Raw genomic sequence first — 72,089 nt, 5'->3', positions numbered from 1 at the left:
AGATCTCAGGTCATGTAATGAAAAAAAGCTGAATGTCCACCCCCACCCCACCCCCCATCAATGATCTTTCAACAATTAAGATCCTTATGAGACCAAAGAAAATTGGTAGGCAGCCATTCACTGTTTTACAGGTTTTAATATCCCTTGGTCCTTGGTCAGTTTTCTGCTATTGCTTGCTAATCTAGATCTTTCTCCTCTATCAACCTCAGTCCCCTGGAGGGCCCCCGCTGGCAATGTCTATGTGACCAATCTTTTCCACTGTTCCCTGACCACACTATGGCAGCAACAGAGTCTGCTGAGCCAATAGCGAATGTGCCTAGGATTCGTTTTGCTCACTTTTCTCTCCTTCCTTTCACTCACCTCTTCTTTTCAAAGAGAATGTCATCTTTCCTTCTCCCTACTGATCCAAATCTCACACCTCAGAACTTTCATGAAATCCTGTCTCATTTCTGCAATCCTCAGTGCACTCCTAGAATACTCTTGTGTATTCTAGTTGTTCTATCTGAATTGGGCTTGTGTCTCCAACGAGATTCTATTCTTAGTTCTCCTTCAGCAGCAAGGACAGTGCTGAGCATCAGTGGGTACTTACTATTTTTTGATGAATTGAGTAAGATGTTAAAACTCTTTAGAAGGGCCATAGAGGAACAAAGATGTGGACTCTGAGAGACTCAAAAAAGTTTGATTTGGAATCTTTTTTCTCCCACTTTTTAGTTGTATAATCCGGCACAAATTTCTCAACCTCTCTGAGCTTTAATTTCCTAGTACTGCTCACTGCCTGCACAAAAACAACCCATTTTCTACTGTCTTTCTTCTTGATTTTGCTTAGGTGTTATTCTGAGATTTCTTGCCCTTTGAAAGGAGGGCCTAGTGGCTATATAACCCAGTCTGATCAATGAGATGTGGGTGAAGTCGGCCAGGGAATGTCTTGGGGAAAATTTCCTTCCTACCGCATCTCTTCCTACCTGACTTTGAGCATGGTTTTCTGGGATGTGAGGCCGGGAGATGCTACAGCCATATTGCAACAATAGAGGAAGGTGAGGAAATTTGAAGAAATGCCAAACCAGAATCTTGACATCAGAGAACTCCTAAGCCAAAGTGGGAACCACCCACCCCCAGGTTTTGTACTTGTTACATGAGATAAGAAATAATAAGTCTGTATTGTTTGGGCATTGTTAGACACCTTGGGTCCCCCGTCATCTGCAGCCCAAAGCATTCCTAAATGACACAGACTTTTGTGAAGAATAGATGAGATAATGTCTGTTAAGTACTTAGCATATTATCTTTCATATACTAAATGCTCCTTAGTATTAGCTGGTATGACAGAGTGATGGTGGGTGGCCAGAGGTAGGAGTTGTCTTCCTGCCTAGATTCATGTTATGAGCTCAGCATAAGAAGAAAATATGTTTGCACATCAAACAATTAGAGAAAGTAGTAAAAGGCGCACACTGGGTGCCGCCAGTGGTGTGTGCCATAATAAGGAGGGGAAAGATCGAGAAATGTTTGTTAGCACCTCAAAAAAAGAGTCGAGATAGTGAAATAAAATGAATATTGGAAGGAGAAAGCACTTAAATGTGAATGAAATGGGAATTAAAGGTCACTATGTGGTTGTCTGAGGTCTTCCTGGAGCAGAGTCAATGTTACGGGGGAGGGAGAGAGAGGAAAATGGACAGACAGGATCTTATAGACGGGCCTGTGATTTCAGACTGAGTTGAGCTCTAATCCAAAGCCCACCTACTGAAAACTCTGGAGAAGGAAGTGACTTGTAAAAAGTGGTGTTTTAAGAAGACAATTCTGGAAAATCTGGAAGAGGATGAACCAAAGGGTGAGACACCTCTTAGGAGAGCACTGCAGTAACTCAGCCAGTAGTCAACCAGAAGAGCGAGCCCAGCTATTGCAAAGCGTTCCTTATCCTCACAAAATAAGACTAAGGTCTCTCAAATGACCTGAAATATGCGTGCTACAGTTGTAGGGCAGATCACTTTCAAGGAAGTTGAGGATAGTGAAAAACCTTCTTCTTTTATCTTCTAGGAAAACGTGTATGAGTTAATCATAAGTGGAAAAAAAAGATAAAATTATGACTCAACAATATCCATAAAATGCGTGCAGAAATATGACTTGAAGGAAATGTGTCAAAATATAAGGAGTGGTTATCTCTGGGTGGTAACTTTATGGATATTTGCCTTTTTTTTCTTTACACTTCAAAAAATTTCACACATTTTCCATAATAGGTACACATTTCTTTTAAAATCACAAATATGTTATCTAAGTATCTATATTAAGGTGTTTATTTTCTTACCAGTAGCACTACCATGAATCCTGTATAAAGAAGAAATAATACCCAAAATAAAAAATAAAAAAAAGAACTTTATGAACGTTCTAATGTTCTAATTTGGAGATAGCATACACCATGCACTTTCTCTGAAACACCCGTAATAACTGTGATTGAATGACCCGTACAGTTAACTGTTTGGTGTCTGTCTTGTTGCTGGGTGGTAAGCACCACGGGCTCCATAACCACACAGTCTTTCGCAATCACTGGGACAGGCACTTGGTTCCTATCGGGTGCTCACTACGTGTTTGCTAAATACTTGTGCTCAGCACGTTGCAATGTATTTTTATTCTCCTCTCCACTTTGAATGAGCAACCACAGATACTTCCATAATTACCCTTTACATGTGATTTACTGGTAGATGGGAAATATACAAATGAGTAAAAAATGTATCTCTACATTAGTAATAATGTCACCATTGAAATTATCAAAAGCATGACATCATTGTAGGTCAAAAGGAAGTCTTGTTTTGACATAAAATTCCATATAATAATCTTATTTTATTAATGACTTTCAGTTAAACATATTTAAATGCCATTTTTATAACTAAGATCACTCATACTAATTAGCCTTAGTATGTGTGGGAAGGTGGTCACCTCAGTGGTGTAAATTTGGGGTTGTTTTGACTAAAACAGACTCCAATAAGTACTTTTCAAAATATCTTTATCAGAGTATAAGCATCTTTTATAATTAGCAATAAAGCTTAGTATATTAATGGCTTTGGGAGAAATGATACATGCATGTACCTTCCTGCAGAGAGTTTTGGTGGAATGGATGGAGAGCGTTTGGGGAGCAGTTTCAGGGTGTGTGAAGAGGATTGGCAAAAGAATGAGAAGACTTGAAATGGGAGTGGGCCTGGCCCGGCCCCGAGAGGGTCAGTCCCAGAGTCCAAGGCCACAGTCAGAACACCTCGCCTATTTTAAGATACTGCCCTAGGCCAGCCATGAGTGTGAGAAAGTTTGCACATGAAACAAACTGTGTTAGGGAGTGTACCACCTCAGTCAGAGTATTTATCTTGTTGCCAAGTGACGACTCCAACAGAGATGCCTTGGTTGGAATACATGTGTGGGAAAAATATCCAGTGTTCTGAGTCAGCACTTGAAAAAGCCAATCACCTTCTTAAAACCTGTCATGCCAAAAGCAGGCAAAGAGGAATTACATTTTCCGAACAGCCTCAGAATGGGTTGTGAGTCATGAATATGCTCTTCATACACACCAGGTGAAACTCTGTGCTTACAGTGATACATTTCCTTCATGGGTCTAATGGTATAACACCGAACCCGTAACCACAACGGATGTGTCATTCAACTTTCTATTATTCTTGGATTATGTGTGGATAAATGGATTATTTTTTTCATTGATTTTTAGAGAAAGTGGAAAGGAGGGGGGGAGAGAGAGAGGGAAACATCAATGTGAGAGAGACACATCGATTGGTTGCCTCCCAGGGCCAAGGATTGAACTTGCATCCCAGCACATGCCCTTGATTGGGAATCGAACCTGTGATCCTTCGGTGCATGGGCCGACACTCTAACCACTGAGCAACACTGGCCAGGGCTACCGAACAAGTCTTAATTCAGCTACTCTCTTCCCTAGCATATTCCTAGACCATCTCAGCCAATACTGTATGCCTAATAAACGTAACACATTTTAATGTTAACATGTTCACATAGAAGGTGAACATAAAACCACATAATCATAGAATACATTCCAAATCCAGATACCAATTACTTCTTTTTACCCTTTCAAGGATTACCGTGTGGGGTTTGTGTGTGTGTGTTTGTCTGTGGTTGTTGTTAAGAGTAGATAAAAGAGACCAATCCACACTCACTACTAAAATACACACATGATTCACACACAGACTTCAGAATTGGTCCCATTTAAAATGACCAGGAAATCCCTTGATTTCTACAAAGGAAATGTTGGAGAAATAATAGAGGAATGATGAGCTGGTGATGTGATTTATCATAAGATTGGACGAGAGAACTTAACATTGTCTTCAAATCACGACAGCCTTATTTAGACTTGTGTAAAAATGAGGAGGAGGAAGGGGAGAGTATTACTCAGTTATTCCCCTGTTGATTAGTCATAATCCATAGAATGCATGGGCAGGAATATGGGAATATAAATGCAATGTGTGGGTGATTGGGGAGGAGGGAAGGAAAGGGGAAAGAATAGTTCCTGCCACTCTGTCTCCACCTTGACCTCTCCCCGACCTGAGACCGCCCACCTAGCCTCCTAGTGGACATCCCACTTGACTGCCCGTGACCACTCAGTTTCAACGTGTCCAGTACTGGACAAGTCATCTCGCCATCATTCTCCCACACCTGCTTCTCCTCATTGGCTTCCCATCTGTCTACTAGTCATCAAGCCAAAGCCGAAGCAACATCCTAGACTCCTTATCTACTTTCACATTGATCACTTAACAAGTCCCACTAATTTCAGTTTTTAATTACTGTTCTCGAACACCATTGCTCTGGCTCTGGTCTTCATCATCTCTGACCTGATCTCCCTGTCTCTAGTGTCTTGTCCCTTAAACCATAAGCTTGATCTATGTACGATGTGAACCTGACCTAGTCAAGACCCTTCTTAAAATTCTTCAATGAGACCCCATTAAATACAGGATGAAGTGCTAACTGGGTTCACATGCGTCCAAGACCATCTGTAATCTGGCCCCTGCCTTCCTCTTCACGCACATTAAATTCAAGACTCTTGTCCCGGCCAGTTTGGCTCAGCAGTTGGAGCGTTGGCCTGTGGACCAGAGTCCTGGGTTCAGTTCCCGCTAGGGGCAGGTACCAAAAAAAAAAAAGAGAGAGAGAGAGAGAGAGAGCCTCTATATAAGCCTTTATTATAATAGCTGGCACATAGTAGTACTCCAACTTTTAGCATTAATGACTACTATAATTTTGATCTCTATTACTATACTTAGAAAATTGTTTTAAAGTTCTATCTTTCCATATTTTTCTCCAATAAGGCTCCTAAGAGAAGAAACTGAGTATCTCACTTTTTACGCTTAGTATAAAATGTGCTCATTGGGGCTGCCTACTTAATGCTTTTTGAACTAAATAGAACACAGACTTTTGTATTGCAGTTGTGATGCTCCCTAGCACTATTGGGATCATCTGAAAGCCAGGGTTTCCTTCTCTTCTTCCTTCTCTATGTGGATGGAAAACTATCTTCCAGGACAGGGAGATGTTAACGTTGGGCCCCATGAACTAGATCTGAGGTGAATGTTGGTTCTGAGTCTTGGAGCTCCAGGAACTTGAGGGTCAGGTGCTGGGAGAGACTCCATAGGTAAAGTAACAGAAACCTTGATCTTGGTTCATTGCAAGAGGCAGAGAGGGGATCCAGCCTGTAGAAGGGAAAGTAACTCCTCTTCTCCAGGGCTTGGGTGGAGGTATCATAGGAGCTGAGACCCCAGGATTTCTAAGAAGTGAGCAAGTACCCAGTACTAAGGAAAAAGGCAAAGAGCTAAGAGAAGATGATAAGGGTTAAGGCTGCAGGAGGAGGACCTCACAAAAGAAGAAAGCTACTACATTTTCCTCAATTGTCCAAGTTTTGTTTTGGATATCTGACTACAAACAGCAACAAATGAAACTTTTAATAGGGGGAGAAAAACTTTGAAGATGCTGCTAAATACCATGCACATAAAATTTGCAAGGTAATTGGCTTCAGGGAAAGAAATAATTTAAATGATTTACGTGTTAGACATTGAAGTAAACAGTCTAATAAGGCCATGCACAGATCAGAACATCTCTGAGTTTCATCAGGTCTGAACTTGTGATGGGTGAGTTTTTTGGTTCTTGATACTCATTCTATTCCTTTGACACTCTTGCTTACCTGAGATCATAGTGAAAGGAAAGAATAGTCCCCCAAAGTATGTTATTTCTTAGTGGGTTTGGCTCTTTTCATCCTTCCAACACTATTTTAATCATGTTTCTTGGTGATTTCAATATCTGTACCCGTATGCATATTGCCTTACTATGAAAGTGTGGCTCCCTTTTTCACACACTGGTGGAGCATGGGACTGAGGACAATGACTTAACTTTCCTATAGCAGTGATGTCTTCGTGGTCAAGGGCTCTCAGAATCAGCTGCATGTTGTATTAGTCGCATGTCTCACCAAGTAGTGCTAAGAAACCCCAGTACGTGAAGGGATAGGGAATAAATCCATACCATTTACTCAAGGAAAGTTCTAGACTTTCCCACGCCACTCTGGTATGTGTATCTCTGTAACCATCTCTTACAGGTACAAATATTTAACATCTCTTTCTCAGTAACAAATTCCTGTTTGCCCAGACATGAGCGCATGAAACTCATTTCAAAAAATGTTTTGAAAACTTCATCAAGGGAGAACCTTGGCCATCACATCTTTCTAATAAAAACCACGTATCTGAGACTCATCTTGAAACAGTGTTGTGTAATTTTCTGAGTCTTTAAGTGAGATCCTCTTTCTTCTCATTGAATTAATGTGGAAAGTCAGACCCATATCCTACATTTCCAAAATTTCTCATAGAGTCACTTAAAATACGATAATGCTCATGAGTTCCAACAGCTCTGGATAAAATTACAAAGTAATTTTAAAGAGATTTGAAAAGAGTTGCAAGTTATAACTCTTTTTTATAATTATAATGAGATTTGAAAAGAGTCCCATAGTCTACATACAAAGCTATTGTTATTAATGGAATCATTTAGTTGAAGCCTTAGGCAGAATGTCTAATCATCATAAATCCTCATTGTTATTATTACTATTGAAGTACCGTTGGCCATTATCTCCTCGTGATTGTTGTAAGATATCTGATGACAGCTGTGTGATCTTGGACAAGTCACTTAAGTTCTTTCGGTTTCCTTTTCTTTACTTTATAATAGTCCCAGACAATTCCTGAAATGTTTCACTGCGCATGACCTTATTTAATGTTTTTGATGACGGTTTAAGTAGGATAAACTTGTTTTACAGCTGAGGAAACAGGAGAGTAGGGATCATTCATAGTAGCCCCGCTGTTAATGAATGGTAAGGATTCAACTAAATCAACGCTCTATCCACTGACATCACTTTCCATGCCCTTTCCAGTTCTGAAACGTGTGATTCTAGGTTTCTGCGGCGGCGTAAGGCGCTCTTAGGAGCGGAAGGCCAGAGACTACGTCATAGTCACGCCTGGCTTCCCAGTGCCTAGCAATGTCATTTGCAAATAGGAAGTCCCCAGTCACTGTGCTAAGCTGACTCTCCCTTGGCTGTTTTTATTTCCTTGATAATATGAAGAAACATGTTTTGTTGTGATTGAGGATATTGTGTTATAATTTTTAAAGAGTGCTTACCTTTAGCGAGGTGCACTGAAATATTTGTGTATAAAATAAAATGATGCCTAGAATTTGCTCCGAAGTAGTCAAAGTTGAGGAGGAAGGAGGGTGGATGTGGAGGTGAAATAAGCAAGTTCACAGGGAGATAATAACGGAAGCTAGTTGATGAGTATATTGAGATTATTAAGCTTACTTATCTCTCCTTTCGTATATATTTAAAATTTTTCCTAATTAAAAATAAAAAATCAGCCCTGGCCGGTTTGGCTCAGCGGTTAGAGCATCAGCCTGCAGTCCGGAGAGACCCGGGTTCGGTTCCCGCTAAGGGCACGTACCTCGGTTGCAGTTTGTCCCCGGCCCTGGTTGGTCGTGCGGGTGGCGACCACTCGATGTGTCCCTTTCACATCGATGTTTCTCTCTCTCTCTTCCTCTCTCTCCTTCCCACTCTACCTGAACAAAAAATGGAAAAATGTCCTCGGGTGAGGATGATAAAAATAAATAAATAAATAAAAAATAAAAAATCAATCCCCTAATACAATGAAAGACTTTTGTCAGTTCCTCCAAGGTCCCACATGGATCAGTGGGTACAAGGTGGATGGTCTACTCTAAGCAGACCTAGACGTAAGATTCCTTGCTATCTAGCAAAAGAGCCTTGGGCAAAACTGCCAACGCACACACAGTTATTGTGGGTGCACTTCCAAGGCATCGAGAGGGAAGGGGAGAGAGAAGGGAGACGGAAAATGATGCAGAGAAGGAAAGAGCTGTTACCTGTTGGCCACAACTTGAAAACCCGGTCAGATGCTCATTCACAGAGGACATGTCAGAGAAGCTGTATAGAAAGAGCACAGCTTGGGATAGTTTTTCTTTTTTTTTTTTTTAATCCTCGCCTGAGGACATTTTTGCATTTATCTTCAGATAGAGCAGGAGGGAGAGAGGGAGGAAGAGAGAGAGAGAAACATCAATGGGAGAGAGACACATCGACTGGCTGCCACCCACACGACCCCAACCGGGGCTGGGGACAAACTGCAACCGAGGTTCGTGCCCTTAGCAGCAACTGAACTTGGGGCCCTCTGGTCCGCAGGCCGATGCTCTAACCGTTGAGCAAAATTGGCCAGGGCTTGGGATCGTTTTTTTAAATGAAAATAAGAGGGATTGATCTATAGGCTTTTCATAGGTTCCCATCTTTCTCTCTCATTCAAGCTTGTTCTGTGGAACATTAACTCTTTCAGCTCCTGGGCTGTATTTCCAAGACCCTCTGAACAGTTGCTGGGAGAAGCATCTAACGTGGAAAACGCTTTGATGTCATTCTTTCATGTTAGATGTTTTTCTTAAACGCTCATGGATACTAGCCAGTCTGATATTCCTGTTTTGGTATGGAGCACTGGAAAGCTAACTGCTGAGAAGAGAATCTGGGAAGAGGGGAGAAAAGTGTTGAATAGGGGGCGCTCTAGGTAAGCTGTCTCTCTGGGATGTCCCCACAGTGTTATCTTTGGATGTCCAGAGAAGACCGTCCCTACCTTCTGCCTGCAGGACAATGGCAGCCAGCTGTCTGAGGCCCAGGGACACGTGCACAGTTCAGGATTTAAACGTTCACTTGCTCATTTTTTTTCACTATGTCAACTCCGACCTTAATCTGGGTCTGGTGGGATGTAATCTGAAGGTGACACCCTCTGTTTTACTCTCTCTAGAGAACCAGCCTCCAGTCACCTGCCCTCCTTCGAGGTAGGGGGAGGGGCAGTATGCTGGATATGTGGAGTGTGAGTGAGGATCTGAATCAAACTGTCTTGATTGGTATGTTTTGGGATCTACTCTCTATTTTTAAGGTACCTGGTGCTGCCAAGTCTTCAGCCTTCAGAGAGGTTCTGTGGGTTCACTAGACTGCTTATCAGCCTTCTCCAATGCTCACTTTCTACCATTGAACTCTCTTGGTTCTGCTTAGTTAATGACCACTTATAAGAACCAATCCGCTTTTTAGCCTCCAAAGTTATTGCTATGTTGCTACTATATTCTCTTTGATCCCCTTTATATACAACAACAGCAACAACAATAAGAGAACTTTATTATTTTCTTGTATAATCTTAGGAAGGACCTGAGGTTAAATGAGTTGTGTAATCTGCTGACTTTTAACCAGAAGTCCCCCCAAATTTCTTGTAGCAGCCTTCTGTGTTAGTTGTCCCTGTGTTAGTTGTGGTGGAGGATCATGATGGGTACAGGTTAGGTGTCCTTGACCTGTATTTCCTGTAAGTGCAGGCTCATTTAGGTTTAGATTTTTGACATGGGCTAGGCCTCCATTGTGTGGATCCTAATACATATGGATTAACTTTATCAAACTCAAATTGACGAAGCGCTTACTCTGTGCAGGGAGGTGTGCTGGGTGCTGAGAAGCAGGGCACAGTCTCTCGCTGTAGATTCTTCTGCTGGAATGCCTCTCTCCTTAGATTCTGTTAGAATCTAAAACCACTTTGGAGGAGGCCATCTGTTGTAGGTTGAGTTCTGTCAACAACAGACTTTAAGCTTAGGATCCATGGAGAAGTAATTAACTTAAGGAAGTGTCACAGGGGAACCAGGAAAGGCATAGGGGAGGTAGAGCGAAGAAGGCGATGAAACCAAATGAGGATGGGGTCTCAGGTGAAGTCCCAGACTCAGCCTGACCCCAAGGAAGCTCTGGAAGGCAACACTTCTGAGTCTGCACCATCTCAGAACACAGGAGGTGGGCTCTTGGATTCCCACCTGAGCTAGCCATTGGCTATGGCCCCCCTGTGGGAGGTGGGGAACTCCCAGGCCTCCCAGGGCTCATCACTGGGTTCTAGCATCAAGTGGGAAATCTCTGGATGTTGCAGATACAAGCCATTAGCAGCAAAGTAGACAGAAGCCGGGGGGGGGGGGGCATGTAGGCAGGACACCAACAGTGTCCACTACACCCACCAGAATGGGAGGTTATAGACAAGATATAAAGAAGGAAAGAGCCCTGCTACTGAACGTGTGGTCCTAAGGCGGACCCACCACCGAGGAGCTTGTTAGAAATGTGGAATCTCAGGCTTCGCTGAGACCCAGTTCATCAGAATCCGAATATTAAGATCTCAGACCTGGATGCACATTAATTTCTAAGAAACCTGGCTCCAGAGTGTTAGGAAAGGTGATTGACTGACCTCCTAAGTGGGCAGGAAGAAGCCTCAAAGTGAGAGCAGCAACGTGGTGGATTTGGAAAGTTCTCAGTGTGAAGGTGCCCTTGAAACCAGGAGGAAGAGAATCGTTTCCCATCGAAAGCAGGGCAGTGCCCGTTCCCCGACTCGGTCTCTATCCTGTCAGGCTTGCAGATCCCAAGTTCCCGGACTCTGCAGTATAATGACTTCGCCAGGTGTCATTGTGGGTGTCAAAGTGTGGGAAGGGGTGGGGAGAGAGAGTCTGAGGAGAAAGGGGTGGGTGTGGACATGGGAAAGAGCAAGGTACAAAATAAAGCAAGATTGAGAGCTGACCCCACCATCTAAGGCATTTGGAAAAGTCACAGGTAAACCAGTTGGCTCAGATATGCATCATTAAGGAGTCATGATACAACTCATATGTGAGGAGAAAGTTCTGGGGTAAAATATGTTGGATGCTCTTGCCCCCAACAGTGCAAAACTGTCTCACCTCATCCTAGAAAACAGGACCTGCCTGCTTTCACAAGGAATTCCCAGCCTCCAAGCCCATCTGCTCTGTTTTTACATGGCTTCTTCTAAGGCTCCATGCACCTCACTCTTGTCCCAAATCCCTTGGGCACAGCGCTCCTCTGACACAACATACTCCCCCATCCATGGACTGCGTTCCCTTGATTAAAAGTCATTGGACAAGCTGAGTGACTTATTGGGTGATTGAATAAAATTTCTTGATACAGTTGATTCAAAACCTTACCTGATTTTCTGATCATGTGGTCCTGTAGAACCTGAGCCCCCATCATCCCTGAATATCAGCCTAGACAGGGCTGGCCCATGCACTCCCTCACCTCTAAACCACCCAAATACTATTTGGGGATCTCTAGGAAGGATAGAAGTCTCAGCAACAAAGGTCCCCAAATCTCACTTTTTAAAACATAGATCTGGCCCGACTGGTGTGGCTCAGTGTTTGAGCGCCGACCCATGTACCAAGAGGTCGCCAGTTCGGTTGGTCCCAGTCAGGGCACATGCCCAGGTTGTGGGCCAAATCCCCAGTGGGGGCGTGCAGGAGGTGGCTGATCGATGTTCTCTCTCATTGATGTGTCTATCTCTCCCTCTCCCTTCCTTAAAATCAATAAAGAAAAATAAATAAAAATAAAAACATAGGTCTGGGCTTCAGTTCTCAGATGTTGGCATACCAGGCCTTGTCCGCTTTGACCCATCCTTCACCCCTCCTCCAGGAAAGAACATCAGAACATCATGTAAAGGCCACACCAACACGTAGCTGCTGAACCAGCACTTGTGCCCAAGACCACGTCTTTCTAATTGTGAGGAAAGACAGGAAGTTCACTCCACACCCAAAACCCACTTCCTGCATATTTGTAATGGCAGCCCATCTCACAGTTGTGCCGTGTGGCAACCAGCCGTGCACGGATTCTTGCAACATTTGTGGAAAGCAGGCCCAGCACACACGCACGTGGTAGGGAGCATCCTGCTTTACACAGAGCAGTTTGAAGAAAACGTTCACAAGGTCCTTTGCATGGCACGACAGGAAACGGAAGAGAAAGTGACGGTGTGTCGTGGCCTGTTTGGACACAAGGCAGAACTATAGAACTCTAGATGCAGTTGACAATAGAAACACGAATATAAAAAGGTAAAACAAATGTTTTGTTCAAGTAACAATTTCCACCCCTGTGGGGAGGTTTGAAGCATCTTGTTTTGGCTTTCCAAGGAATACAATCAATGGCAGATATTTGCGGAACACACTTTCCCACACATGGGGGTAGCAGGGAGTCTCTCTGATTACATTTTGCCTTGCTAATCTTCAGTTTTCCCTTTTTCAGTGGTTTATTGTAGCATTTCTGGTTATTTCTTCATGCTTTTATGAGACCATGAAACCTTGTTAGTGCGGAAACAAAAACCAACACTTTTCTTTGTTTTCAATACAGTTCAGCACTTCACATACATCAAGAAAACAATTGCATCCAGAGATAATCAAGGACATGGTCAGAGCTGGTGATGGTCTTTCAAATAACAAAACTCGGAAAAAAACCAGAATTGTTTCGTTACAGAAACAACTGCAGTGCCCGGGCGGTGTGGCTCAGTGATTGAGTGTCGACCCATGCCCCAAGAGTTCGCCAGTTTGATTCCAGGTCAGGGCACATGCCCAGATTGTATGCCAAATCCCCAGTGAGGGGCATGTAGAAGGTGGCCAATCAATGTTCTCTCTTATCGATGTTTCTATCTCTCTCTCCCTCTCTTTTTCTTTCTCTCTAAATCAATTTTTTTTAAAAGAAAAGAAAGAAAGAAAGAAAGAAAGAAAGAAAGAAAGAAAGAAACCATTGCATTTCTGATCTGAAGCCATGTCATGACCCTTACAAATAGACAAGGATACATGAAAGTTGTTTCTCCACCATGAATGGATTATCATATTGGGAAACCTTGGTAACCCTGCACGTTTCTGTCTTTGGGTCCTTTTTGATGCTCACTCCCCAAGGTTTCACCTAGATAAACCTCATCCATGTTCTACATTTGATACCAACAGGAATGCATGGCTCACAGTGCATTTGACCAGACAGTCGTGAGCAGAAATAATCAAAAAGCAATTCCAGCCTTTCCTGTCACCCTTGGAAGAACACTGAAGGGTTTCCAGGTGGACACCCACAGCACCACCTTGTCAATCTCTGCAACACGTTTCCAGATCTCTCAACACCAACCCTGCCCCCAGCATCCCACTCCCACTCTCGTCTCTCTCCTCTGCCCCTACTCTCCCACACTCCTCATTCATTCATCCAGGACCCCTTGCTCCGCAGCAATCCATCCTGCCTCCCTCCGCCCCTCCGCGGGTCGGTGCGTTTCCTTCCAGGCTTCTTTCCATTCCCTCTCCGTCCCGGGCATTACTCAGCTCCTCTGCCTGGAAACTCACCCATGAAGCAAGAAAGCTCCCCACGTAACAGAAGCAACAAGAAAGAGGGGATCAGGGTGAAGAGACTGTGAACCCTCGTGCATAACTAACTCATTAATTTAACTAGGGATCGAATGAAATAAATCCTTAATTTTTCAATGCAATTCAAAATGAGGATTTACATTATATGAGCGCTGGGTTTATTGCAGGTTTTATTATTGGAAAGGCAATCACCATCTCTGACCACGTACTTAATTCTCTCTGGATGCAATTGTTACGTTGCTATCATGAAACTCATCCATGAGCACAGACAGCTGCGCCAGCTATTTGGCAGTCTTTGCTCCCTGCCCCACCCCACCGGTTACTCCCAAGTTGTTGAAACATGTTTATTCCTTCCTGACTCCCAGTTTCTGGTTCATATACCAGTTTTCATCATTGCCTTTGGCCTCCTTTGGCTTTGGCAATTGTTAAATTCCCTTTCCTGCCTTTTTTTTTATAAAGACATTCTTGTCCAACTTTGAGTTCTTCTTGCTCCTTGTTCTTGACATGACTGTTTCCTGGAATGGGGACTTCCCCGAACCCCTCACCACACACACCTGGCTCCTTCCCCCCAAATTCCAGCGGGCAGGGTTGTACACGCCTGTCTTCTCTAGGCTATGACTTTACAGCCAGTCGTATTTATCTTTGCTTTGAGTGAAGCAGCCCAGTAGTACATGTGTGAATTCGACTCAGCTGAAGGGTTTCTACGGCACTGAATCAGTCCCCAGCTCCCAGTGCCGAACTCCTCGCTCTTGACATGTTCATTGCGACGTCCTTTCTGGGAGTCTTGCAGGCACAGTTTGGGTTCCTCCTCCCCCCAACACCAGTGCTCGTCCGTCACCATTGGGCTAAATGACCTCATTTGTCCTGACCTATTTTTGCACTATATACAGACCATATTTTTTTAGTAAAAATAGCACAGGCTTTGATTCAATTAATAACAATGATAACAACATAGTGAAGTAGGTTTCAATGTAGCACCTCCTCCCCAAGGTTTAGTGAAGATTCAGCAAAACAGCAGGAGAAATTCCGAGGACAATGCCAAATGTTAGTACTCAGTATATATTAACTTTGAAAACTAAAACATGAACTTTGTATTAAAAGCGGCACACCAGCCCCGGCCGGTGGCTTTGTCCCATACTCCAAACGGCTGCGGGTTTGATTCCTGGTCAGGACACATGCCTAGGATGCAGCTTCAATCCCCCACACGGGGGGCAACTGATCAATGTTTCTCTCTCACATCCATGTTTCTCTCTCTCTCTCCGAATTAATAAAACATATCCTCAGGTGAGGATGTAAAAAGAAATAAGGAGCACACCAATCACAAGATGTAATTGTAAGATGTAACCCAGTTTCAGAGGCATTAAAATATGCATTTATCATTTACTTAATTTAAAAAATAATGCTCAGCATCTTTTCGTGTGTTTCCTGGCCGTGTGTGTGTGTGTGTGTGTGTGTGTGTGTGTGTGTGTCTAATGTGTTTGCTCCAGTGTTTTGCCTATTAAAGAAACAGAATCTTGACCTGGCCGGTTTGGCTCAACAGTTAGAGCGTTGGCCCGTGGACCAGAGAGGCCCGGATTCAGTTCCCGTTAAGGGCACGTACCTCGGTTGCAGTTTGTCACCGGCCCGGTTGGGGTTTTGTGGGTGGTAATCAGTCGATGTGTCTCTCTCACATCGATGTTTCTTTATCTCTCTCTCTCTTCCTTCCTCTCTCCCTCCCACTCTATCTGAAGATAAATGCAAAAACTATGCTCAGGTGAGGATAAAAAACAAACAAACAGAATCTGCCTTTGAGTTCATTGTTCCTTTGAATACAAGTCCTCCATCTGCTACTGCACAAATGCTCCACTCTGTGACGAGCCCTGCTTTCTTCTCAGCTTCTTTCAAAGAGCAGATGATTTAACTTCGATAAATTCTAACCATACTTTTTCCACTTATCATCTCTTTATTTGGTATTTTAAGAAAGCATCGCGACCTTAAGGTCATGAACATTTTCTCCTGTTTCCTTCTAGAAGCATGAACTCTTACATTCAAGTCCACAGTCACGATGTGGTGGGCTGCACCCTGAAGTACTACTCAGCGGTGAAAAGGAACGAGTCTGACACACACCGACCTTCACAACCATTACACTGAGTTAAAGAAGCCAGACTCAGAGGAGTACATGCTCAGAGAAGCCAGACTCACTCCATTGGTAAAAATGCTAGAAAACGAAAGAAAACTCATGTACAGTGACAGGCGGCAGGCCGGCGGTTGTCCGAGGGTGAGGATGAAGGCAGAGTGGATTGCAAACGAGGCTGAGGGAGCTTTACGGGGTGATGAAAATGTGGGGTTTTGATTGTGCTGGTGTGGATACAATTGTCAAATTAACCAAATGGTTCATTTTTAATGTGTGCAGTTTATTATATGTAACATATGTCAATAAAGTTTTTTTTAATGTATACATTTGAGATCAAAGAGATATGAAATTGTGTTCGAGCTAGCTGGTTCAGAATTAAGATCCTACGCTCACACCATGCCAACCCCAGCATCTATCTGACTCTTTGTTTTAAACTTATCTTTATTGTTGAAAGTATTACAGCTGTTCCCCCCTTTTCCCCATTGACCCTTCCTCCCCGCTCCAGCCCCCCTCCTGCCTTCCCCACACTATAGTCTATGTCCATTGGTTATGCATATATGCATAGAAGTCTTTTGATTCATTTCTTCCCACCCCCCATCACTCCGAGGCCCTTCAGTCTAACAACCAATTTGTACCTCTTAGTCCCTTCACCTTTGTAGGACTCTTTACACCACCTTAACACTCTGCTGCTGACTTGGCTGGTTCCCTGGCAACGTCTGTCCACTAGGGGTCAGACTCATTCCAGAAAAACAATTTAGGAAGCTGGTTACTAGGCTGGCTCATCTTCACACTGTGAAGTAGCCTTAAGACACACTGGGAGAAGTGTGTGTGTGTGTGTGTGTGTGTGTGTGTGTGTGTGTGTGTGTGTGTGTGTTTAATCTACATCAACTAGAAACTGATGTGTTTAGTTCGGGAGAACCTGTTAGTAGGCTCTAAAAAGATCTTAAATTAGGAACTCCTGGTTTCAGGAAGATTTGAAGTCAGAAACACTAGGGAAAAAAACAGACACACTTAGCTATTCAAGTTATTTTCTGCCAGAAGTCAATGTTGGAAGAATTTCATCAAAAGCCCTTATTTACGGTGGGTCTGCTGTGTGCCGGAGACTGTGCGAAGTGTTACATGTGCCGTCAAAGGAACCTCCCACAGCTCTCTGAAGTCGGTGCTGGTCACTCTGTTTTCACTGGGGAAGAAGCAGAGTCGGGCAAATTAAGTCTCCAGATTCCCACAGTCTTTTGCCTTCAAAACGTGATTGTTACCACTGCAAGACACTACATTTTTATTTTAATAAGGCTTGTGGGGCCTTAACCCAGCGGCATTGTTCATCGATAGAGGCCGCTTGCCGCCGTGGCTGAGGCCAGGCCAGAGGGTTGTTAAGGGCTGCTCACATCACACTCAGAGTCACTGGATACATTCTTTAATGACTTCACAGGAGGCCTTGATGATAAGTCGTTCGAATTGGTGGAATCTAAGAGGAAGAGTTTGGATAATACATTCAGGATGTATCAAATCCAAAACTATAAAACTTTTTTTAAATATGTTTTTTATTTATTTTCTTAGACACAGAGAGGAAGGGAGAGAGAGATAGAAACACTGATGTGAGAGAAACATTCATCAGCAGCCTCATGCACGCCCCCTACTGGGGATCGAGCCCACAGCCCAGGCATGTACCCTAACCTGAAATGCAATCGGGACCTCTCAGTTCATGGGAGGACGCTCAATCCACTGAGCCACAATGGCCAGGCCAAAAATATAAAACATAATAAGGATTAATTTTTGAAGCCCTGCAGAGTTTTACAAGAGTAATTTAGAGGGAGAACTCAAGCATCTGGAAATGAGGAAATACTCCTGAGGGTCTGTGACTCCCCTCCCCCCCCTGTAGGAGACCGCTGGCCCAGCCCAGGGAGGGGTACACTCGGGCTATTTGAAAGAAGCAGGTAAAGGAGAAATTCAAAGCAAACATTCTCTGTGATCTCCACCTCAGTGAAACAATACATTCGGGGCATGTGTATTTTCTGCAGTCGGCTTCTTTTAATATTATTCTATTTGAAAACTGCACAGCAATTTTTTTTAAATTCCCCACTAGCAACTTCTACAGTCCTAGGAACCTTGGAAAACACCATTGAATGAACCAAATCGAAAAATTCTAGTGATGACTCATTTTCATTATCAGAGAGCTACGTGCTTATGTTTAGAAAGTATTTGCAATAACATTTGTCTCTACCACATGTCTCCATAGAACACTGCTCCTCAACCCTGGGGTGATTTTGCCCCCCCTCGGGGGGGTATCAGCAATGCCTGAGACATTTTTGAGGGTCACCACTCAGGAGCTGCTGTTCACATTAGTGGGTAGAGGCCACGGGTACTACCGTGTGATTGTCTGTGTATCTCTATACCTTTTCATGCACAGGACGGCCCATACAAGAGAGAATCTGGAGGCTGAGGAAACCTCACGCAGAGAAGGCAACCCCTTTCCGGAGAACCATTTGAAAACCACAAACAAAACACTAGGGGTCAGTAAGGACTCAGAAATGTCACTTCCTAAGTTAACTTCCGCCTGGTAAGAAGAATTGCACATCGATTCTAAAGCTTTCTGTGGTGGTATTCTAGGAAGTGCGTGAATGTGATTTGGGGAACCAGGTCTCTTTCGCTGTGGGAAAACGGATGTGCAAACAGAAAACAGAAAATGGGATCTGCACGTAGAAAGTGCAGGGCTGTGTTGGACTTGCCGATACCAGGGTAAACCCAGCCGGTACAAGGCAGAATTCTGACGGCTACCCAAACGGGGGTCCCAGTGCTAACTGAGTCACTTTTCTCTAAGGACTCACTCTGAGAAGACCCGCCCTTTGGATTCCCTCCTAACTCACCACATCTTTCCTTCGCGGTGCTCATCAAGATGGGTAATTGTATACACACTCCTGCGTTTGTTTTTTAAATGTGTAGAAGCTCAGTGGAGGCAGGAGCAGGTCTGTTTTGTTCTCACTGTGTGTTTAGTGCCCAGCGCTGTGCCCGACACCCAGCAGGTATAAACAAGCATCTGTCGGCAGATTGACTGGTGAGGTTGGTGAGATGGCTCCTGGTGCACCCAGAGCTGAAGCCCTGGGTTTGAAGAAGGCATGGGTTCCATGCTGGTGGGGCTCCAGAACCCCCACATTCAGGCCCCTATATTCCCGGAAGCAGGTGAACCTGCTAAAATTCAGAGATAGACTTTAAAAGATGAAAACTTATAATAAAATTCCATATGATTTCATTCATTATTGAAATTTCTCCCTCTGCCTCCCCTGCCCCCTGGAAATCTCTGTAATTTATATTTGCTCATTGTTCCTCAAAGAACCTACATACATTCATGCCAGGTGCGGGTTGGCCAGGGTAAGCTCTTTGTTCCGTGCATGGTGGCATGCAATACTTAACTCATGGAAACAGAAAACTGTCCGCCGTCCATTCCAATTCAATCATTAAGTCTTGACGCAACCGCTGAAAAAGAAAAAATTTTATTTTATTCTGTATTCCTATTTCCATCCACCATCCTACAGATGGGTGTTTTCTATGATTTGGTAACTTTGAAGAATCTTCAGGCTCAAGTTCACTGAAGAATTCCCTCAAGAATGTGTTTTTGGCTCTGGCCGGTTTGGCTCAGTGGTTACAGCGTCGGCCTGTGGTCAGAGAGACCCGGGTTCGGTTCCCGCTAAGGGCATGTACCTCGGTTGCAGTTTGTCCCCGGCCCTGGTTGGTTGTGCGGGTGGCGACCACTCAATGTGTCCCTTTCACATCGATGTTTCTCTCTCTCTCTTTTCCTCTTTCTCCCTCCCACTCTATCTGAACAAAGAATGGAAAAATGTCCTTGGGTGAGGATGATAAAAAAAAAAAAAAAGAATGTGTTTTTGGAGGCCAAAATGCCCGTTCATTCTCTGAGCCTAAGACTATTAAAAAAAAAAAAAAAAAAAACTTGCTTTATTTCTGTATCCAGCATCTTCCAGCTCATGAGATAGAGGAACATACAGTGTCCACTCACTGGAGTGGAGGTCGTCAGGGGCGTCAGTTGGTAGCATCAGGCTTCCCTTCGGGTGGTTTTGCACACGAGAAGCAGCCCGTCCGCCCGGGACTCCCTCCTCGGTCCTGGTCTCGCCCGGAGACGCCGACAGTGTCCGCTCGGTGAGTCGGTCTTCACTCAGCGTCCCTGCCTCTCGTGTCCCCAGTGTGCTGCTCCTGGGCCCTCCGTCTTCGAAGGACGGCCTTAAGAACAGGACCGCGACCCTCAGGGCCGGAATACGGCGTGGTCTTGACAATTCTCGCTCATCCCACCCCTGTGTCTTCTGAAGATCGCACAGAAGCTGTCATGGAAATGAATTTGTACACGGAAAAGGGGTGTGGCCTCTGCTGGAGGGGACGTGGCCACCAGTGTTACGAGGGGATGGACGGCCTTCCGTATGGCCTTGATGGAGAGGTGGGAGCAGAGACATCTTTGAGAAAATCCTGACTGAGCTTCCTCCACGGCTGCTTCTTGGCTTATACCTGCACAGCCCCACCCAGTTCCCTAACTAGCCTGACAAAATCCATTACAGTAATAATACAAAAAACATCTTGCCCGGCCAGTGTGGCTCAGTGGTTGAGCATCGACCCAGGCACCAGGAGGTCACCGGTTCGATTCCTGGTCAGGGCACATGCCCAGGTTGTGGGCCAAATCCCCAGTGGGGGGCGTGCAGGAGGCGGCCAATCGATGTTGTCTCTCATCGATGTTTCTGTCTGTCTCTCTCCCTTCCTCTCTCTCTCTAAAAAAATTGATAAAGAAAACTGAAAAAAAAAAAAAAAAAACAATACCTATAATGTACATCTTAAATAGTTTTGTAATGTGTTACAATAATGTGTACTAATACAACAAGATTGACTGTGTGGAATCTTATTTATACAGCCACTGGAGCTGGTTGCAAAAGAGCCATGCAAAAAATAAATTCTCCAATCTATCTCTAAAACCTATAGGCAAAAAGAGATACTAATACAGTTTTAAAGATCTTTATTAAAAGATCTTTAATTAACTTCACTTCATTCACTTGCACTTTATTAACTCACATAGAGTTCTAACGATGAAAAGAACGTTATCGCTTAAATAAAGATCCCGGGCCAGTTCAGAAATTAAACTCCTATGCCCAGGTTGCTTCTTTAAAGAGAAAGCACCTCGCGTCATGGAAAGGAAGAGGTGGGTCACTGCAGGGCGTGTTTCCAATTCCTTAGGAGAGCGGCACAAATTCCAGGCATCTCCCTCATTTCCACCTTCTTACTTTGTTTCTTCTGAGTTTCTTCACAGACAAAAGCCCTGCCCAAGTTTAGAAACACTAGCACCAGCCTCCGACGGCAAATCGTGACCCAGATAAAATGATTAATTAAAGCTGGAGGCAAATAAATACCATTCCTCTTATTTTTGTTTCAGTTGCCCGTCTTAAAATTGCTCATCGAGATGATCGTCAAGCGTGTGACATGGGTTGTTAAAATGCTGTAAACTGGTCAGAGGGGCGAGGGGGAGGAAAATGGGAGATTGCACAAGTTATGGTCTTTAGCTTTTCCGGTTTTTTGTTTTAGAAACCATCCCTAAGTAGATGCTTGTTTCCAAACAGCAACTTATGAAAACATTCCCAGTTTATGCTTTCAGACAGTTTAATTCGTCATAAAGAAATCTATGATTATCTGCTCTGAAATTTTAATTACTGCCAGGACATTAATGACAAGTGTTCACTCTTGACCCTTTGGTCGTCTAGGTGCTTGGTGTAGGGCAGTGCTGGGTGAAGCTTCTTTTAAGTGCCTGACTTAGTGACGATGATTTATTTGCTAGTGTGGAGAATCCCTCCCCTCTTCCCTTTTCCTTAATTTTTTAATGCCAAGATCAAAGAGATTAATTCATAAGGCATTTCCTGTCAAATTATATCTTTCATCTCATGCCATATTTTTCTTAGGACAGAGACGCAATAAACCAGCATTTATCTGCTAGAGCACAGCTACACACAGAACAGTCCTCATCGTCCCGCCCTGGAATGGTGCTGGGAGGGAGGGGAAGCTTTTCTTGAGCAACTGAGTCTCCTCATTGCTATGCCGAAGGTGGAGACACCTTTGGGTGGCACCATGTTCCCCACAGATGCTCAGACAACAGGTGGTGGCTGACTAATTTCTCGAATACTTTCATTGATCCATGTATAAATCCAAATGTAACAATACATGAATGAACCAAATGAGCTGTGTACGAGAGAAGGCATGGAACCATGTCCATGACAATGACTAGAAATGAAATCTTTTTATCAAGTAGGACATAAGGATTTGGGGAACCTATTATTCATGCTTATCTCGAGTGGGGCAGAAGTAGGTTTACAGTTGTCAGTACTAGAAACACAGAGTTTATTCTCTTACGGTGATTTACTGGCCATGGTATTATTTTCCATACAAACAGCTGCATAGTCACTTTTGCCTGTCTGTGTGTACTCCGCACACCTGCAGACTCTTTTAAAATATATCTTCTTTATTGGAAGTAAGGGCATTTTTCTTTAATCTATGCTATCTACCAAAGGATTGTTAGTTTATTTTTTTTAAGTATTTATCTACTGTAATAACTATGTATGTTGCCAGGTGGGTACTGGAAATATCAGGGGGACCACTTTGTAAAGTATATCCTTGTCTAACCACTATGCTGTACCCTCAAAACTAATGCAAAATAATGCTGAATGTATAAACATGCAAATTTATACAATTTCTACGAAGAACAATTTGGTGATGTATAACAAAATTACAAATGCACATTCGAATTTATCCAACAGATATAATTTGCACACCATGGCTACATTATACAAACCCAGAATTAAAGAAGTTCTAAGATGCATTGTTAAGTGAATAGAGCCAAGGGGCAAAACATTAACATTTGTTTTTAAAAGGGAGAGAAGGAGACAGCCAAGCAGATTTGGTATATGTGCTATGCACGCCCTGGAAGGACAGATAAGAGACTCGCACCATCTGCTGCTTCTAGAGACTGGGGCGCCGGAGACCGGGAGAAGGACTTTTCTCCCACACTCTCTTTTGTGCTTGTTTTTGTAAGAATCATATAAATGTAATATTTATTTTAAAAGAATACAAATTTTTTAAAATATATCTTTAAAAAGCAGTGTTTGTTAGAGGTCATTCTAAATGGTATATGGATTTCTGAATTTTCTTTATCGGGTTTTTTAAATGATTGGGGGGGGTATATTCTCTTTCTCTCTCTCTCTCTCTCTCTCTCTCTCTCTCTCTCTCTCTCTCTCTCTCCTCCCTCTCTCAGTGGAGGTTTTTCTTCTGTTTTGTTCTGATTTGCATACAGCAGGCAGGTGGAATTCACAGAGTTCTATTTACAGTTTCTCTCTTTGGGTGTTAAGAAATTTACTGTACTCATGGGTGGTGGTTAGTTTACGTGACTCTTGGTGTGCCCTCAGCACAACATTCTTATCTATACCTTTATTCAGGAAATGGAAATTGCAATTCTAATTCTGATTGCATTGTGTTTCTGTGTGTCAAATGGATCCTATGCTGTTTAAAACAAAATATATTCATCAGAGATGTCAAACTACTTATATATTCAGCAATGATTTCAGGATTAAAGACAAGTGCTAATACATTATAGTGGAAAGAAAACATCTTATTCTTACCTAATGTTTGCAATCATTTAGCATCACTGAGTAATGCTTCTGGGTTTTTTTAGGGGTGGGGTAAGTCTATAAAGAAATATTTGATATTCAAGTGGACCCAGAAGAATTCCTCCTTCCCTGGAGGAGAAGCAGATGATAAACCTAGCTAAGAGGATAAAAGTGGGAGGGTGGAGAAGGGCCAGAGACAGCTGGAGGGCAGGAGCACAGACGTGTTGGGGGGGGGGGGCGATTCATGGTGCACAGGGAGAAGCCAGAGGAGCTTGGGGAATAGTGTCAACTGTAAAGTAAAGATGAATTCACAAGCCCACACTATGTAAGCAATATTGACGTGCAAGTCTAGCAAATAACGTTTCAATGGCCTGAATGTTAGAGAAAAAAAAAAAAATACTACTAATGGCACAGGGCACCTGGTCAGGTAACCAATGATATAACTCAATGGAGAATTCAGAAAGAATAATCCATGGGTTCATTTGGAGACTGATCCAGGAATTTAGTAAATTTATATATGAAAAAAAAAAATGCTAAAACTATTTAAACATCTCTCTCTTTTTATTTTGAAACAATGACATTTTTTAAGTGAGTGGAAGCAAAAGCATCCCAGGGTAAATCATGGCCAATTAATTAAGCTTCATGATTCTACTTGCTGGGAACAGCAGGCTGCCCTGTCAGGACCAAAGGGCTCCCTTGAGCAGGCTGGGGCACACCCTCCAGAAACCCGTCCCTGGCCAGGCACGCCTTGGGGAGGAGACTTGTTTGTTTTGTTTACGTTAGAGCTACCCCGGTTTAAGTCCTCAGCCTCCCTGCTTTCTATCTGAACTGGAATCGACTCTTTGAATTTAAGTTTTATAGAAAAGTGTTCCCCAAACTATATGAGTCCCACTTTCCCCAATTACAGTTTTATTTTCTTTTGTATTTCCTGTTTAGCCGAGCAGGGGCATGGGTATAAAAGTTTAATAAGAAAAATTCCCAGCATTAAAATAAAAAAATCTACAGCTGAAATGTCTCCCCACATTGTATGCTTGTCCTCGCGTGTCACCTTTCTGTGACTTCCTTGGCTTCTCCTGCATCGATCAGCTGCTTCCGCTGCTGCCTTTGGAACTGCGGTGACTCGGGGGTCAGCTTAGACAGTGGGACGTATTTACATCAGATTCGGGGAGTGTATTATTAGGGTGTACCCCATCTCTTGTACAGCATAGGGAGTGCAAAGTTATTTTACCAATACTTTTCCAGTATTACCAATACTTTTCCAGTAGTTAGCCCGCATCCCAGAATTTTTGTTCAGTTCTGTGTAAATATAACTGCTATATCCAACCTGAAACTACTAAAAATTTAAATTGTGAGGTAGTGGAGATTGAGAAACAATCTCATTACAATGAACCAGCGTCATTGGAATGATTGACCTGGTAGAAGGGTCCAATCAAGTGAGTGAAGAAGAGTGGTTAATATTGGAGTTACTCTATCAGTACATTTAAAGTGCAATGTTAAGTTCTGACATGAGCAAATGTATTGAACTAGTTGTAAGCTGGAGTGTGCCCCCAGCTCACTTTAAAGTAGAGATACCAGGGCACATACCTAGATTGTAGGTTTGATCCCTGGCCCTGGATGGGTGCCTGTGGGAAGCAGCCAATTAATGTGTCTCTCTCACATGTTTCTATCTCTCTCTCTCTTCTCCTCCTCCTCCTCTTCCTCCTTCCCCTCCTCCCCCTCCTCCTCTTCCTCCTCCTCTTCCTTCTCCTCCTCCTCCATCCTCTCTCCCTTCCACTATTTCTAAAAATCAATGGAAGCAATATACTCAAGTGAGGATTAAAAAAAAAAGTAGACCTATTCAAAGTTTAAATGTCTGGGGAAAGCATTCAAAACTGTTTCTCTGAATCACTGCCACCAGATAAAACTACAAATGCAGAATGATTGCAAAATTAATTCCCCAGGGTATGTAATTGGCATAGATAATCAAGCATGCAGACAACATAAAGGAGTAAAACCCTTTCCATAAGAGAAAGAAGAGAAGAAAAAAGGGAGAGACCCAACAAAAGAAGGGATGACCCCAAAGAGAATTCTTGGGGCCCTTTTGCCATGCCCGTAGATAGCTGTACATTTTGGCAGCATGTAATTTTAAAGTTAACAACTATCAAGCATTTTCTTTTGTGTTCACTTTTCCACCTCCCAGCAGCCTTATAAAGGGAACAGGATTGGCACGTCCATTTTGCAGAGGGGACTGGGCCTTGAGATGTTACTGCCTCACCCAAGCTTGTCACCTACCAGGTGCACAAAGTCAGGACTTCAACTTAGATTCCCTGACTCCCCATCCAGGGCTCTTCCCACCCCGTTCTCAGTGGGATCCCTGGAAAGGATCTTGAGACAAAGAGCACCTGGAGGCCAAGAGGAAGAAGAGTTTGATGATCAGAAAGCAGAAATTAAGAAGTGGCAAAGGATGTGTGCATGAACAATGGACATGGACAGCAAAGCTGGGGACAGGGCGGGGCGAGGGGAAATCAGTGGGGGGGGGACATCTGTAACAAAAATAAATTAATTAAAAAAAAAGAAGTGGCAAAAGACACACACACACACTCGAAAAAGCATAAAATAAAAACATATTTTCCTATTAAATAGTTTCAAGTATGGAACTTCTCTGTAAACTTGAAAAATTCTGCAGTGTTACTTCCAAACTGTGCCCATTCTCCTGTGAGATAAAACAGAAAACAATTCCCGTCTTTTTCTTCCGGCTTCATTTTTTTCCAGAGGCCCCAGCTCCAAGTCTCAGAACAGACTTGTAAATAGGACAGGGTTGATCACGGTTAAGCGTTGGGGTCTTGTATCAAACTTTCTGGGTTTGAAAACACAGTCACTTGTGTGTTAAATAACTAAAACTAACTCTCTATTTCCCATTCTGAACATGGCAAAAACAATAATTCCTGCCTCTTGGGGTTTGGGTGAACATTAAATGAAGTCATCTGTGTGAGTACCTGGTAATGCCACACACCCAACAAACGTTAGCTCCTCTTACTAAATACCTCTAGTTCAGCCACTGGTGAATAACATTGTTTTTTTGTTTTTGTTTTTTTGGGTTTTTTTTTTGAAAAAACTGCATTCTGGGGTTTAGTAACCTGTAGATGAGGTTCTGAGCAAGTTGAAGATGACTTCAGAAAGAAGAGGTGTTGGTCAAAATGAATGGCATGCTATAATTTGCTTAACCAATGTAAACTAAACCGAAGGTGGGCATTCTAGGTGAGATCGTTGAAAAGTAATAAACATTGCCAAGAAGCATGCTCTGTCTCTTTCCATTCCACCTACGTGGAGTGTCTTCTACAAGCAAAATTCAGCTAATTTGAAGACAATCAGAAAGCTGTTTGAATATAAATTCGCTCTCTTGCTAAAGGGGCAAAAAGTCCGCCATAGAAAAGAAGAGTCGTGGTTTCCTTGTGAAGGGTAAGGAAGAGGAAAGGATGATCCACCTCGAAGGTTTCAGGATTTTTTACTTTGCTTGTTTGGTTGGGAAGGGCTCGCTGTGAAGCCCCTTCAGGAGCCGCTAGCAGGACCTCGTGGATTATCTTGGAGACCTTGAGGCTTCGTCCTGCAGTTATGCCAGACAAGTCAGCCCTTGAGTGGTCAAAGACATCAGTCCTTCCCACAGCTGCCAGTGTGGGAGCCAACTCTTCATGGCACCCATCAGGTTGGGCCAGGGGCAGAACCACAGCGTGTCTTCCCAGTTGGCTGAGCCCATCCAGCTTTTTAGTTTCTCATGGTGAGTTCCTTGGTAGCCTATGGGAGAGAAAGCAAGAGGCAGCATATAAATAGATTTTATTTAGAAAATGAAATTATACTAAAACGTGAAGCATCCCAAGGGTTGGCTGTGAGGTTATGGATAGGTAAGGCTACTTAGCGCTGTCATTTTGGGAAGCAGGTTCTATCAAAGTAGGGAAAACTCAGCCACGGGTGAGAATTGCAGTCGGAGCAGGTAACCCTGGACTAGATGCCTTTTCATCTATGAAACAGAGCAGGCAGGGCATTTAGACCTGGGCACACCATTCAAGAGCCACTCAGAAAACTATAGATCATCATAGGGAGTTTCTACTTTTCCTCCTCCTATGATTCCTCTATAAATTGCTCAATTTACATATGATAACTGTACAATTTATATAAATGCCCACCCTTTTTTATTGGTCACATTAAAAGATATCTTTGGAACCTGACATCCTCCAATTCTGACAACATAAATGATATTCTAGACTGACCAATATAACAGTCTACCTCAACTCAACTCAAAATTCTCAGGTGTCCATAGAGACTGAATCTATATCAAAGTAAGTAACATATAAAACAACAATGACCAACCAGGAAGACCAGAAGAAGTGTGTGGTTGTGTTTTAAAAGTTAGAAACTTTTACAAGTGCAAGCAACACATTCTAGTGAGTGGGTGTTCTTTATTTAGGGGTTCTGTTTATTCTTTAAGTGGACATTCACTGCATGAAGTAGTGTGTGAGAGGTTATTTTTTGTTGTTGAAAGTATTACAGATGTCCCCCTTTTGTCCTCATTGACCCCCTTCTTCCCACTCCCACCCCCCTCCTGCCTTCCCTAGCCTAATGTCCATGTCAATTGGTTGTACATGTATGCGTATCAGTTCTTTGGTTTATCTCTTCCCATCCCTTCCATCTTCTGAAGTTTGTCATTCTGTTCCCTACTTCCATGGTTCTGGATCTCTTTTGGTGAACAGCTTATTTTGTTCATTATGTTCCACAAATAAATAAGATAATGTGGTAATTGTCTTTCTCTGACTGGCTTAGCATAATACTCTCCAGGTCCCTCCATGTCATCTCAAAGGGTAAGAGATCTTTCTTTCTTACAGCTGCATAGTATTCCATTGTGTACATGTACCACAGCTTTTTTATCCACTCATCTATTGATGGGCACTTGGGCTGTTTCCAGGTAAGAGGCTATTTTTAATTCTCCATTCTTCTGCATGTGTAATCCTCAAGCTCAGAGCCTTCTCTTGTGGCTGTGGCTACAAAGGCTCCCTGGTTTACCTGTCCCAGGCCAAAGTCCTCACTGGGCAGGAGGATGCCCATACTCAGTTGATCTTCAGCATCAGGTACCTCAAGGACCCGGGCCCCAGGCTCCTTTATGAAACTCCGTCTCAAGGGTTCTTGCTGCCTCATCACCAGCACAGCTTTGCTCTGGGACTCTAAATGTAAAAACAGAGAAACAGCAAAGCTAATGCCTTCTTAATTTTCCATTTAAGACAGGAAATTTACATTTATATTCATCCTCCAAAAGTGCCCACATTGAGTGATCAAAACAAAAGCCATTCATCTTTCCACAGAATTATATGCGATCATTATTGTGATGATTTAAAGGTGAGGGATCCTAAAACAAAGAAGCTATTGAAGTACAAAGGATATTCTGTTTTTATTCAACTGTCCTTTTTTGATGCCTACAAGCAGTTAATCCACTTCAAAGAGCTGAGAAATATGCACCATAAGATCTTATCAGGATAACCATTTTTTAAAGTCAAATAGGGCCTTTCAAGAATATAATTTAGGAATCTCTCCAATTCAAGTAAAATCTGACCAGTCTGCCCCATTGAGTTGCAGATTACAAAATAGTTACAAATAAGCCAAGAATGCAACAAAGTGCTGAGCTCTACATAATGAGGGCATTTAAGGAAATTTAGTTATGACCATAACCGTATTTTATGTTTCTCTCTTTGAAATGCCAGCTAACTGGTTAAAGATACCTGTATTGTGTATGTCAACCAAGTAGACCAGATTTTACTGCAAAATTAAAGATTCTGTTTTATTAACTGTTTTCTCTAGGAAATCTGTCTGCTTTGGGGTATGTTTACCCCTTCAAGTATCTCTATGAATCCTGCTAAAGTCTTTTATTCCATTTGCCTTATACTGTAGACCTCCAAACTGAGCTAATCTTTGAAAGAACCTAAAGAAGCTACTTAAAAATACATATACTCAAGCACTTCTTGCAATCAGAATCTTTAAGAATGTGGCCCTGGAATCTTAAATTAAGAAGAAAAAAAAACAGCTATAAAAATATATAATTGCATTATATATGTTTTATGACCTCCATATCTGATGGCAATATTCTTTACAAAGATAGTTCTAGATACTTCCACATGTGACTAATGTGTTTGGCTAGAGTGTTACATTTTTCCTTAAAGTCATTCACTATTTCTTTTATAGGAAAAATATTTATTCACATGTATAAACTCTATTGTTACTGTTGACTATAACAAATTTTAAATTGACCAATTATTTCAAGCATATGTTGGTAATACATTTGATAGAGTGAATACACTTGATAGCTTAGGGACTTAATTATAATTTACAGGTCATCCTTTCACATTGAATAGCATGTTTTGTTTCCATTGCAGCCTGATGCGTAGCACACTTGGGAGCACTAAGGAAAGAAGTTGAAAGACTGCGGGTGGTAGGGCAGCATGCCTGGAACCTTTTATTTTAACTGTGAATCTTGTGCACCAATTTTGATATACTTCTTGAGATCATACCCATTTTACAAATGACTTGCCTGTTGTTGTTTTTTCTGAATATATACATATATTTTAATTCTCACTTGAGGATATTTTTTCCATTGGTTTGCAAAGAGAATGGTGCGGAAGGAAGGAGGTGGGGGAGAGAGAGAGAGAAACATGTATGTGAGAGAGACACACCGACTGGTTTCCCCCTACACATGCCCCACCCAGGGCTGAGTATTGAACCTGCGAGCCAGGTGTAGCTCTCGACCCAGAATCCAACCTGTGACCATTCAGTCCTTGGGCTGATGCTCTAGCCACTGAGCCACACTGGCCAAGACTGAATCTTTTTTTTTTTATTTAACTTTTTTTTCAATTAGTTTCAGGACCTGCCTCTTCATTCCAGAAGTGTCTATTAGTTCTCCCCATCACCAGACTTCATTTCCAGTGTGCAGTAAGTAAATTGCCTCATAATGGTCTAAGCTTCCCCCAAAGCCTAACCCTACTATAAGGCCTTTTAAGATCTATATTTTACATCAGCTTTTAATTTCACAGTTTTGGTGTTAAAAAATAGCATGCCTACTTCCAAAATAGGTAAAAGTACTATGAAGAAGATTTTTTTTAGGTTCAATAAAATTTATTAAATGTATTATAAATCTAAACCTGTGCTTTATTGAGTATGTAACTAGGATAATCACTTGGAAATTAATATACCTAACTAAGGCCAGAAATAATTTAACATATTTTAAGGGGCAAAAACTTTCAGGAGCACCTTTAAGAGAAAAACAAATTAAATTATGAGACTACCTCGTCCATCCTGAAAGGCGTAGTTTGGGTTTGGCCTTTCTCAGAAGGAGATGGTGCTGACAGCACCAACTGGTCAGAAGACAGGAGGCTGATGGTGGCAGGAGGTCCCTGATGTCACCTTTAGGAAGAAAAACAGTAAGATCACCCTAGTCAGCCATGAAATCTGAGTTGTTTTCACTAGTTTTGCTTTGATTGACATACGTGATTGCCATTCAATATCTTCAGTTTCACTGAATAGATTTTTTAGCAAATATGTGAAGTATTCATAATTATTGAATAAATGAAAAATGTGGACTGTAGAAGAAAGCAAGTGAGTGTATTGCCCATCTGCCCACTTTATGGCTCCACTCAAGATTGTTGATGAGGTTTGCTTGTCTTACTCTATTAATAAATACTATGTTTCTCTACCTCTGGTAAAATTCTTACATGAATCATTATTTGAATTCCAGATAAAACAAAAATGTATGGGACAGGACAATGAAAATCTCCAGAGGGAAGCTTACATATTTTCTTACACGCACATTTACATGTACAGTCCTAGAGTGAGGAGGACCTTCTTCAACGGTCTGGAAACCTAGAAGCTATAGAGAAAAAAATAGTCATGTTTGACTATAAAAGTTTTAAATGTACTTGGTAAAAATAAGAACTTAAAGGTAATTTTAAAATAACAGATTTATAAACACAGTTGCCAAGACATACAATAATGGTAATATCTATCCTATGCCATAAGCTCTGATAAATGAGCAAAAAGGGGATTAAACAACACATTAGAAATATGAACAGAGGAATGACCAGGTAATGCACAGAGGACTAACAACAAATTTATAACAGTTGCCCAAAAGGGTGTTTATAAGGGTGTTGCTTACAAATTTATACATTTATTAAACATATTTATTTCAGTTATGTTAATACTGCCAAAACATTTTAATGAATAATAATCCATGTACCATACATTTTTATGCTGCTATTGTTAAATAATGAATTAGTTGTCAGCCAAGTTGATATAATGAGATGTCTATGAGTGAGAAATTGCCTGATTTTATCCACATCATCTGCCTGAAAGCAATGTATCCGAAGCTCAAATTCAGGATTTACCTCTGACCCATGTGTGACTTTGATCAGGTCATTTCAACTTTCCAGGCCTTAGGTAAATCATCTGTGTGATGAGGATAATAATAGTATCTAACTCGTAATCTTTGCGGGGGATTAAATGAGATACTAGACATAAAATATTTAGAACAGTGTGTGCTATAGATTAAGTATAATGTAAGTATTTACTGCTAGCACAATTTAACAGATAAGGAGTCTGAAAAGTTAGGTATCCTGTTGAAGTTAACAAACCTGATGAATATACAAAACAATTAAGTTACCCAGGTAAGAGGTTTATAGATATAACACATTAACTATTAAGGTTTGACCTTCCTGTGACATTTCTCCCGGCACCACCCTCTGCTGTACCCAGTGAATACCTGAGTGGGGGTTTTGCAGATCACCACTGTTATCTGGTGATGGTTTTCTACTAAAATCAAGCAAAACAGATCACTGGGAAAGTTGGCAGAAGAAAATTTCTCTGCTTTTTATTCCTCTTCACTTCTCAAGACTAAAATTAATAAGATGTCATGGGTTTTCATTTTATGATATGTAAAAGAAAGTCTTTAAATCTTCAACAACTGGCGCTGAATATCCATATGGAAGAAATAAAGAACCTCCACCCTTATTTCACATCCTACATGTAAGTCAATTTGAGACAGATCACAAACCTTCAGGTAAACACTAAAACAATAAATCTACTAAAAAAGAACATCCTTGTCACCTTAGGATAAGCAGAACTTTCATACAGAATATTCAGAAAGTGCAAGATGTAAGAGAAAAATACTGATAAATTGGACTTTATTAAAATTGAAAACTTCTGTTCATCAGAAATACAGTTAAGAAAATATACAAGACTTGGACTAGAAAAAAAATATTAGCAATATATGTATCTGACAAAATATTTATATTCAGAATAATTAAATAATTCCTGCAGCTGAATAATAAAAGGTAAAAAATTAAAAATGGGCAAATAACTTGAACAGATTTTCTTAATAAAGATACATAAGGGCCAATAGACATATTTAAAAAGATACTCAGTATTATTAGTCATCATAGAAATGTGAAGTAAAACTACAATGAGATACTACTACACACCTACTAAAGAGGTTAATTAAAAAATATTTAAAACACCAAAAACTGGAGAATATTTGGAGTAACTGGAACTTTTATAGTGATGAGACTGTAAAGTGGTTCAATCACTTTGGAAAATTATTTGGAGGTTTCCTTAAAAAGTAAATATCCCTTAGTCTAAGACCTAGCAATTCCACTAAGTACTAATCCAAGCGAAATGAGAAAATATGCACACAAAAAGCCTTTTACAAGAATTTCCATAGCAACATTACTCATAATAGCCCCAAACTAGAAATAACCCAGATGTCCATCAACAAGAAAACGAATAAACACTGGTATATTCACACAGTGAAATACTACTTAGCAAAAAAAGTCATGAACCACTGCTACATCCAAAAATATGCATGGATCTCAAAAAGAATATGCTGAGTGTAAAAAACAGAACACAGAAAAGTGCATGATGTATTATTCCATCTATCTGGAATCTTAAAATAAGCAAAGCTAAGCTCTGATGATACAATCAGATCAGTGGTCGCTGGGTATGGGCACAGAAAAGCTTTTCAGGGTGATGGAAATGTTCTGTGTCTTGATATACATTTGTCAAAACTGTCCAGATAGCCTTTTGAAGACCCAAGCATTACGCTGAATGTAACTTATGCCTAAAATAAGAAGGTGAAGAAGAAGAAAAAGCCCTAGCCCTCTTACCTTTGGTTTTATTTTCAATCCATGAGTTCATCTGCATTCTGGCTTTTTCTAAATTATTTTTGAAATCCAAATTTTCAGGTTTCAGCTTCTATAATTGTTCAATACATTCTAAATAGTTCTATAAAGTGAGCATTGGAAAAGGAGAGGCATAGCAAATAAATTATCACTGTAATCGATTTAGACCATACATGGTAGGAATTATACATAAATAGAGGCAAAAATATAGAAAATGCTATTGTGTAGAACTAGGCCCAATTAATAAAAATATTCACACTTGTCTTGAACAAATTACTACAGGATGCTATTTCAATGATAAGAACATTTCTCTTTCTTTTCAGCCTCTGAAATTGAACCTTACATCTATAAATGCATAATTAGGATAATCAGACTGAAAATAATTAGTGTCCTCAGCCTGGAGTTCCAAGATACCAATTCCTCTTTTATTACCAATATCAACACATTTTCAGTGTTGTTTTTACTGTTTTTAATCAGACACTAGAAAAAAATGTGCGCTTTTTATGTTTCAGCTGGGCTCACCTGAAACACGATTTAAAATGTTACAAATTAACATCTGAAAACTAGAATCCTAAGTTCTTCCATATTTTTCTATATGAAGTAAAATGCAGATGCAAAGTATATTGTGTATACTGTATGTAGCAATTGTTACAAAAAGATGCTCGATCTTTTTTTATTTCTGTACAGTTTGGATAGCACAAACAATGCTAAAATAGATTGAACAAAGACAGAAAGGAAAGATTTTACCTTACTTATGGAAACGTGTTTATTTTAACTCACCAGGAGGAATGGACGGGCTACTTCTGCAAACAGTCCACTTGCCATGTGGACTGGACTGTGGCAGGGCTGATTGACTTCAGAGAGGAGCGCTCGAGCGTGTACATGGATTTTGTTCACACTGTATTTTGTTCACACTAAGAAAGAGTTAGAAAATATGTACTTGAAAACGAGGGCCACAATTCCCCCACTCAAGTATCAACTGAGGTCAGACAAGAGGCTCTCGGGTTTGCATCAGGACATGCTATTTCAGAAAACAAACAAATACAGATTGAAAGTCTACTCATTCTCCATTTGGACATACTGAAATGTTTGCCTTTCACCAAACTTTTGTCCAGCAATCTGCTCATACATGGAGAACCGTAACAATGTATCATCGTCACCTCACAGGTGTGAGGGGCCGCTTGGCATTGTCCGCGCCCTGGTCAGAGTTTGACCTGTCCCCTCCACCAGGTAGCCCAGAGCACACAAAGCACACAATCAATACTGACATATTAATTTTAGTCTAGTTGGCATCAGGAAAAAAAATGTGCTGCTATGTTTGATAATAAATAAGAATTCGGGGCAATAAAGTTTGGTCTTAGTATCCCCAACACAGATAATAATGGGAAGATCACATCTAGGAAGCTACAGACCACCTTAGACAAATGAAAGTCTGTATTGCATACTTTTACTTGAAATGATCAATATGGAAAGTAGTTTACAATGCAACTCATAAAGATAAGCCATCTTTAATTACATTTAAACAAAAATAACGTATGCATGTGTTCAGAGCACTCACTGGTGTCCAGCCATTGTTCTAAGCACTGCTGCTGAGGATAGCTCCTAGGGTTCCATGGTGCAGTCTCTTGGAGAATACTCTCCCGTCTGCACTTCTTGCTCAGGGGAGGAATAGCCCATTCTCTTAAAGACTAATCGTCTCTACCTCGGCTGTTTGACGATTTCCATTTCGTCACCTCTTATTTCCAAATCTCAACATGATTCATTATTTTCAAACAGTATATGCAGTTTGACTGTGTGTATCTATATTCTGGACTCGAAGGACATCTCGGACACACATGCTGTTGTATTGCCTTCGACCTTTTGTCTCCGTGGACTAAGGTGGACTGCCGAAAGGGAAGTAAAAGAGGAAGTAAGAACTGTCTGTACCTTTGTGCGGAAGAATCTGCAGTTCTTGTTCATTCGCTCAAGTGCAGCACCTTCAAAGGGAAACAAGGACTGTTTTCCAAGGCTATGCAAATGCTATTCCCCAGAGCAGGTGGTGTCGTAGCAAATCACTTTCTTGCTATAAATGTTAAGCTCTTACATTTTTAGGAACTTCATATTATTCACCCCAGCCTTCTCCTATCAGTTTCTTAGTTACTCTCCTCATTTAAAAAAAAAAAAAAAAAAGACATTACTTCAAAGAGGAAAGGTAAATTCGAAAACCAAAGCCTTTCATGGGCTCTCAGGCGGAAGACTGAGCATGAGAGTGTTGGAGATGGGTTGTAGGCACTTATACATACGTGTAGTTATCTTTTCACGCCTGTGATAGAAGGCAAGACAAAGGTTTAAGAAACTGTTTTAAAATCACTCCAGGCTTACTCATCTACACCGTCACTTAATTTTGTTCGTCCCTACGTTAAAGAACTCCATATTTATTTGTGGGATAAAGAGTGAATGATTGTGTGTGTAAATGAATGGATCTTAACATCATTTGCAGGCAGTTACTCCTAGCGATTATTCATTGAGCATACACAGATAATGGTTGGGTTCATATAATAGGTAATTATTTTCAAGTTCTTTTCATAAATGTTATTTGATCATAAGCTCACAATATCTCTTTGAGATTTCAATCACTTATATCATTGTCTCCACTGAGAAGCAATGTTTCCTTTGACTTAATGAGGTATAATCATGTGTCCGATACCACTAAGTATATTATTCTATGTTCCAGAGAATCTGCATGAGCGTAACTCTCTGGTGTTGCTTTGGTTGTCCTTGTCACCATCACCACTCTCGTCATCAACAGAAAGCACAATTGTCAAACCTGGAACCCTGAGCCTTTGGCTCAGTCCCAGAATGTTGTAGGAGAAAATCATTAAGGGGATAAAAATATAAGAGAGTTATTTTTTCCATTTTGTATGGGAATCAATGAGGGAAACATTTGAGCTTATTGGTTCTCTTGACTATTGGATGAAACAGAAAAAGTATTTCCACACCAGACTCTCTCTACCTGGCTGGGTCCTTAACACAGTCAGCCACAAGGCTCTCCGGTCGCAAACCCAGAAGCAATCACAGGCAGACATGGAGCCAGAGTCTGACTCCAGATTTTCAAATTCATTTCCAATTTAAACCCTGACTGGGGAGAAGCTTTGTTCCACTAGTTCATCATTCTCTCTATAATAAGCAGGAGATAGTTAAGGCATGTTGAAAGATGCCTACTAAGAAATATTTCTTCTAGTCACCCAACAGTATTGGTTGAGTTAAAGTACTGGTGATGTCCTTAGAATTGTGATAGTACAGATTGTAAATCCTTGCAATTCTTTGCCCAGGAAGGCCTTGGGAACCTAAGGGTGCATATGGTGGAGGTGGAGGTGGAGACTCCCAGTTTTCCCATGAGTCAGATTGGCCTCTAAGTGCCTCTCCCTATTTATTCTCTGCTGTGTCCACTCACCCCCTGCTCATCAGAACAGAGCTTTGGGAAACCTTACCTTTTGCACTCATTTCTGAAAGAGCCTATTTGCTAGGTAACCTTAAATGAAGGTGGACATTCTCTGGTGTTTACACAGTTGTCTATCTATGAAATCCCCATAACAAGAGGGGTTTGAAACCATCACTGATTGTCTTCCAGACATGGCTGCAAGTATGTTTGTGACATACCTTTTCCATCTGAGATTCACTGTCACCTCCGGCCCCAAAGAGCACCACAGCCAGGGTGGACAGGAGACTCGAGGGAGAGAAGACATTGTCAATCGTGTGATCAGAGCTCATCTCTTTAAGGACATCAAAGCAGAACTGTGCATTTGCTGCACTGAATGAGCCTATTCTTTTAACTGGATTCTGGAATGCAAAGGCAATCAACAACAACAAAAACATAGGTCAAAGTACCATCACTTACTCGTTTATTTCAAATTAGGAAAAGAGTTACTTCTGTTTTGTGAAATCTAAAATGTTCAAAATGAAACTAGCTCAGGTTAATTCACTGGGTTAGGTAATAACAAAAAGTACAAGGTTGTAATTTTAATCCCAACAGACACATGACCTATCTGAATCTTTCAAAAATACACAAAGGAACTGACTGGGTAAGGAAGTAAGGACACACCAGCCAAAGCCCATTCTCACCATTGCAAAGCATCTGAAAGAACACATCTCACCACCCCCGCCACACACACACACACACACACACACACACAGATTGGTGGTGCCATCAACATATACAATAGAGAGCATTATTTTATATATATTTTAAGAGGGGAAGAAATATAACTAAGAATATTATAATCCTACAGAATTTTTATCCCACTTTCTTCTATGAAACCATCCTCGAATATTTATTACGAAAAGACAGAGCTTCCTGTTCTGGGGTCTGTGGAGCTGGCAGAACTCACCTTGGCGTGGTGCCTTCAGGTGGCTGCTCACAATCACTCAGGGCTCAGGATCCTCTCCGAAGGAGCAAGTCCAAAATCACAGGATGTTCAAGGAAGAAGGACAATCTGTCATTTCTTCCTTCTTTCAGGCACTAACGCCTCCCTGGCCCTGGGCACTGTCTGAAAGAATGCGGTTAGAGAATAACAGGGAAACCTCAGCATTTCTGCTTCAACCTCCTGCTTGGTGCCCTCAGGTCGTGGGACACCTGGTACTATAACATCACTTCCGCACCTCCCTTTCCCTCAGGGAGCTATTTTGAAGAGCCACCTGGAGTTGATGACCTCTAGAGATTCATGCTCGGCCAAGGAGGAGGGAAGACCCTAAGGTACAAAATTTAAGGAAACTCTCACTTTAAAGTGTTGACTCTGAGCATCTGCAACCAGGGCCCTGGGAGCAAGCACCTCCTTAAGAATGAGCCACCCACTAAGCAAAATTTAAGGAGGCACTTGTGCTCAGAGTCATACAAACAAACACTGGCTAACACCTAAAAATTAGTGCCTCCTTAAACTTTGCCCCCTAGGAGCCTTGCTCGCCCCACTTTACTCCTGACCCTGCTTGGATACCTGGTCAGGTTTGGGATACAGGAGGCTGCAGGTCTGTATTTGGTGGCTACATTGCTATCTTATATTGCCCTACAGATACCTTATGGGGCTTCCATCAAGTTATTGGAATTAGAGTGAAATTATCTGCTGGTGGTGCAGATGGAGTATCTCCATCTTGGGAAAGTTAAAAACTCTTAGGAAAATGCCTTGCTGGTCCTGATGTTCTAAAAGGGGAAAGAGACTCTACATGAAAAGGTTCCCAACGGAGCATCTGATAAGGAAAACTGGAAGTTGCTAGGTTTGAGTGAGAATGCAAATAGAAAAGTCTTAATTCTTTTTTCTGATGACTTAACGTATAAATGGCCTGCCAGTATCCGGAGGCCCAGCTGCACTGTCTCAGGGCTGAGGGGGGTGGTTCCGGAAAGCAGCCTGAAGAATTTCTATGCAGAGAAGAGCAAGTTTAAATAGTTTGGCTGGAGGGGTGGTCGACGTTTTAGAAGGACCAGAAATGTTCCCACTTCCTGAAAGCGACCACTCTGTTCACATCAACATGGAAGTAAAATCCTCTAAGTAAAATCAGGGTATGTATGTTGCCTGATGTCATATAACTAGGAATGGAGTGGGCAAAAAATGGGGGTCAGATGGGGTTCAAGTTCACAAGAAAATAGAAATAAACGTACAGACCTGAACCTGTTTCTCAGAGTCCGTGAGGCACTGGACACATCGCGTTCTGCCCCTTGCTGCTCCCTGAAAACTCACGTGGTCATCCCACAGTTAGAAACCTTCCGCACTGGACCCACAGAGTCCAAACAACGTATTTGTTCTGCTGAAAGGCAATGAGTTAAAATGGCCCATCATGGGTCTTTATAACAGAACATGTTAAATTAGAAAAACTTCAGTTTAAACATGAACTTTGCCTTTCGCCGTACATGCGAGTAACTTGCTTGACTTCTCTGAACTTGGTTTTAAAATAAGGATAACAGAAGATACCCGATAAGGGTTCTGCGAGTGTTAAATGTGCTAATGAAAAGAAAGCCTCTAAATTAAAAAAAAAATCATTCAATTATGTTATTTTCCTCCCTTTTTCTAGTGACTGTGCATTGAACTCAAAGAAGAGTCACAGACTGGATAAGAAGATGATCAGGCCCCCAAATTAATTTTACAAATCGGGGAACTGAAGTCCCTAAGGACAGAGTCTGATCGTATGTTATGCTTGAATGGCAATCGGTGGGAATGCAGTTAATCAGAAAAAACAGTTTCTCCCAACAACACATCCCCTGCATACCGATAAATCCACTCCCTGCAAAGGTCTCTGAAGGAGAAATAGTCATTGCGGGTGTGGCAGGTTAGTGGCCAAGTTATTTTGGTCAAGGGCTTCTCAGCATCTTTCAGATCATGTCACATTCACCCACTCATGCCATGTTCACGGATTCCACAATATTTGTTGAAAGTCAAGTACCTTCCAGGTCTAGCACGAAGCGCCACAGAGCTACGCTGTAGCCCTGCTGGGGAGTTCAGCATGGTCTACTGATTCTCAATTTATTTTCATCTGTTTTGTAAAGCCACCTGTGACTTATTATAAATATTCACACATGCTAATTCTTTCCCCTTATGAATTTAAGTCCTTCTCTTTAAAATTAGCTCATTGGCCTCTGTTAGTAGCTGTAAAATAACTTTGATATGTAATAAATTAACATTTAATGAAATCAGATTTATATTTGAAAAGCATTCTGTCTTTTTCACTGCTTGTTTGCTTGGCCTGGAGAAAAAATATTGCTGGTAGTCTCACAACTGGTCATAGAACAATCACACGGTGCAGTCATGTTGTCTTTCTTTATTCTGATAAATAGATAAAACATGTGTAAACTACACAGCATATGAAATAATATACTGTACATAACAACTGGCAACTGATCAAAGGTATTTAATATTTGAAAAAACTATGTACATATTAAGTGTCTATCAAGGAAAAGCCAAAAGATATTCATTCATTTGAGGTTATTCATGAAATATTTTGGTTGGCCCCCAAACCCAAATCCATATTTTTTTCACTTCTAGAGACTGATTTCACACCAATGTTAAAGTCAACTCTAATGTGTTTTAAGGTCAGCAAGAAAAACTTATCCCTCACACTCATTTCTAGCAGGTGGGCTTACTTCCTAGATCATTTACAATAAAACTAGAATATCTGGGATACCTATAGAGTTTCTGGAAAGATCCCTAGGACTGCTTCTACACTGTCATGACCAGTGGGGCTCATGCCCACAATTCCCAGATGCCAATCCCAGATCCATGTGCTAGTGGCTATGGGGCAGACTGGTAGAAGTGAGTGTGGGTAGAAAGACAATAAAATTATAAATGGGTGAGGGAGCTGGTGATAGAAATGCTAAGAGCAAGATCGGGATAATCAACCAGGTGTCTGAGAAGGGTCAAGTCACCAAAATCATCTGCCGACCAACGTTAGAAGAGAGTGAACTAGAGGGAACACTACATGCTTCCCGCTAAACCGTATCTATGCACGTGATTCCTTGATAGTGATGGGACTATGGTAACAGAAACCAACTGGACTGTCAAGGGCAAGAGACTTTGCCACTGAACAAGATGATGTCACCCTTGCTGATGACAAATAAGAATGGGTGATCAGCTCTGAACTCCGTAGACGCAGGGAGTCGCTTTTCTACGATGTCGTTTTCTGAGACGGCAGCTGCCTCTGTGCCGTCCTCGTTAACCTCGATGTGTGACTTGTGCACCATTCTCGACAAATACAGACGACCTCCTGAAGCCAGGCCAGAGAAATCAGCTCTGGATTCGTCGAAGATCCCTCCCAGCCCCAGGGCTTGTAAATAGCGTTTGAGTTCATAATTCTTCTCTATCTTGAACCGAGGGAGAAACACCTTCACGTACTGGCGCCTCATTTTTCTGGGGCTGGTCCATTTCATTAGATTCTCAAAGGTCAGCTGTTTTTCGATCTGCACGGATATTTAAAAGGCACTTTAAAATCACTCGGTTAAGAAACAAATTAAACAACAAACAAATTATGATTTTCCGTCAGTATCCTCGCCTGCATCCTATATGTATGCATAAGCATGTGAATGGGCCCTGGACAGTATGGAAATGGGAAATGATGAAAACAAGTAGTTCAAGCACTCTTTAAAAATCACATGTTTAGCCCTGGCTGGTTTGGCTCAGCGGTTAGAGCGTCGACCTGCGGTCAGGAGAGACCTGGGTTCGGTTCCCGCTAAGGGCATGTACCTCGGTTGCAGTTTGTCCCCGGCCCTGGTCGGTTGTGCGGGTGGCAGCCACTCGATGTGTTCCTTTCACATCGATGTTTCTCTCTCTCTCTGTTCCTCTCTCTCCCTCCCACTCTATCTGTACAAAAAATGGGAAAATGTCCTCGGATGAGGATAAAAAAAAAAAATCACGTTTACTTTGTTCTGCTATGACACGGTGTGACTTCATTGCATTCCAGGGAATTTCTGCCCTTTGCCCCCATACAGACACATTTAGCCAAAGTGGAACAATGGGCTGGTGAAGGAACTAGGGAGTCAGAGATCATCAGAGGGAGAAAGGAGCTCAGTAGCCATGTAGGTCAGTGTTGCCTGACCACTTCCTCATGATGAGAGACATAGAAAATGATGGGATACACCCATGGAACGAACCCCACAAGGAGCGGGGTTCCTGAGGCAAGGAGCAGGAGGCTCTGGCCTCAAGGCCGTGGGTGATCCGTATCTCCAGCACAGTCACGCACACTGTCAGGGAGGCATGGATCCAAAATAACTCCCCTACTCAACACAGGGGACAGCTGAAGGTCAAGAGAATGTTGGGAAATGTGCCCAAGGTGCCCAGCTGGGAAACGTTACATGGGTAGGAACTCGCGTCTGTCTCCAACACCACTGCCGCCCCCAATGATTCACATGTGAAGTTCACCAGCTCTGGGAACTGGTCTTAGACTACTCCAGACTCATCACTTCACACTTACAAGATTTTTCATGCGTATTGTTTCCAGATCTGATATGTGGGCATTTATTTGTTCTCAAGAATTCAAATTTATATAATCAAATGTAGTCTTAAATAAATTTTCTGTGTGTAAATTACCCAGTTCGAAGTTAATCTGTAATAACTTTTTATTTTGAGTTAAAATTTTTTCTCATTTAGCCCACTAACTTCATCATCATTACTTAGTCGTGTAGCATTATGTAGGTATGTAGGTTTATACTACTCTGACCCATACACTAGGGGAACCTATTACAGAAAAAAGACCACTCAGACAATAAGTAGAAGGACGAATCTACCTTTTGAGTTACCTACTGCTTGTTTTATCTAGGCTATTTTTCTATCATTGCAGATTATTTGAAGTTAAAATAGTTAATGTGTGCTAAAATGCCATTGGTATAAATATCATCAAGTGAATTATTTGTGTGCCCCTATTTTATGTTATCTCACTTTCCATTTAAAAATGCCAACTTTATGACATTTCACTTGCTGTTCATGCCAAACAAGATGACATCAATGAAGCACCTGGCACCTAGTAGGTGATCAATAATCGCCCTTCGATTGGAAGTGCAGAGAAAGGAGATGAAGTTTAGGCTTCTAGATTTCAGGCTGCAGTCTGAAGTGGCCAAATTCGCAAGGAGAAGAGGTTGAAATTCACAAGCAGAAAGGGTACAGGGATCTGAGATGCAGTGATGACGTCTGGCTGGCATGACCACCACCGTCTGCCCCTGGCACTGTGCTGGCCCGTTGGCTACCTGTCACAGTGCAGTCCCTAACCTCTGCTTTTCCTAGAGACACAGCAGCACAGACTGACATCATACATTTAAATTCTCAAAGGACTAGGACTTCAAAATGCCATCGTATCATTCCTGCCTGAAACTGCTTAGTCTATCAAAATTTCAATATACTTGAAAGACAGTTTTCATGGCCAAGGGCAAAGAAGATCGAAACCCATGCCCTGTTCCCTCCACAGCTGAGGTGTGAGGGTTTCCAATGTTACAACTATTTAAACGAAGTTATGCTAAGCTGAGGTAAGGCCACCTTGACACCTATAACAATGCCTGGCACATGGTAGGTACTCCTTGAATATTTGTCAAGTAAATGAATAAGTGGGTAAGTCTCTAATATTCCAACAACCTGAAATCTTAAAGTTGTTGGGTGAATGCACAATTAACAGTCTCCTAAAAGTTGTCCCCAACAGGGAAGGTGACAGTGGTAACTTACTTGGGAGAGGTTTCCACTCTTAGGCAGCATTATGTACATGCTTATACCTCCATGATATCTGAGTTCAAGAACTTGCATATACGGGTCCCGAATGACAGACAAGTTGAATATCCGTTCTTGATACATCATGGAGACAGCTTTCCCAGGACACTGGAAGTCAAGTCACAAACACCTTTTAATGAGCCCACTTTGTTTCACTTACTGACCAGGTACAAAAGGAAGAACTTTTTTTTTTTTTCAGTATATCCTGTAGGTTTTTCCTCACACGTTACCAGTAGTGATTGCCTGGGTGCACATCTTAGTGGTGAAAACACAGACTTTAACTGCCTGAGTTTATGTACTTACTTATTTTCTTTATTGATTTTAGAGAGAGAGGAAGGGGGAGAAAGAGAGAGATAGAAACATCGATGAGAGAGAACATCAACTGGCCACCTCCTGCATGCCCCCCACTGGGGATCAGGTCCACAACCTGGGGATGTGCCCTGATTGGGAATTGAACCGGCGACCTCTTGGTGGAGGGGTCGATGCTCAACCACTGAGCCACATGGGCCGGGCATAACTGCCTGAGTTTAAAACTCCCCAGCTGTGCCCTGGCCAATTTGGTTCAGAGGCTGGAGCATCGGCCCTCGGACCATGTGGGTTCAATTCCAGTCAAGGGCATGTACCTTGGTTGTAGTTTGGTTCCCGGTCCAGGTCAGGGTAATGCCGGAGGTAACCAGTCAATGTGTCTCTCTCACATCAATGTCTCTGCCCCCCTCTCTCTCTCTCTCTCCCTCACACTCTGTTTGAAGATAAATGAAAAAATGTCCTCAAGTGAGAATTTTTTTTAAAAGATTTTTTTAAAAACTCCCCAGCTGTGTGATCTTAGGCAAGTTACTTCACCTCTCTGTGTCTCCATTCCCTCGTCTATATAATGAGGGTAATGATGGTCTCTACTGCATGGGATTATTGTAAGCATTATGAGAGTTAATATATCTAGCATTTGGAACATTGCCTTGCACTTAGTGTTTTATCTGAAAATGTCTATATAAGTAATAAATAATTATTAAACAGCATTACAATTAAAATGAATGCTATCGGCTTTTTCTCTTGTCAGAAATAAAATACAGACAGTACTATCAAAATCACACAATTTAAGAATGAGGCCTCGTAAAAGATGTTTTTTTAATTTCTGCAAAATATATGACATCGCTCCGATTGACTCGGGGGAAACACAGTAGCTCTAACCTTGAGGAATATCATCTGCAGACATGGAAATGCTGGAGAGGTGCAAAAAGCCATCCTTTTCCTAAAAGATACTGTGGTTCTGCAAACATGTCATCTTGCTGTCATATCTCCCTTTGGTACAGAAAGTTCTACGGGAGGAGGAGAATTGTTTACGCTAAGACTAAAGGTCCTTCTGGCTCTAGAAAGGGTATCCTTTTAGACTGAGAGTCTGAAGCTCAGAAAGAACACGCCTAGGGCAGTGCAGGGGGAGGCACCGCCCGGCGAGCCAGGTCAGCCGATCTGAGCCCGACACACATGGGGGCTGGCCTGCCACAGCACTGCCTGTCCTCACCAGGGCAAGGATCAACAGCTGAACTAGGCTGGAGAAAGACTAGAACAAGACTTCTTAGCAAAGAGGTCATGTCCCCAAAACTGACACCAGTGTTATAGATTCCGTAGTCTTTTAGAAGCTATCTATTATAACTATATTGCAAGGGATATCAAATAGGTAGGAAGATCATTTTAAACAGTTGTTACCTATTGACACTTATTTAAGTGAACACGCCTGTAGGCGCAAAAGCCAAAACCCACGAACAGTGTAGGGGACAGGCATGCCGCATCTTCGCTGGAGGAAACGAACCAGCAAACGCAGTCTACGCGGGAGGTGTGAAGGAGAGTGGGGACCAAAATCACACTTCCAAGCTCCGTTAACAACGCCAGCTCCATCCCTAAAATTCTCGGCTACCTAGCAATTACGCAGTTAATGTCTCTACAGACAGAGCCGCATTTTTATTAGGATTTATTGCACTATTACTTTCCACATACAAATTTCCAAACATGTCTATGCCCCTCTCTTTGTTCTCACGAAGACACCTGCATTGGAAACTTTTGGAAACTTGCCCTCGAGGCTGTCCTTAGGACCCGGTAGTCAGGGACACCCTGCGGGGCTGGCTGTACCCCAAAGTGCAGGACTCAAAGGGCAGTCACCGCAATCAGCCTGAGGGTCATCCTGGTCCCTGTAAACTCTGCACTGCCTCCTCCCTCCTCCCAATGCCTCCCAGCACCTTCCTGCTGCCACACTGCAGGTGCAGCCTGCCTCGGTGTCCTTATTCCCAGTCCCCCCTCATCCAGTGACCCCATTGCTACCGGCATTCAGCACTGTGTCCTACAGCTCTGATGTGGGGAAACGCAGAAAGAACCTTTCAATGGGCTTTTCCACTTGAAAAACAAAACTAAGCTTAAAAGTTAAATCTGAACTTCTCTACCTCAACATAATCGACTGAGTGGTTGAAAGGGAGATAGGAGGTGAATTATGGAATCGCTTGATTTCCCTTGCGACCAGGTCTGCAGTGGTTACGTTAACTAGCCTGAAACCAGGCAGCTTCCAGGAGGCGAGGCGAGGATCCCGCTGCAGTTTTGCTGACTCCAAGGCCTTTGATGTTTCTACGATAGTAAGATTATCACGTGCAAATTGGTAAAAAAAAAAAAAAAAAAAAAAAGCAACAAACACAAAAATATCTATTTTGTGAAGGTTGTTTTAAATAAAAGAGAATTCAATGAAGAAACGGATATAATCGATATTCGGAAATGCATAACTTTATTAAACATAATTTTATGTTTTGGCAAAAGAAACACATATTTGCCTTGACTGCGGAAAAATCATTGATATTAAATGACTTTAACTGTGCACCCTGCAGTTAGAATTACGAAAAATAAAACCTACACTTTTGTCATATTTTCTTCTTCTAGGCCCCCTACTGGGATATCGTCAAATAAATTCATATGTTATTTCTTTTCTCCATTTCAAATATATTTGGGGGAATATCAACTTACAGGACATCTCCAGTTGAATTCCATAACCGGCATTAGCAGGAAAATAGAAACTTCATTTTCTAAACGCCTGACCATACAATATCGTGAATGCAACAGGAAAACGAGTCTAGAACTGCTGAACCCAGTATTTGTAACTATCGCGATCGCAGCAAAGAAACACTGTTGGCGAAAAGCCTCCAAGAGTCAGTGGATCTCCATACCTTGGGGGATTTGAAGCGGCAGCTCACCGTGTCCTGCTTGGTGAAGGCCGACTCCCACCTGCCCTTGAAGTACACGGCGCTCACCAGCACCATGACGGCGGAGGAGCTGATGCTCCCTTCGTCTATGATGCTCTTGATCTTGCCTTTTAAGAAATAAATTGGGGGGGGAAAGGTTAATTTTTAATGTACATTTTTTTAAATTTTTAGATGAGATAAGCATATTTGTCTTAGCCCATAATTATAACAATAATCTATGAGCAATTACTCTGTTCAGCACTTTTTAAATGTTTTCTGTGCAATATTTGGTTTAATCCTCCCAGGATCCCCATGAAGTAGGCACTATAATTTCAAGAGCAGAGAGAAGTCAAGTAATTTGTATAAAGTCTCACGACAAGAAACCCCGGCAAGAGGATTCCGACCCAGGAGGAGAATTCCCAGATCCCCTCCCTGCTGCAGGCACCCAGCTGCCTTTGTGTCATTGATGAGGCCACAGCACGCCCAGGATAACGTAAGCCATTCCGCTGAAAGAGCTCTTCTGCATTAATGAGATGTTTGCTAAATGCTTTGCGCTATTCTGATACTTGAATCACTGCAGTGAGAGACACACCTCGCCATCTCTGGGCTCACACTCCAGTCCAGGGGAGGCGACAACCAAAGGCAGGTGTAGCACGCCCGTGTCACAGCGCTCAGTGAGCTGTGGGGTCACAGGCTACAGGCACCCCTCTCTGGCCGGCCGGCCTGCTGAGCTGAGCGCAAGGTGTGGGGCAAGGAGACCCGCCACAGAGCTGGGAGTGTTCGTTCGAGGGCGTGGAAGCCTGGAAGAGCAAAGTGAATCTGGGGAAACCCAACTCATTCCGATGCTACGGGAAGAGTAAAGCTGGAGAAGTTGAGGCAGGGGTCACATAGTGAAGGGCCTTCACCGTCTGCAAAGAGTTTTGGATTCTCCTGAAGGCAGTGGAGAATTATTCATGGTTCATTGGAAGACAAGGAAGGGCACGGTCATGACGGATCAGATTTGTCTTTCAAAAGGACACCTCTGGTCGTGTGTGGAGGATGGGGGTGGGAGTAGGACCTCGGTGTGTTTGTTGCAACAGTGGCAGTATTTGCAGTGTTCCCCCAAATAAATATTGAGTACATATGCTTATCAGAATGAGAATGATTATATATATGTATATGTGCATGGAAAAGAAATAAATAAATGTTCCAAATGGAGAAAAGTATTAGTAATAGAAGCCCACTCAGTTATTAAAAAAGTAATTGCAGTTTCTCTTGATGCATGAATAGTATATTTGAAACGTGTGGTGGCTCAAAGATGAATTAACAAACAGAAAGAAAATTGAGACACTGTATTCTTATTCCCAGGATTAACTGTATGCTGTTTAAATGTTTGTGTTTAACAGTACAAATCACGTCTCCTATATCTAACACAGAGCCAACCTCGGCAAATACGTGTATTTTGTTCAGAGTATAAACAAAGCCAAGCCTCAGGTAGAGAAATGGCTGGCTTTGGAGTCAGTTGATGTACAAAACAACAAAAAGCATTTCCTTATTTGCTTTGTACAGAACATATGCTGTGATTCGGTGTCAAGTTGTGGAAGAGGCTTACCAATAAACAGATGTACTTTTTCTCGAAGGTACTACCTGTGCCACATATACTATTGTGATAAGTAAAAATAATTTTAAATTAAAGATAAAGTATGCATCCCTTAGCATAAGCAATGATATGAAATATATTTCTTAGGCAGTAGGATGTCATAATTTTAATAAGATCCTTCAGTCCAAGAAGGAACAGTAAGATGCTGGGTTGATCATTAGAATGAAATCTGTAGCGGTCATTAAAAATAATGTCCTATAGAACTTCCGGTCCAGACGGCGGTATTGTGTCCTCCCACAACCACATCAAAGTCACAACTAAACTACAGAACAACCATCCTTCAGAACCGCCTGGCATCGAGCTGAGTGGAAGTCCTACATCTACGAGATTAAAGCAGCAGCCACAGGAGACTGGCAGGAGGGCGGAGGGGACGGGCTGGTCCCACACCCACGTGTGGCGGATAAAAATCAGGAGGACACCTCGGCTGGGAAGGTCCTCCCTGAGGACTGAGGGGTCCCCGTCCCACACCAGGCCCCCAGCTCAGGGTTCCAGTGCCAGGAAGAGAATCCCCATAACTTCTGGCTGGAAAAACCAGCGGGAACTGAGGCTCAGGGAGGCTAAAGCGGCTGGAGCCCCAGGCAGCTCCTTAAAGGGCCCGCGCACGGACTTATCAGACTCTCTCCCTCTAAGCTTGGAGGGGAGGCAGCTCGAGGGGCACCAGAGACACACAGGGAAGAACTGAGCTGTTTGGCACTGGAGCGAGGGCTGGAGAGGGGGCTTTCTTCGAGACAAACTGCTGTCAGAGGCCTTTGTTCCTTTGGTGAGCCCTTCCCTGGGGCAGCAGACAGCCCCCATATCTGGGACTCCAGCAACCTGGCTCACAGGGGTAGCCCCACCCTGGTGACTCCCTGAGGCCCCGCCCCACCCAACTTTCAGGCCCACCCAAGCTGTTGCCAGTTGCTTTACCATAGAATTGACCTGTCTTGGATCCTGCTTCAGGTTTTCCTAAATTCTTTCAAACAAGCAGCATCTGGTCTCAGCTAGCCCCATAACTCTCATTAAGTAAGAAACAAACACAGGGAGGCAGCAAAAATGAGGAGACAAAGAAACAGATCCCGAATGAAAGAGCAAAACAAAATCCCAGGAAAAGAACTAAGCAAAATGGAGATAAGCAACCTAACAGATGCTGAGTTCAAAATGCAGCTTATAAGGATGCTCAATGAACTTAGTGAGAACCTCAGCGAACTTAGTGAGGATCTCAAGAGCATAAAAAAGGACACCAGTCAGAAATCAAGAATGCATAGTCAGAAATGAAGGAGGCACTAACTGAAATAAAAAATAATTTGCACAGATTCAATAGTAGGGTAGGTAAAACCAAGAAGTAAACCATCAATTTGGAAAAGAAGGAAGCAAAAAACACCCAATCAGAACAGCAAAAAGAAAAAAGAATCCAAAAATATTAGGATAGTGTAGGGAGCATCTGGGACAACTTCAACTGTGCCAACATTCGTATCTTGGGGGTGCCAGAAGGAGAAGAGAGAGAACAAGAAATCGAAAACCTATTTGAAACAATAATGGCAGAAAAATTCCCTAACTTGGTGAAGGAAACAGACATACAAGTCCAGGAAGCACAGAGAGTCCCAAACAAGATCAACCCCAAGAGGCCCACACCAAGACACATCATCATCCAAATGCAAAAGGTTCAGGACAAAGAGAGAATCTTAAAAGCAGCAAGAGAAAAGCAGTTAGTTACCTACAAGGGTGTTCCCATAAGACTGTCAGCTGATTTCTCAAAAGAAACTTTGCAGGCCAGTAGGGAGTGGCAAGAAATATTCAGAGTGATGAAAAGCAAGAACCTACAACCAAGATTACTCTATCCTGCAAAGCTGTCCTTTAGAATCGATGGCCATATAAGGACTTTCCCAGACAAGAAAAAGTTAAAGGAGTTCATCACCAAACCGTTATTATATGAAATGATGAAGGGTCTTTTTGAAGAAAAAGATAAAATATATGAACAAACAAAATGGCAATGAATACATATTTATCAAAAATTGAATCTACAAACAAAATGAACAGGCAGAACAGAAATAATCTCATAGATACAGAGAACAATTTGTTGGTTGCCAGATAAGACGGGGGTTGGGGGAATGGGTGAAAAAGGTGAAGGCATTAAGAAGAACAAATTGGTTGCTAGACTGACAAACCTCAAAGGGAAGGGAGTTGGGAGGTAGAAAGAAATAAACCAATCCTGGCCGATTTAGCTCAGCAGTTAAAACGTCGGCCTGTGGTCCAGAGAGACCCGGGTTCGGTTCCCGCTAAGGGCATGTACCTCGGTTGCAGTTTGTCCCCGGCCCTGGTTGGTTGTGCGGGTGGCAGCCATTCGATGTGTCCCTTTCACGTTGATGTTTCTCTCTCTCTCTCTCTCTTCTTCTCTCTCCCTCCCACTCTATCTGAACAAAAAATGGAAAAATGTCCTCGGGTGAGGATAAAAAAATAAAAAAAATAAACCAAAGAACTTATATTCATAACCAAGGGACACAGACAACAGTGTGGGAAAAGGCAAAAGGGGGGTGGGAGTGGAGAGGAGGGGGTCAATGGGGGAAAAATGAGGAACATCTGTAATACATTCAACAATAAAGATAAATAAATAAAAGAAAGAAAGAAAGAAATGTGGAATCATGATAAAAAGAGAAAGAAAGAGAGAAAGAAAGAGAGAAAGAGAGAAAGAGAGAAAGAGAGAAAGAGAAAGAAAGAAGAAAGAAGAAGAAAGAAGAAAGAGGAAGAAGGAAGAAGGAAGAAGGAAAGAAGGAAAGAAGGAAAGAAAGAAAGAAAGAAAGAAAGAAAGAAAGAAAGAAAGAAAGACTTATAAACTACTCTTAGTCTTGTTCACTACCCAGGCACAAAACATTGAGGATAACTGAGTAAATTACCTTAGCTTATCACTAATGTATGAAATGGCCATAATAAAATCTATTTGTCACACAAGAGTATTTTCCAGTCAAATAGGATTATGTGACAGCCAAGACTTCTTAAAAATATAAAGCAGCCCAGCCAGTGTGGCTCACTCGTTAGGTGTTGACCCGTGTGCTGGGAAGTCACTGGTTTGATTCCCAGTGAGGGCACAGGCCCAGGTTGTGGGCCCAGACCCCAGTGAGGGGGATGCAGGAAGTGGCCAATCAATGTTCTCTCTCATCAATGTTTCTCTCTCTCTTCCTCTCCTTTCCTCTCTCTGGAGTCAGTAAGGAAAAAAGGAAAAACTTAAAAAAAAAAGTATAAAGCATTCAAATTATTAAGATTGCTCAACACCATATTGCAGACAAATACTAAATAACGACAAGCATTGTTCGGGATTAGGAAGAGCAGCAGCTCCTTCTGTGTACAAAAGACTCCTAACTCTAACGTTGACGTTCTCAACATTCACATAGAACTGACCAATCCTGTAGAAAAATCGAGCATTGCACTCACCATGAGTCTCATCTTCAACCCATTTGTTAATTTTATATTTGGTGTCTTCTACAGCATTTGTATAGTCGACTCCTTCCACTTTGGCATTGTATAATTTTTCAGCACACCTAATATAATCCTATAAATACAAATAATATACAGTTCTATAAGAAACACGCAGTTCTATTTACAAATCACCACCAACTCAGCACTTAAAAAACATATTCCTGAATTTGTCTCTTTGTTTTCGGTACCTCACTCAAGGATTCATTCCTGGAAGAGGAGGTGGAGAACTCAGGCTCATTGTTGAACTGAAGGTTAATCCACATGGATGGGGAGACTAACAGAGACCATGGCTAATGCCCACCTCCCTGCCTTTACCACTGCTTTCTCACCATAAACACTTCAGGAGCCTCAAACTTGTCTCCCTTGCTGATGTCACCCCATCCTACTGAAAATTTGCCAAGGCTACCTCTTGAACTTAAGGTAAAGCCCAAATCCCTGGACCTGGTCTGCAAGGCTCTGCTGACCTGCATCCCACTTCTCTCGTTTCTAGCCACTGTCCCCTTTATCCTGCTCCCTAGCAACACCCAACTCCAGGAAGCTCCTCAGAAGTGTCATGAGTCCTGTCTCTCTGGAGGTCCTTGAACAGTTGTGTCTTACTTGCTTTCTAGTTCCAAGCGTAGATGCCCTTCCTTGATAGAAGTCTTCCCTGGGCCCCTCCTGAATCCTCCAGTAGTCCCTTAGCCTTCATTTCCTGACCAACTCTTATCACACTGCATCTTACTTACATCTGAGGTTCCTGAGCCCCTCACAAGACAGTAAATTCCGTGAAATCAGGACCACATATGCCTTAGTGATCATTGTAATCCCGGCCCTTGGCACATTGCACATAATAGGTGTTCAAGAAATATTTTTTTTCAATAAAAAGAAATAATAGAAATCTAATAAATCAACACACCAGCAATAGAACAAATATACACATACAAATTTTGAGAAAAAGTTTTTTTTTATAATTGGGGAAAATAAAATTCATTACCAAGGGTATGTATTGTCAAGGGATACTCTGATAAGCTTGATAGGATTTTCAACCCTAATAATTAGGATTGGTTAGTTATCCACTGTCTGTCTGCAGGATGATATTACCTCTATAAAGAAGGCTTTGTGTGTAATTTCCATGAATAAGGCTCTTTTGATCTTCTTGTTTATCCATCCATCCATCCATCCACCCATCCATCCACCCATCCATCCACCCACCCATCCATCCATTCATCATCCATCCATTCTGACACTGGCTACAAAGAGTAGTTTTCAGAATCAGTTCCTGGCCAGACAAGTTGATGAGTGCAGGGTGCCAGCATTTCCAGAAAATTCTAGAAGAGCTTCGGGCCACCAAGAATTTCTGTGTATATGTGTGTGTGTTATGCACCTAACTTTTGTTTAGCCCAGCTAGCATGTCTTGCCAATCCCCCTCAAGCCCTGCTGCTTATGCCCCTAAAATAATGCATAAAACATAAGCAACAAAGAAGGAAACTATTAAGGATTTACCGTCTGTCCATATGCTTATTGGTCAATTGAATATGTTCTTTTGTAAAATGTCAGATCAAGCTTTTCCTACTGGGCTGTTTGGCTTTTTCTTATTGTTTCATTGGAGTTTTTGGTTTTGGATATCAGTGTTTGGATGCTTATATGTATCACAAATATGTTCTGCCCCGTTTTACTCTCTTCGTGATGTTCTATAATAAAAATACATTCTTTATTCTAATGCCATCTCTCCTGTCTGCTTTATCTTATTAGTGCTTTCTGTATCCTAAAACAAAGATTTTTTTTTAAAACTTTGATTATCCAAGGTCTTAAGAATAATCTATATTTATCTACTACACACTTTCGTTGTTTCACCATTCACATTTATATCTATGATCCACCTGAAATTGGTTGCTTTGTATACAGATCGGTGTATTTTTCTCTATGGATAGCCAGTTCAACCAATGCCAGTTATTACAAACTTCCCTTCCTTGTTGATCTGCGGAGTCACAATGATCACAAATCGAGGTTCTCTGTGTGTCTGTCTCAGGATCTCTACTGTGTCCCCCTGGTCTACAGTCTATCTCTACAAAAATGCCACCAAATCTTAATTATTATAGCTCTTAAGCCTTAATTTCCAGTAATTTAAATCCTCTGGATTTTTTTTTCTTCACAGTTAACTTTTCTTAATTTTTTGCATTTCCATGTAAATTTTAAAATCAGCTTGGTCATAAATTTCTCCCAAATCAATTGCTTTGAATCTATAAATAAATAGACATCTTTATAATATTGAGTATTTTATACATAAAATATATCCTTTGTCTTTAAATTCTTCTTTCTTTAGTAATTTTTTGATTTGTGGATATCTTTCATTAGATTCATTCCCAGGTATTTAATGTTTTATAATACCACTGTAGATGTTATTGTTTTTAATTTTATTTTTAATTATGAATGAAACAAAGAAATACTAATGAGTTTATATGCTAAACTTGCTAAATTCACTATTAAATCTAATAACTGATTTCTAAAATCTTTTATATTTCTACATGCACAATTGTTATCTGTGGATAATGATAACTTTATTTCCTCCTTCCCAAACCAAATAAATTTTACTTCTTTTTCTTTTTATCTGTGACCTCCAGTTCAATGTTTGTATTAGTTATGACTCCAGTAAAATGTTTATGAAAATGTTACGAAAACATCCTCATCTTGTTCCTGGTGTTACTTTCACAATGTAGCGAATTACATTTATTGACTTATAAATGTTAACATTGAATCCCATCGTCATCTCTGCATCCCCACCATACATATGGTTCTTTGCACTTGGTCAGTGCTCAGGAAATGGTTGTTGAATACTAAGGTAGAGAGTACCTTAGTGACACTTTGTTTTAGCTGCCATGACAATACTATGCACAATTTCCATTTTCAATGCATATTGAAGTTTCAAAATTACAAATTAAACCATGAAAACTGAGAGCCTTAGAGACTGTTTAGTATAATTCTCTCATTTTATCAACCAGGATTACTGAAGGACACAGAGCAATGAAGTAACAGACTTAGGACTCAGGTGAACCTGAACTGAACCTGGCGTTCTTCATTGTACCTGAATGTCTTTGAAAAATGAATATGTGATTCAGTCATGTGGAAGGCCCTTTGATTACATATAGTGCTACAGGGTTTCAGATTGGGAAAAAGTGTTCCTCTGATCATTCTGGTCTTCTTATAGGCTATAGTTTTCTCTTCTTCCATCAGGGACTATCCTCTTCAGTCAGTGGCCTAGGTGAGACTCTTCTTCTCTGTGGTCTGCATTGATGCAGTCTCCTGGTTGGGTTGTTGAATTAAAGATTTTTTATTGTGTATGTTCCTGTAAGCAGGGGAGACTAACTGAGATTCCCCCATCCTGTGACAAAGAAAAGAGTTTTTTCTCTCTTTTTTTTAAATTGAAGAATAAATGGCTTTCATTATTCAAAGTTCCATTAGAGTATCATGATGCTTAAACTGTTACTCATCTCTTGCTTTTGGAAATATCTGATGGTCATCAAGTTGTAGTAGGAAGAGCCCTCGTTACAGTAAAACCACATGGGTGCAATCTACATGCTAACGTTCTGTTTCCAACACATGGAATGAAGATCAAGGGCATAGCTTTTGATTTGTAAGAACCAACTGCTCTATAAGCTTCACTGTATCATCTTCTTCACGTTGCCAAACAATCCGCAGACCTTCTGTGCCCCCATTCTTCAAATTATTGATCAGCTCTCGCCTTTATTGTGTTTCTAAGTGCCTTGTTCTGTACACACACTGAAGGCCAGAAGAAGGGGAACACAGGGAGTCTGCTATAAATAGTAGCATGACAGACACATCAATGTCCAATTGAAGAGAGTTGGCAGTCCTTCAGGGACACGGCAGTATTTGTGGGAATAGAGACACAAACGTGGGGCCGGACATACAGGGTGGCCCCTACAACACTTGCCTAGGATTCTTTGGGGAAGGTTTTTAAAAAACAAAGTGACCTAATGCTTCACAACTGGCAGGCTGCCAAAGGACTTGGGTGTGGTGCTGGAAGGGACAAAGAATGTGAGTGGGTGACAGGCAGAGGAGATAAGAGTGGTTGGGTGGAACACAGAGAGCTGGGAAGGCACAGGTGGGGATTCCTCCAGAATTGTCACAGAGGAGCAGTTTCATGGTTGTCTCAGAAATGGACAATTAAAAGGGAGAACAAACATGCCCAGAGGATCATGGCCACTGTGTCTGCTTGAGCCGCACTAACCAGCTTCTGGTTGTCACAGCAATGCTGGTTCTAGAGTAGGGGTTGAGCACAGCAACCTCAAGGGTGCATTCTGATCTCGTGGGTATTTGGATGAGCAGATACTAGGATGGATAAATTGATGATACAAACACCACAGAGTAATACTAAAATTTAGTCTGCTGACCTCAAGAAAACCTACTCCCCACCTCTGTGTCAGGTCTGAACTGCTCCTCTGCCCATGGCTGGCCTCATCCGGCTATGTCTCTTACCAGGAACTCTTTTTATAAATGAGTTTCCTGAAAAGACAAGTCAGTCGGTCCTGCAAGGAGAAACCGAAGGGCATGGCTGAGAACAAAGGAGGTGACTTTACCACTGGAGTTGCAAAGCTACTCTAGGAGACAAAGCTCAGAGAAAAAATGGACAGTCTCCCCTGCTGCCCAAGGACCACCCTAGGTGGGCTGTCTGCTCCCCGACCCCAGTGACAGGTCCATATCACAGCCAGGCAGGTTGTCTTCAGTTATTGGAGCCTGTCCATCCAGCGACCCGAACTATGTGGATCACTCGGGTATAGTTATACTTTGAAAACAGGTGATGCTATTGTGAATACACCTGGGAGCATCGTTAGTAGTGACAGGAGAACAAAATCACCGTTGTATGGCTCAGTGGAAAGAGGTAAGCCTTTATGCGCATGCTGGACTGAACAAAACTCAGGTCCAGAATGAAAATAACCTTCTAAGACAGGAGGCGGAACTTACCTCATGAAAGTCAACCACTTTGTCTGCAAAAAGACCATCGGCAATGCTGAGTTCGTAATCCTGGTGGAATGAGTTTATGTTGGAGAGAAGTCTTTTCAGTTGAGATTGGACTCCTGGCTGTTATTAAAAAGATTTATAAAAAGTTATTCTTGGGCTGCAAAGATATGCATACTCTTATTTACATAGTAAATAAAACATGTACATCGTACCATAAAATAATTAAAAATAATATTATAAAAGCAGCAAGTAATGTCACGTGAATCGACAATTGGCTCACAGTAGTGTCTGTGATCAAAGTTAATTAAAGGATTTGCCAAAGTAAATGATTAATCTTAGAATAATATTATTAACAGAAGATAATAGATTTGCCTACTATGTGCACTAATTCATTTTACCAATGTAAATTGGCTGTGAATATCAAAGATAAAAGTAAAACATTTAGTCCTATACTACTTTGCCCAGATCTGGCTGACACACAAGTATTGGTAAGTTAATAATTAACAAAAATATTATCAAAAAATGGTGTTTGAAATATTCGCAGTATGGAATTCTGAGTGAAACATGTTCCTTTGCTTTAAAAGGACAAAGAGCATAATTAAGTATATCAGTGAGACAAGAATTTTTCTAAATTTAGTCTTGAAGTCTGTTTTTCTATAAGAAAACATTGTCTTTACCTGCGTATTAGAAGAGTTTCCATGTCCTGAGCTGACAGCATTGATGTGGAGAATCTGCAAACAGGGATAGGGAAGCAGTTAGCAGGTCATGCTGAACAAGAAGGGACCTGGGGAAATCAGACAAGGCATGGAGATTTCATTGGGTGTGTGTGTGTGTGTGTGTGTGTGTGTGTGTGTGTGTGAGCACACAGGGCAGGAATGAAATGTGCAGCTACCCTATTGACTTGGTGAAAACAGATGGTTCATTGGAGAAAGCATAATTTGGGAGAGTTAAATCGATAGCTACAAATGAAATGTGTTTAATTATTTGAGTTGACTCATTCTGGGGGAGTAATTGAAATGCCCACTAATTAAACCTGGACAAGGATGAAAAGGGGTCAAATGAAAACTCTCTGTAAGCAAGTGGGAGGCAAGATTAACCCGAACCCATAGGCACCCTCGCGTGAAACGGAGACGTTGTTATTGACTAGAAATTCCTAAGTATGAAGCTAAGTTAGGACTTGGGAGATATAATTTTTCATCCTGTAATTATTTGAAATTAAGTCATTTTAAGCTTTTTCCCTTTCCAGTGTGACTGTCAGAACCTCATTATTCTAATAATTGCTCTATGCCCAAGTCTTGATTTTCTGTTGCACTTGAGCTAAAATCCCCCAGACCCTTATGTCCATGGGGTCTCATGCCAGCTCCTCTGTGAGGAAGTGATAAAGGTTACTGCCCATCTGACACTCACCTGTGCAAATGACTGGAGCAAACTAAATGTGTGCTATCTCCAGGGCTTGAAGGACAACACACAGAGGTAACCATGGACTCGTTTAACTTACATTCCCCCAACCAATTGTTTGAAAGGTCTAAATAGCCACCAGGCAATGGTGGATTTGCTCCTGTGCCTCAGTTTGTGACTCCTAGAATCTTATTGGTTGGAGCTTTTTGTAGAAATGTGTAGCTTCTCTTTAAGGGGCCCTGTAGTCTATTTTTGAATCACATCCCTAGTGGGCAGTGGGGATGAACAGAGGGGAATTTCATTAAACAAGTCTATCTTGCTCTCGGTGCCTCTGTGAGAACTTTCAACATCAAGGCTTCATAGTCCTAATTAATGGCAACATCTTATTGGCTGGGGGGGAAATGGAACAGCTCAGAAGAGACATGAAAACTTAACAAGGCCAAGAGCGTCACTATTAGTCTTAATAGGTCACAGATCATTGAAACCTACCTCGTTTCTACATCCTCCTAATCTTGAATAACATGAGATGGAATGAGAGATAAGGTAAAATCAACAAGGCAGATTTGATATATAAATTAGTAGTTAATTGAAAATTCACAAGTGGGGTCATGTTTTCCTCCAATTCTATGATGTTGTGGAGCGTGAGAACATGTTGCTTTGGCCAAACACGAAGATTTTCAGTGTCTTAAAGAAAATTGTAGTTATCATCTCTTCCCAATTAATAGAGCTCTGAGGGTATTTAAGGAATTCTGCTTCACAGCTTTGTGGTGAGTTTCACCGACTGTGACTCCACTGGCGAACTTGGAGTTGGTAACTTGTCACGAAGAGAGGCAGGTTCCACGAGAACCTTCCATTTCCATGGAATTATTTATTTTGTTGTTACAAGGAGAGGAACTCAAAGCATGAGTCCTTATAACTTGGACTATGTCATTGCAGTTTTTTATTCTGCATTGTAACACTGATGTTAGAAACGAGATGTTTACCTCTTCGTGCTCCCCCAAATGAAAACAAAAAGGTTGCAAACAGAAGTTGTCACCATCAGTCAGCTCTGGCCAGACTGTGTCCACCAACCTTGAACTTGGGTGGTCCCTTGTGTGTCTTTCCTCCCTAAGGTGAGGGGCTGGGGGTGGGAGGGTCCAGTTCTATGAGCTTTGAAAGTTTAGGGAGAAAAATGTAACCAAGAGAAAGCTGAGAACATGTTGGAAGTCATAGTTATTATTAAGTAATCTTGAGTAAAATAAGAATGTCTTTGTGGCAAAACCTTTTCCACAATAATGTCTGCTCCTCAGAATTGTAAACATTTTATTCACTATCTCATAAAAAGAACCTAGTAATTAACGTGAAGCCTGGCAAGGAGAAATAAAATCTCTGCATTTGGGGCCAAAATTCCTCTTAAAGCACACTAACTTTTTTAATGTTCTGTAGTTTTCTTAAAAAAAAAAAAAATTCCTAAAGTCACTATTGTATAGATTTGGAAGTAAATGGATGTACTAGAAAATAAAATACCATCATAAAGTCTCAGGACAGAAATATACTAATCTCTTTTCTGAGCTAACTTGTGGAACCTAGACAATATTATAAAAATTATATGAATATCCAGAAATTATTCTTCTTAACTTTTGAGAAAAACTTAAATATATGTATCAATATTTAACATCCTTCTTTATTTCTAATTTTACTCCAGTTTGATATTAACTTGGTTGTCTTTTCTGACATTTCTAGTTGGCTTCTAGTGAAGTAGACTGATACAATATTAAGGTGATACATATCTGTTCGCATATATTTTTTTTAATTCTAAGAAATTACAAATTGAATAATAAAACTACTTTAACTAACAATGAGTAATCATACTGGTAAATACTTAAATGTGATAAATATTAAATAAAATTTCAAAGGCTATAATTATCATAATTTGAAATGCTAAGAATCCTATACTTTCATATACCCTAGAGAGTCCCTTGGTAGGAAAATCAAAATTTCTCTTTTTTTAAATAACTGGTAACATATTTAGATGATGGCAAAAAGAGGAAAGTCATGGGTTTATTCAATGTAAGAAATTTCAGAATACCAGAATTGAGGGGTAAAAAAAAAAAGATATTCTGAGTCAACCTGTATCCCAGTGGGCTGCTACCTGTTTCTGTGTGTGCATGTGTGTGTGTGTGTGTGTGTTTATGCCAAATTACAAAACTATTATATCTTCCCACAAAAGTGGTAGAATAAGTAATATATTATAATGATTATTTTTGTAATGTTTTTGGTAAAACCCAATTGTGTTTCAGAACATTTAAATTTGTATAACCTTTAAATACTATTGTAATAGAAAGACGTGATTTAGGATAAAAATGTATGACATGCTGTGTTTCAATGGAAATGTTATGTGAGAGAGAAGAGAGGGTCAAGAAGCTCAGGAAAAAAAAGGAAATAAAATGTTTAAACTTTTCTATTAAAACAAGAAGCTACAGTTATATTAGAGCTAAATAAAAGAACATGAAACTGAACACACAGCCTTGTAAATAAATACCCTTTCCTGGTTCTCTTACTCAGATGACAAGCAGCGTCCAGGTCACCTGAACACCCCTGAACCCCACTCATGCTGCTTCTGGGCTTTAATACTATTGTCTGGTAAAGAAACCAGGCTTTGCAGAGAGTAGCTGACTTTTCCTTGAGCCAAGAAAATTCAAGACAAGTCTAAAATATCCTGTTGTCAGCAAGCACAGATATTTTATAGTCATCTGGAAGAATTTATTTAAAAAGATAGGTTTAGCCCTGACCAGTTGCTCAGTGGTTAGAGCATCGACCTTCAGACAGAAGGCTATTGAGTTTGATTCCAGTCAAGGACATGTAGCTGGGTGGCAGGTTCCATCCCTGGCTCCAATCAGGGTCATGCAGGAGGCAATCAATCAATGGGTCTCTCTCATATCGATGTTTCTCTCTCTCTCCCTCCCTCTCTTCCACTCCATCTAAAAATCAATGGAAAAATATCTTCGGGCGAGGATTAACAAAAATTAATAATAAAGTTTAAAGGGATCAGTGCTGCAACCATTTGAGCATCGAAAAGGAAGCGGACTGTTGGGCCATGCCAGGGTTTGGGAGAGACACACAGATGGATGCTATAATGGGAGGAATCGGGGGGCACAGGGGTGACAGTGGCCTCCACATGCAGCCTGGACCTGGTGTCCCTTCTGCTACTGAATTTCAGTGATACATTTCTGAGAGAAGAGAAGAGGGGAAATCGTGAACATTGTGCTTCCCTGTGCAGCCTGGCTCAGGGCAGTGCACAAGAGTGAGCTCATAAGCACTTTCTAACAGGTGGTGGTGACATGTGATGACCATCCAGGTAGGCTGCTGGAACATCCTATTGCGGCATTTAAATGGTTCTCGAACTTTCGTATGTACACAGGGAGCTTATTAAAGCACGGACTGCTGGGCTCTATCCCCACGGTCTCTGACTCAGTAGGTCCGGGTGGAGGCCCAAGCACTTGCATTTCTAACAAGTTCTCCAGGTGATGCTGATGCTGCGGGTCCAGGAAACACGCTTTGAGACCCTGCGCTAAGGAAAAAGGACCAAAGCTGCAGTTCTGGACATATTTCTGCTGCCTCCCAGCTGAAGAGCAAGGGCTGCGAGCTGTGTGCATTCTTCACACCTGGAGAGGGGCTCATGGCTCTGTGTTCACTGACCTGGGACCACTGCAGTCAAACATTCGCTGGGGGAAAACAAGTTGCCCTAAAGAGTCATCGCAGAAGCCACAACCGAGACTGACCTTATCCATCTGAGAAGCACAGTCACCTCGCACACCCAAGCGGACCATGGCCAGGGCAGTGATGATGCTCAGAGAGGAAAAGAACACATTCCCACTTCCTTGACTGTTATCGATCTCTCGGAACAGATTGAAGCAAAAGTCTGCATTTACTGCAGCAAGGGAGGTCATCGTGAAACGGAGTGTCACCTAGAGAAGACGGGGAAATGATATGAGTTCCGAGTATGTTTTCTGTGAATATAATGGGTTTTATATTCTTTTACTTTTTAAAAGGTTCATTTCTTCAGCCTTGGATGTAACCATCACATAACTTAGAACAAAGAAAATTGTTCCTTTGGGCTAGGTTCTTGTTACCGACACTCTAAAACTGTGTCTTCTGACAACAATATTATGAAATATTCACTTTTTTTTACATTGATATTCTCTAGTGCAATGCTTCTGTGTTTCTGCCCATGGTCTTATATTCTTATCTAGAACATAATCTCGTTTCTCCTTGATGTGGCATTTCTATGCAGTGGCCTCTGGTAATTTCATTTTTATTGAATTGATTGGGGTGACACTGGTTAACAATACTATACAGGTCTCAGGTCCATGGTTCTACAACACATCATCTGTACACTGTACTGTGTGCCCACCACCCCAAGTTAAGTCTCCTCCCGTCACCATTTATCCTCCCTGGACCCTCCCCCACCTCACTGTATCCACCCTCCCCCAGCATTTTTAAATCCTAAGCAGACACATTCATGGGGCCTATTCTAAAATCACTTCAGATTTCTAAGCTGAAATAAAGCCAACGTGCTGTTTGCAGTAAAATAAATATTACAACATTAGACAGTTTATCAAAGGGGCTATAGTCCTGGAGATGTAACACAGCATTTCCTTACCCATTGTCTCCATCATAGCTTGCAAATACAGTCTTAGAATAATCATACATCTTAACTTTTTCTTAGGACCATCTTAATTTATAATAATCATCATACTTGGTCCTATCGGTGTATTTATTATTTTCAGACAATTTTCTGATTCCTCTGGAAATGGAAATGGAATTACCATATTATGTATCACAAAGAGTCACAAGACTTTCCAACACAGAGGTCTGTCTCTTACTAGAGAACCTAAGGTGGAATGGCCAATAGGAAATGAGATTATCTTTCAATTCTTGATAATGTTGTTTCTGCCCCCACCATGAAATTCTTCAGGAATCTGTTTTGGTATTTCATTGCAGACTTTCTCCATAATACTCAAAGTGATCCCAATACCACAGTAGAGGTTGTCCCAGACTATATGAATTAACATAAATACTCCAAATCATTCCCTGTGTATATTCTGTGGTATCACATCTAATGGTGTGGTAGTTCTCAAGAGATGACAGCCCTTAAGGGACCCAGTCTTAACCCCAATCCTGTTGCTAATAGTTGTGTGACCTAGGTTAAGTCTTTAACTTCTCTGAGCTTTTAAGTTTCATCTTATTCAATGAGATGATCGATGTACAAGTCATAAAAAAAAATATGTCCTTCCCCCCTTCCACCTGTAAGTGGACCGAACCATGATATCAGGGCATTTAGGGGGAAGGGGTCAAGACATAGGGTGGAAACAAAAGAAGGTCAAGAGGAGGGACATACGTGGGGTTTAAAATAATAGTGTTCTAAAACTGTCATCGTACTGACTTTGTTAAAGTCACAAAAACACAATGCATTTCAAAATTTAAAATGACATTAAAGTAAGTTTTCAATTTCTATTTTACCAAATGAGACCTGAGTTTTAAAATATGAGTCCTGGCCGGTGTGGCTTAGTTGGTTGAGCATCATCCCATGCACCAAGAGGTCACCAGTTCAATTCCCAGTCAGGGCACATGCCCAGGTTTCGAGTTTAATCCCCAGTAGGGGGAATGCAGGAGGCAGCCGATAGACGTTTCTTTCCCATCAATGTTTCTCTCTCTCCCTCTCCTTCTCTCTCTCTCTCTCTTAAAAAAAAATAAATAAATAAAAATATATTTAAAGAAAAAGCTCATTTCATTAAAAAAATAGAAAAATAAAATTGAGAAAAAGCTCTATATATTGCCTAATGCAATGTAGACGATCAATTGATTAAAGCTACTACATTAATTATTTTCTAGAGAATGGTAACAATCTGTTCTGTTCTGAAAAGCAACAAATTGGACCTTGTCAGAGTGTTCTGAGGACCCCTCTTCTGCACTTTGGAATTCCAACCCTGAGAACATCACTGAGACACAAGGCCTTAAATGAGACTGTCTTTCAAGGTCAAACACAGCTACTTTTCAATTCACTGTAGATCCCACTCTCCAATTACAACCCCCAAGAACACAGGGCGAGAAATCATTCACACTCCACACAAAATTTACTCCAAGAAAGAACATCTATACTCTTTTAATAGCTATCCAGAAAAATATGTAACTAGCGTCATATTGAATCCAGTGAGCAATATTCACTGTGTGTAAGGTCCCCAAACTTTTTATGGAGACTCAAAATCTTATTTTACAACTGAGAAATAAGTATTATTTCTAAAATGTAAAAAAATGGTAAGATTTTTGAGAATACAAGATTAATGAGAGTATAAGTAAATACACTAAATTGAAGCATAAGTTGATTTTTATATTAAGTTTAGTAGTGATAAAAAAGTTTCTTAATTTTAGGGAGAAATTGTGAGCTAGATTCTCTTGGAACAGTTTCCAAGACTTCACGTTGATTGCTGAAGGTCACAGTAAAAGAAATAAATGACTTTAAACTTAAGTCATAATAATCCTCTTAAGCTATTTACAGTAAAAATTATATTTAATGGAGAACTATGGATATATTTTAACACATTTGGTATAACATGTGTTATAGAATCTTTAACACAAGACCTGAAAGATTTTTAAACGACCCTGTTTGGGGGCCACCTTCTTGGCCCAATGGGGTCTGGAAGATGCTTAGTAAGGACCGTATTCTGAAGCCCGGAAGCACACTTTTCAGTACATTTTTCTTTGGTCAAGCTCCGACTTGTCTTGCTGTTTTAGAAATTTATGTTTTACTATTTTACCTTCTGGGGTGAAGAAAAAAAAAAAAAACTCTTTCAAATCATTCATTAAATCACTTTTTAAGCAATAATCACAAATGTTCACTTTCTAATCTTTTAGTTCTGCTGACTTCTCACGAAACGTACTGAAGAGAAGCTACGCAGAAATCTGTGTATTCGGGCATCAAGTACATACTATTTATCACTTCGGTAAGTTTTATGGCAAAGGAACCATACTAGAAAAATAATAATTTCAGGGGTGTATGAACCGAAACGTTCCTCAACAATTCTCAAGCAATGGCTTTTGAAATGATAAACGTCACTAGGTAATATACCTTTAAGCATTCTTGTTCATACCTGTTGAAAATAAATACCAAAAATTATGTTCACTTCACATAACTGATTTTACAAGCTTTATGTAGGTGCACACTGTGGGTTCCAGAAATTAAAGCGAAATTTTTTTCTTCTCGTTTGGCATAAAGTTGGAAACTCCTTGGCAAATAGGTAACTACGTTCAACGCTGACTTAATTGTTTTGCACCCAGGTTCCCATCAGATAAACAAATGTTAACCTGGTACCAAAACTGTGGTTTTTCCTTCTCCCATAATTTCTCTTCACAGCAACTCTTTTTACAAAGAATGTAATTCAACAAGCCATCAACATGTACCTGACGACTTGGGGCCTCGCTAAAAACTAAAGGAAAGTGAAAAGGAAAATAAATTAAGTTACCTAAAGGAGACCAGTATGCTACTATCCGGTATGCTGTTGTCCAGACACACTAATGAAGGGCAATTTTCATATAATAAGAACTTGGCTTTCGATTACCTTTACATTTTACTGCAAATATACCATATTCTTATGTTCCTTACACAAATACTTAGCTTAATATATTGACATGTAGTTAATTTATAATTTTCAAGTTACTACAACTCAAGTTTTCCATCTCAAACATCAGACTTGAGTATCTAGAAGTCCAGGGAAGCCTGAAGTCTATTTGCTTATTTATGGTATATTTCAACCCAAGAAGCATTTTACTCCTTCCTTCCTGTTTCAACACCAAAGAATAAATATGTACTTACTAAAGCATCTGAAAACTCTAATGAAAAGAAATAAAAGTAATTTTTAAATAAAGCATAAGAAAAACCAGGGACAAAATACATTCAATAAAACATGAAAGTGTAATGATAACATTTCATGTACCCAAGCTTATTATACTTAATTGATCAATTATGTCCCTTAAGTGTTTGATCAAAATATTACCTAATCTTAGAATAATTTTTCTCTGTAAAAGGAAAAGTAATTATATTTCATGGTATATTCCTGAGAGAGGAACAAATCTGTTTACCAAACCAAAATAACAGATTGGAGGAAAGAATGAATGAGCACTCTTCAACATGTTTAATTTTTATTGTTATCATATAGTTCAATATAATGCTGTAAATAGAGTTACTCCTTTACAGAAATATTTTCAAATCTTTTCATTTCTATTCAAAATGTGGTCTCAAATATTGATAAATCCCTAATCAGATGTGCACTTTGCTATGCAATTAAAACAGAGTTCAATTCTAATCTTAAAAATTGGTATATTTCAACCTGCAGTTTATTACCTAAGAACACTGGAAATATAGAATTTAGATTTGCACAGAATTCCCTAAGTGCTATTTATCATTCCAAGAATGGAAGACGAGGTGCTCAACTTGTTTGATCCCCTGCACGGTGGTACACACCACGCTCCCCAAGACACTCCATAAAGTCAGCCATAGACAAAGCCATGAGGCAGAGAAGCTGAAAACAGACCAGGAAGCAATTTTTGATATTGTTTGATGAGGTTAGACTCTCAGAATCAGAGAAGCAGCCGTAATTCATTCACTCCTCTCTCTCTTCTCTCTCTCCAATGTATCTGGCCAGACTTTTTAAGTCGTGGGCTTCAGAAATATTTACCTTACTCTCTTCATGGAGGAAGTTGGCAGCTGGTTGGGTGAGTCTGAGAGAGTTCCTCGCACTACTGTGAAATATAAAGCCTGTGACTCAGACACTCCCTCCTTCCTTTTGTGATGACCATGGGACTTTGAAAGAAGGTCATTAAGAAGGAACTGTGCTCAGGCCCTGGATGGAGCAAATTAGAAGTGTGTAGAGAATTACCTACAGACCCAATCCAAAGCAGGCCAAGAACATTTGTTTTAATGAATCAAATTTCAGCATAGAATTGTATTTAATTTGATATGAACATCACATAGTATTTTCATGTGGTATTTGTAGATAGTCATGCATTGTGGGACAACAGGTATTTTTATATGCGGAAAGGTATGATTTTCAAGTTCAGTCACTGGTTTTAGTTATTGTTCATTAGATTCCTCCTCCTCCTCCTCCAACTCGGACGAACATGGGAATATGGCCGAGGCTTACCCTCAAGGTGTGCTATCCTAGCCCAGGGAAGAGAAGGGAGCAAAGTGCTGGAGAAAGGGGGGGGGGGGCGCTGCTCTGGCTGGGGAAGGGGGTTCCTGGATTGGGGAAGGTAAGTGAGCTAACTGTTTCAGGAGAGAAAGGTTTTACTGTACATAGTGTTTCTGACATTACCTTACACATTATTCCTACGGGCATGTGCCCACCCTGTCTTTAACTGTAGGTGTTAGTGCTAACACAGAATATCCGGACTGAGGTTCTTCAAGGTGAATATCCTATCTATCAGAGGCACAGATGTGTTTGAACATATAGAGAGCTATCTACCCCCAGCAGAAGGACCACATTCGTGATGGGAACACTGAACACGAAACAAACAAAAATCGAGAGAAAAAATGATAATGAATAACTCCAGAGAAAACAAAGATTACACAGTGAAATATATATCATCCCAAACTTTATAGTTCATCTGTGGATAATATTCTCTTAGATGTAATGATTTAAATATCACATCGAGCTGAACAAAATCTGATATATTTCCACAGGGGTATTAGGAGGAGATTGGGGGGAGGGGTAATTAGATCATCCCAGAAGCACCTGGCCCCTTCATGAAAGGACGTCTGTAGTGAGATTAAAAGTTAAAAGCAAAAAAGATGAGCATTTGGTGTGTTATTTCGATGCCTGGAGGAAGATACAAGAAGCAGCATTAAAAGCAATTGAGATTAGAGATACATATATACCCGTGAAACCATCACCATAAATCAACCATATCTCAATAAAGTGGTTTAAAAAAATCCAGTTGAGAGCTGCTGCTCCTGTTAGGTGGGAGGCAGAGTGGGAGGGGGAGGGGAGAGGCTTCTGTTTTACATGATTAAGCTTTTCATCTCATTTGGACTCCTCACTCCTTAGATCATATATGAACTTGGAAATGACAAAGGATGAAATACTAGATGGAGGTTAAGTCCCAGCTCGGTAACTACCAGCTGTGTGACCTTGAGCACGTAGCTTCATGTCTCAGAGCCCCATTTTCTCATCCATAAAAGAGGAATTCAGATCAATTGTATTATATTTTCATTTTAAATACATGTATGTGTATATTTCATATATGCACATGTGTATGTAAGTATCCAATCACCAGTATGGCGTTTGATGCAGGATTGACATGCAATAATGTTCATCCTTCCCACCTGCCCTCCACGCCCACTTGGCCCACATTGTGCTGTGTTATATGTTACCACCCTCCAGCATACGAAGCTGAATCACTTTGGCCATTTTTATAGAGCATGGACTCCCCGGAATCTGGGGTTTCACCACTGCTACCCCCCAGTGTGACAGCTCCATCCCTCCGAGGCAAGTAACACCCCGGCGTTGTCGGGGGTTCCCAGTATGGAAGCGGAGTCCAGGGCGGTTGCGAGAGAAGGCTCAACGGCAGGCTGACCGCGTGGGCTTGACACGTGGTAGGACTAGGGTGACGAACGTGACCTAATTTGCCTGGGACCTTCCTGGTTTTAGCACCAAAAGTCCTGCATCCTGGACACCCCCCCCCCCGATGCCCAGTGGGATACTCCTTCCCTTTGGCCAGGGTTCCCAGGCTTCCCCCAGACCACCGCTCACCTAGGGCACCCCAAACCTGCGCTCCACACCGTCACACGCCATTCCATTCTCGCCGCCCTGAGACACACAGGATGTATTCACGACACCTCCAAATATGCCCCCCTCTGCTCGCGGAAACTCAAATCACCGAGATGGGGGACACGGGGCCCCAGCTGCACTTAGAAGTCAGGCCTGGGAACCAAATAAGAAGGAACAAAAGAATACCCGGCAGGGTTCCCTCTATGAAAAGATCAAGCCAAGCAAAACTGTGTTTTTAAAGATGCTCACAGAGACAGACGGGCCACAACTGCCCTAACTCGCCTCTAGTGGAGACAGAGAATTTTGCTGGTAGAAGGATGGGGGGCGGGGGACCTGGCAGTGTTCTATTTGTTAAACTGCAGGCGGATATTGAATGTTCTTTGATGTACCCAAGTTATATTTTATGATTTTTAAAAGTCGATCAAAAAACATAAAGAAATAAGAAGCCTCGGCGGCAGGATCACAGCGCTTGTACGTAACTAGTCATTGAGAGCAGGTTCCCGGGAGCAGGTTTTGGTGGGGGCTGGGCTGGGACCCTGATGCAAGGACGTAAAGAAGAAAATGACAAAGCCAGGAGGACTGACGGACAGGACACGTGGCAGAGACCAAGGCTCACAACGTTACCTGTAGCCGCTGCGTAACCTGACAAGAAGCCCTGGTGGTGACACAGGCTGACTCCCCGGAAGGGCAACCCCTCCGGAGAGTCCGGCTGGACAGATTGCAGGCTTCTGAACGTGATCATTAGCCGTTTTCTGTTTTCCTTGAGATTCAGGAGTGAGCTTATCTCTCACCTAAGGCAGCAGAGAAGGGAGCAGCCTATCTGAGTATGCAAATAAATAATATATCCAAACTGCGTGTGGTAGAAGCAATGGTGAGAATCGCATCTTCCCCAAAGTGAGCTGTTCTGCTCACAAAGAAAACGTTTTCCCCACACACTTAAGACAGTGACAGTGACAGTGAAGAGCTTGGTGGTAGTCTGCTGAACCTCTATCTAATGAAACCAAGCGAGCATTTCTCAACTGATTTTTCCCCTCAGATCCTTAGAATTAGGTTAAGGCTGTCCCAAGGTACAGTCTACACCCTGCCCAAGCACCTGCTTGTTGATGTGTAGACCTAGCTTCTGGGATGGTTTCCCTGTGACTCAGAGTAAATGCTGTTTCTAAAGAAGCTTATAATCATTTAGCCTTTGCACCAGGTTTCAGACTAGTATCTAAGGAGGTCATGAAGAGGTTCATTCCGTTTGTGTGTGAATCAGATTTGAAGAGGTCATTTGCTCATCTCTGCTCTTTACAATGCCAATGGGTTAATGTCGTCAAGCAAAGAAATGTCAAGGTTCATGGTGTTATCAGCCTGTCTAAGCACATACCCCTGTTTGTGAGAGAAAGCATCACCTGACGAAAGCAGGTGAGTTTCGTGTACAATTGCAAGGCAATATGTCTTTGAGCCTAACTTCCCCCAGTCCTATCCTGTGACCGTGCGCTCGGCATAGGGACCTCGAAGAGGATTCAATGCAATATTTTCATCATTCCTCCAGCTCAGAGGTTCATCTGGACCCCAGACTGTTTTGGCTGTGGCTTGTCTTTGTACTTTTCTCCATCCTTCCCCGACTCCTCCTCCTTCTCCATTTCCTCTGACTTGGAATTTTCCAGAGACCTATCTGCCAGGTTAGTAATCTCACCTGGATGCTTACCCGCATTGAGCAGCTTCAGATAGGAGCTGCAACTTGGGGTGTTAGTTCATTCTTGTTGCCCTGCCAGCCTCTTCCCCACCCTTCTCATCTGGCAGTGGAAAGTCTCATCTGTAACACCCAGACCCTCCCTGCTACAGTACAGGCTAGAGTTCACTGACGTGGGTTTCTTTGAAATGCGGCCAGGTATAGGCAGAGGTAGGCTAGAGCCAATCGGTAGCTGGCTGACAACTTTGCCATTAGAACGCTCCACACCGGGGCATGCGTGCCGGTCTTGGCTCCGGCTTCGCTTCCTTGAGCTAGAATGCACCCGCCTGCATCTGCTACGCAAGGAAGGGACAGCCTGTTCAGGCTGAACGTTCCCCAAAGCCTGGCCAGTGCCTACCCAGATGACTGGGTCCTCTACTGTGGAAAGCTATTGCAATCTGCACGTAGCATCATCTTAGAGTTGCTTCTCAATTTTGTCTAGTTTTGCCTCTTTTCCAGGACACAGGGATCCTGGAGCTTCACCAAAATCAAACAGAGTAGCTATTTGCTCGCTTTCTTGATGGTTTAGAAGTAATATAACAGAGAAAAATGAAGTCACAAACAATGCCTGATAATCTCGAGTTAATGGTTGCAGTACATTTTATGATGGAGAAGGTTGTTGTTAATAAGGAAAATATAAGCTTACAAATGGATTTTCTGTTCTCTGTATTGGGATTGCAGTGATCATTGTCCAGAGTGAACTGACATATTTTTAAATCTACCTCCTTTCTATTGTCTACCCACTGGAGGGACAAAGGGCTTTCACATGGTGAAATGGTCAGTAAGCAAAAGGCAAGGGACCAGAGAGACACCAAACTGGATAATCCTCCTGGAATTACCAATCAGCCCTAATTAAACCTCTTCTCACCATTGTGTTCTCCTCCACGTTAATCCAGACAACCCTCCCACTGCTGTGTTTACAGTAGTTTACTCCCAACTAACCAATCCCAAGGTGACATCAGTCTGAGAAGGAAGCTCAGCCATGAGAACCAGCATGTCACACACATTCTTCTCCCTTGCCATGCAGTGACAACCCAAATCTCCATGGGCCTTACCAGCTCAGGAGTACAGA

The 72,089-nt window shown here is 41.6% G+C and overlaps 2 protein-coding genes across 3 annotated transcripts; both read right to left on the bottom strand.

Moving 5' to 3' along the window:
* Positions 1-26,798: 26,798 nt before the first annotated feature.
* On the bottom strand, positions 26,799-37,385 carry LOC118619286 (serpin B12-like). Its single transcript, XM_036245970.1, is given in 6 exon segments — positions 26,799-27,157; positions 27,160-27,204; positions 27,207-27,222; positions 28,486-28,641; positions 30,753-30,821; positions 37,275-37,385. Coding segments are annotated over 6 exon segments (756 nt in total).
* Positions 37,386-41,154: 3,769 nt separating this feature from the next.
* On the bottom strand, positions 41,155-62,427 carry SERPINB7 (serpin family B member 7). 2 transcript variants are annotated; one of them, XM_036245740.1, is made up of 7 exons: positions 62,260-62,427; positions 57,778-57,831; positions 57,104-57,220; positions 52,100-52,217; positions 47,041-47,183; positions 43,802-43,951; positions 41,155-41,553 (listed from the first exon to the last, which is right to left on the bottom strand). In XM_036245740.1, exons 1-7 carry the CDS (start codon positions 62,425-62,427, stop codon positions 41,155-41,157), a joined length of 1,149 nt encoding a protein of 382 aa, XP_036101633.1. The 2 variants fall into 2 exon arrangements, with proteins under 2 accessions (XP_036101633.1, XP_036101634.1); XM_036245741.1 differs by lacking the exon at positions 57,778-57,831.
* Between the last annotated feature and the right edge of the window lie 9,662 nt (positions 62,428-72,089).

Source organism: Molossus molossus, unplaced genomic scaffold (genome assembly GCF_014108415.1).
Source record: "Molossus molossus isolate mMolMol1 unplaced genomic scaffold, mMolMol1.p scaffold_m16_p_6, whole genome shotgun sequence".
Taxonomy (NCBI): Eukaryota; Metazoa; Chordata; class Mammalia; order Chiroptera; family Molossidae; genus Molossus; species Molossus molossus.
The sequence above is the reverse complement of the archived record's forward strand: the minus strand, read 5'-3'. Positions and strand labels throughout refer to the sequence as shown.

Excerpts from the sequence above, each read along its gene's own strand:
- SERPINB7 (XM_036245740.1), bottom strand. The coding sequence starts at position 62,427 with ATGACCTCCCTTGCTGCAGTAAATGCAGACTTTTGCTTCAATCTGTTC. Across the intron at positions 57,221-57,777 it reads GAAACTCTTCTAATACGCAG|CCAGGAGTCCAATCTCAACT; the intron begins GTAAAGACAATG and ends TTTTAATAACAG. Across the intron at positions 52,218-57,103 it reads AAGTGGTTGACTTTCATGAG|GATTATATTAGGTGTGCTGA; the intron begins GTAAGTTCCGCC and ends TTGTATTTATAG.